We start from the raw sequence: 72,089 nt of genomic DNA on the forward strand, positions 1-72,089 counted from the left end.
TAACTACAATGTAGCAGGTGGCAGAGCACATGCCCACATCAAAATGTGTAAGAGACTGATGCACACTCTTGCCATAAACTCCATCCTCGACACAGCATTACACAACCAGGAGGGGACCCCCAATTCCCAGCTTCTCACCAAGGAGTAAAGGATTTGTACAGCACACCTACCATTGCAAATTTCAAGGCTCCCATCCCAAGGATGGGTCCCCAAAACACCTAGGACTGAAAGCCACTGGGCTTACATTCTTGAGTCCCACAGGACTATAGAGAACAAAGAGGCAATTCTTAACCTACCCACGCTGTGGCTATGCCCTCAGGGTTCAGAGGAGAGGAGGCAGAAAAACCCATTTGTTAGTCATTCCTCTAAAGGAGCTTAACTGCATGCATTTTGAGCTGCAGCCTGAGGGTCCAGCTCCTAATTAACATGCATGGAGATGCTGACTGTTTTTCTCCCTGGAGCCCTGGGATACCAGTGGGTGCTTCACCCATCTTCTCCCTCTGGTTCACTTCAAGGATAAAATCAAGTTTCCAGGATCTCCCTGGAAGGAGCTTGTTGATCTAATCTAGTTTCCTAATTGCACAGCTGCCATCTGAGGGACTGGCCCCAAATCACTTCACTTAGCTCTGATAGTAAGTGGGGCTTACATTCAGAGTCCTACAGGAATATAGTGAAGAAAGAAGTTTGTTTTTTTAATTGAAGTATAGTCAGTTTATAATGTGTCAATTTCTGGTGTACAGCATAATAGTTCAATCATATATATACATAAGATAGTCATTTTTATATTCTTTTTCATTATAGGTTACTAAAAGATATTGAATATAGTTCCTTGTGCTATACAGTAGAAATTTGTTGTTTATCTATTTTATATATAGTAGTTAGTATCTGCAAATCTCAAACTCCCAATTTATTACTTTCCTCCCCTTTTCCCCTCTGATAACCATAAATTTATTCTCTATGTCTGTGAGTATGTTTCTGTTTTGTGAATTAGTTCATTTGTCTTTTTTTTTTATTATACATATAAGTGATAGCATATGGTATTTTTCTTTTTCTTTCTGGCTTACTTCACTTAGAATAACATTCTCCAGGTCCATCCATGTTGCTGTAAATGGCATTATTTTATTCTTTTTTATGGCTGAGTAGCATTCCATTGTATAAATATACCACAGCTTCTTTATCCAGTCACCTGTCAATGGACATTTAGGTTGTTTCCATGTCTTGGCTATTGTAAATAGTGCTGCTATGAACATTGGGGTGCACGTATCTTTTCAAATTAAAGTTTCCTCTGGATATACGCCCAGGAGTGGGATTGCTGGATCATATGGTAAGTCTATTTTTAGCTTTTTGAGGAATCTCCATGCTGTTTCCCACAATGGCTGCACCAAACTACATTCCTATCAACAGTGTAGGAGGGTCTCCTTTTCTCCACACTCTTTCCATCATTTATCATTGGTGAGCTTTTAAATGAAAGAAGTAGTTTTTAAACAGGTGCAGAAGAAGCTCCATGACTATACACCAAGGCTTATTGCCCAGGGAGCAGGTAAAAATGCCTATCTCCCAGTTTCTACATACTTTCTCAGCTGCTGCCTGAGAGTCTTGCCTCTAATCAACCTGCCTCTAGGTACTTCTCTTTGGGACACTGGTGGGTCTTGACACATGCTTAACTACTGCATGCTGCTAAGAACAAAGACAGCAGTTCAGACAATCACAAAGGCTTGGCAGGCAACCAGGAGCTTTGAGAGGGAAACCTCCTGTGAACCCCTTGAGAGGGGCTGAAAGCACATTCAACAGTACATTAAAAGAATCATACACCATGATCAAGTGAGATTTATCACAGGGATGCAAAGATGGTTCAACATTCACAAATCAATCAGTGTGATACCCCATATTAAAACATTAAAGAACAAAAATTATTATCTTCTCAATAGATGCAGAAAAAGCATTCAACAAAACTCAACATCCTTTCATGACAAAAACTATTAACACACTGGATATGGAAGGAACATACTTCAACACAATAAAGGTCATATATGACAAGCCCACAGCAAGTATCATACTCAATGGTGAAAAGCTATAATCTTTTCTTCTAGGATCAGGAACCACCCAAGGAGGCCCTCTCTTGTCACTTTTCTTCAACATAATACTGGAAGTCCTATCAGAGCAATTAAGCAAGGAAAAGAAAGAAAAAGCATCCATACTGGAAAAGAAGAAGTAAAATTGTCTCTGTTTGCAGATGCCATATTATTTACAGAAAACCCAAAAGTCTACACCAAAAAACTTAGAACTAATTAATGAATACAGTAAAGTTGCAGGATACAAAATTAATAAAGAAATTAGTTGTTTTTTTATACACTATTAACAAACTATTGGAAAGAGAAATTAAGAGAACAATCCCATTCACAACAGCATGAAAAATAAAATACTTAGAAGTGAGTTTAACCAAGGAGATGGGAGACTTGAAAACTACATTGAAAGCTACAAGAAACTGATGAAAGAAATTGAAGATGACACAAATAAATGAAAAGATATTTCATATTCATGGATTAGAAGAATTAATATTGTTAATATGTTTACACTACCCAAAGCGATCTACAGATTCCATGCAGCCCGTATAAAAAGTCCAGTAACATTTTCCACAGAAAAGACAAAATACAATCCTAACTTTCATATGCGACCACAAAAGACCCTAAATAGCCAAAGCAATATTGAGAAAGAATAACAAAGCTGGGGACACCACACTTCTTGATTTCAAAATATATTACAAATCTATAATAATAAAAATAGTACAGTACTGGTATTTTTAAAAGAAATGATTCATGGAAAAGAATAGAGAGCATAGAAATAAACAATGCATACGTGGCCAACTAATTGTTGACAAAGGTGTCAATAATATACCTGGGGAAAGGATATTATAATATATATAATATATATTATGGAACAATATATAATATTATATATAAGAATATATTATAATAATAATATAAAAGTAATAGTATAATAATAATAGTATAATATGTAATACAGCATATAGTACAGTATTATATATAGATAAGTGGTTCTGGGGAACTGGATAGCTACACACAAAAGAAGGAAACTGGATCCCTATCTTACACCATACGTACACAAAAATTAACTCAGTGGGTTAAAAATTTGAATGTAGGTTCTGAAACTGTGAAACTCCTGGGAGCAGGGGGACAGCTTTTTGACTTTGGTCTTGGCAATGATTTTTTGGATTTGACATTAAAAGACAAGGCAACAAAAGCAACAACAAATAACTGGGACTACAGTTGACTCTTGAACAACAATGGGTTTGAACACCCTGAGTTCACTTATGTGGATTTTTTTCAGTTGGTTGGTTGAATCTGAAGATGCTGAATGGAGGATATAGAGGAACTACAGGTGGAGCTGGCCAGTCATAAGTTATATGTGGATTTTTGACTGTACGTAGGGTTGTGCCCCTAACCTCTGCATTATTCAAGCGTCAGCTGTACTTCAAATTAAAGTGTTTAAACACAGCAAAAGAAACCATCATTAAAATGAAAAGGCAGTCTATGAAATGGGAGAGAATATTTGCAAACCACAATATCTAATAAGGGGTTAATGACCAAAATATAAAAGGAAATCATACAATTTAATATAAAAATAACAAATAAGCCAATTAAGAATGGGCAAAACACCTCGAGACATTTTCCAAAGAAGACACACAAATGGTCAACAGATACATGAAAAGGTGCTCAGTATCACTAATTATCACAGAAATGCAAATCAAAACCACAGTGAGATACCTCACACCAGTTAGGGCGCCTACTGTCAAAAAGACGAGAGACAGCAAGAGCTGGCCAGGAATGCGGAGAAGAGGGAGCACTTGCACTTTGCTGACGGGGCTTTAAACTGGAACAGTCATTATGGGAAACAGTATGAAGGTTTCAAGAAGATAAAAATAGAACTACCAGAGATCTAGAAAACCCACTTCTGGTATGCCCTCCCTCATCTAGAATATTGTTAGACTTGATGTATCCAAAGGAAATGAAATCAGTATCTTGAAGAGGAATCTGTAGTCCCATGTTTATTGCAGCTTTATGCACAGTAGCCAAAGTGTGCAAACAACGTTAAGTGTCCATTGATGGATGAATGAAATAAAAAAGTGTGATATTATGTGTGTGTGTATATATATATATATATATATATATATACACACACACATGCCATTTGGGACAACATGGATGAAACTGGAAGGCATTATCCTAAGTAAAATGAGCCAAACAGAAAAAGACACATACTACATGATATCAATGGTATATGACATTTTTAAAAAGTGGAACTCATAGAAACAGAAAGTAGAATGCTGTCTCCCATGTGCTGCAGGGGCAGGGGTTGGGGGGATGGAGAGAAGCTGGTAAAAAAGTACAACATTTCATTTATAAGCTGAGTAAGTTATGAGGATCTAATGTATAATATGGTGAGTATAGTTGATGACACTGTATGGTATGCCTGAAACTTACTATGAGAGTAGAACTTAAGTCTTCTCACCTAAAAAAAAAAAGAGGGTGAATAGGTGAAGTGATAAATGTGTTGACTTGATGGTGGGAATCCTTTCCCAGCGTATACATTTATCAAACCATCTCATTGTACACCTTAAATATATTATAGCTTTATCAATTATACCTCAATAAAGCTGACTAATAAAAAGCAGATGGTAAAACTCCTGGCTCCATTTGCATGTGTGTTGAGTAAACGCCAAGTTTTAGCAGCATCAGGAACACCACCAAGCACCGTACCGCAGAGTTTGTTGGACTATGTGTCAGTTCTGCTCAGCAACTTACCAGCTTGTGACCTTGGACAAATTGCTTAACCTTGCTGTGTTCGATAATGTTATCTGATAATAGTATCTGAGGACGAGAACCCTCTCACATGATTTAAGTAAACCCTGAGCATAGATGGAGCTCCTTTGCTGTTTTATTGCTAACTGGAGGAAAGTTCCTCTTACACAAGATATCCATCTGGTAGGCTCTCTATCATCTAGTATATTGTTAGACTTGACAGTCTTTATAGAATGGATCTGGCCTTTAGTTAATGACTCTGACCATCTTAAGGACAAAGACTTGTATTTTAATTTGTGCACTTCAGTGTGGCATTCAAGTATGTAGCATTGGTTGCAAATAAATGTGCAATTTATATTTGCTCAGATATCCTTCATTTCTTTTTACCCCCAGTGGTAGTGGTAGGATGAAAAGAATGATAAAATAAAATAGATTGTTTCTAATTTAGAATATAAAATACTAGTATTTGATAAGACAAAGTGTACTTGGATAATACATAATAAAAAGTCATCCTGGGTTATGTAATTAAACTCTTAAGAACACTTTCTGAAGAGTTTCTCTCTTGTCGTTTGTCTCTTGCTGTATAAAGCACATGATGAAGTGTCTCTGAAAAATTCGCTATTTAAGTTCAAGGCTACAGATCACTGAATACAGTGCCAAGAAAATTAAACATGTGCCCAACTAACAAAATGCTGTAAGTGAATTTGAAGCCCCCTAGAGAACACATCAGTCAGCAACATGCCATCAACTCAGCTCAAGTTTACCATCTCAGCCTTTATGCGAAAGAATTACTGGGGATCTCAAGGTTAAGAAATGATAGCTCCACTTCGGTAAAAGAGCATTTAAGACTATCTCCTTTATCAAAGTATCTTTCGAATAGAAAGTGTTCCAAAATGTATGTAAAACTGATACTAGATTCATTCCATCACCATGGAACTTGGGCTTCAGAGAGTTTCTAGTTTCCTGAAATGGTTAAGAAAGCAATTTGTGAGTATATAATTTTCTTTTGAGGGCTTTTTAGATTTCATCAGACCCAGAAGTGACTTGGAACACGAAGAAGAAAATAAGTACTGCTTATAATTCTTTTTCTGTGAAATAATCATCATTACCAGCTTCAGTACTTTGTCTTGCATATCCTAATGATGTTATTTTAGTTCCCATGACATTGATGAGAAAGCCAAAGAACAGAAAGGATAAGTAAATTGTCTAAAATCCAACATCTAGTAAGTAACGCAGCCAGGAGCTCAGCCAGGCAGCTTTTCTCCAGGGCTGATGCCATGATCCTGTGTGTCTGTCATGACAGACAGGTCTAAGGTGGAGAAAAGATCTCTGCACAGGGAATTAGAAAACTCTGTGTCTACTTCCAGCTCCAGATCTTCTGTTAATGGTGGAAGAGTTAGGTTTTGAGTCTGTCATCTGCTATATAAGGTTGCTGGACTTAGCAAGTACAGATATAAAGAATCCAATTAAATTTGAATTTTAAATAAACACTGGAGTACTTTTTAGCATAAGTATGTCCCAAATATTTCATGTAACATACTTATACTAAAAAACATATTCATTATCTTTCTGAAATTTAAATTGAACTGAGAGTCCTGTATTTTATCTGAACCCTACTATTCTATAAAATAAGGGGGCACAGGAATCAGAAGACATATTTTCTGTTTCAAGAATTTGTAATCACAGTTTAAGAGACAAGAAATAAAAGTACATGAAGCATTTTAAGGAAATATTGACCAATGGAGTTGGTTGCTCTGACTTAAAGTCTTTCTCTCCCTCTTCCCATCTTCTTCCCATTACAGACGCATTTTACAAATTTGGTCCATATACTTTCTTAATGAAAAGAAGGACAACGCCTATATTCCACTGTCTAATTTGCTGATTGAAAAAAATATGAAGAGTCTTCAAATGGACCTGTCAGAACTCCCCTGTGATTTAAAAAAAAACACAAATATTACTCTGACAAAAAATGGTCATAAAATTCGGAAGGTCTCTGAAGCCAGATTCAGTGGCTGTCAGACAGCATGTGCTCTGCACTGAGGAATTTAAGGTCCGATGTGTATATATTTAAAATAATGTAAAGGTTGCTTGAAGAAGAATCATGTTGATCAGAACCCTAAATTAATTCTATAGTACAAAATAAAATGATTTTGCTATCTCATCTCAGAAAAACCCTCTTGTTCATCTTCTAAAATCAGAAGGCAGTGCAAGTGTTTATTTGCAGGTACGTGTTGAAATTTATACTCTTTGTTTACACGGGTTCCTATGAGTATTGGGTGATGGGTTTGCAGTTGGCCAGACAAGATTGTGCCTCATCTCCAAAGCAGAGATACAGCTCTCATTCCAACAACAGAGACTGTCACCCAATGAGGGAGAAACATGTTTCAGGGCGGGGAAAATTCAAAACAGTTTTAAAGATGTCTTAGTTTTAACAAATATGCATTTGTTTCCTGAAAAGTGTATAAACAGGTAGCTGTAAATGAGCAAAGGAAATGTAAGATTGGGGCCAGCATTTATAATGGTCATAAGAACTGGCATTTTTGCAGAGTGCATAGAAGTTTCAAATTAACCTATTTAAAACCTGAACAAGGTCTCATGAAGTCACAAAGGGACAAGATAGGAGTATAATCCTACCATGATCCTAGAATTTGGAAAGTGGAAAGATTCAGGTAACAGTATTAAGAAAACCACCGCATCCATCATACACCTCACTTTTTGGGTATTGTCACTAACGCTGAACAGCTCAGAAGTGAGATTTATAATGGGAGGAGCTACATGAAACCAATGTGAATCAAGAGTGGTCTGCATTTGCTTTAAGACTGCAGCTAGATGTTTAGGGGGATGTGTAGGAAAGACTTTCAAGTGACTTAAAATTGACAAAACTGCATGTGTCTGTCAAAAACACATATTACAATCGTGTTTTCTTCCAAGAACTATTCTGGGTCTAGGGACGTGGCAGTGAACATAGTAACACAACCACTGTCTCATGGGATCTGGTCTAGCAATGCTAAGACATTGTTTCTTGGGTGCAGACAAATATATCACAAAAGGAAAATCTATGTAATCTAAATATTACGTGTGTACGAAGAAACTTCAAATGTGGAAAAGAGGGTAGGTGGAATACGGCAGATTTTGGCAAATCAGAAGAATGAAGAGAACTGAATTTAGGAACAGAAGAGAGAAAGTGAAGAGAAAAATAATGCCTTGAGTATTTTTTATTCCACACGTTGGCACCAGACAATGATGCTCATCTAAATAGGTTTAAATGATTTACTGTACCTTAGTAGAAAAAGCAATGCTTACTGAGTCAGCAAAATTCAATACAGCACATCACTCCTGAACAGAAGCTTGTTTTGTACAAACTGCATACACTCCCCCAACGAAACCAATTCTTCAAAAATGAAACACGATTATGTGGAAGTGAATAAATTTTCCCATATACATATGAATTATATCTTATTTCTAATAACTAACATCTAATTACCACAGGATGTTCTAGATCTCCGTCTTCAATGACAAAACCAATGTGGTTAACATCTCTTTTACTCCTAGAAGTTAATTTTAGTCCAGCAGTCCCATATGTGATCCTATTTGATAGACACTGAAATATATCCCAAATAAGAAATTCTTTACACAAACAATAGCAAATTTATTGTTGTTAATTATTGGTATTTCGACATAGTAATTATCTTATAAATTATAAAAATTTATGGAAAAAGTAGTGAAAAGAGTAAAAAATTAATCCAAATTCCTTCGTATCATTTTTTAGAATTGACTTGTTTACTAAAAAGATAGACAAGTGAATACCAAATAGGGTTCTTAAGGTGAGTAGGAACTTCAGAAATGGAGATCTGAGTAAAAAGGCTCTTTAATGTACAGTTCTGCTGTTACCCTGGCCCGACTGTAAGGATACCAAATGCCTTCGGGCAATAACACCGCAGTCAGAGAGAGTCCAGCTTAAAGTGGGAAGCAATTTGAGGGGAGAAGAATAATTGGAGAGACTCCAAGAAAGATAATCTCCTTGTCCATACAACGTACATCAGACTGCTGATAGCAAAGACTATCACTCACTGTCACCCAGGAGGGTTGAAAATTATCACAAAATAAAAATCCTATATTTTTTAAATTATAGAGAGGTAAAGAAAATTATTTTGGAGGTTTCTGGCCATTAAAGCGAAAAAAAAAAAAAAACCTCTTAAATAAGTAAGTTTAGGCAAATTTTCCTGAGGGTGATGAGAGAAACTATATGTTTTAGAAACTAGCTTTATACAATGAAGGCATTCATTGTTTGCAGAAACAGAGACAAAAGGTAAGTCATATGTAGGCAGGAAAAAAATAAAAATAAAAAGAGACCTGTGAAGGAAAGAAGTTGAACAGAAGGGAAGGAAGAGAAAGCATGAGAACAAATAAAAATTCTACTGGTTAGAAGCTAGGGTCACAGATACATTGTACACCCTGAGCAAGAATGCCTGGTCTTCAAAAACTTGATGTGGGAGTCATACAGGATGTTTCATAGAGCAAGAGAATCCCTTTTAAGTCTATGCACTGTCCTTTTATTGCAATCAAGCTTCATGTTTATAAGTCAACTATGATCTGTGAGATGTCAAAATTCATGGTCAGGTCACGAAGAACTCTAGGTATATGGCCTTGGGATTTACTGATGTACAAATTCATGCTTTACTTTTACTGCTATAAAGGAATCAGAAAGAATGACACTTTAATGCTATCCAAAGGTTTTGGGAGAAAAAGTTTTCACTATTTTGACTCAAAACACCCTAAACATTTTTACCTCCTGCTTCATGATTCAATGAAAAGTTAAGGCCTGTGTGTTCTTTAAATGTGGGGAAAGTTGGGAGAAGGCATTTTTTGAAAGGCAAAGGCAAATGAAGATTATGTTTGGAGTCTTAGGGGATGGGAGAGACATGACTGGCTTGGAGAGATACTAAGAACTGAATATATCCAAGTCTGACTAGTGTTTCAGAGTGTGGAGTCCAGAAGGAGTAGAGTTTAATGACAGATTTCCTATTAGAGGTCCAAGAAAGTGATAAAAATTTAAGAAGCAATTTCTAACTGATAGCAGAAGATCATTGGACCCCAGAGAAATAGGCTTTTAGCCATAAAAAGACATAATACAGTAGGTGTATTAGGCTGGGATAAGCTGCAGTAATAAACAATCCTGCAGTATCAATTGTCTGTCACAACAAATGTTTATGACCCAGAAACTCAAGCCACTGGCGGGTCCTCTGTCTCAACACAACGCTTCCTGTTTACTGAGGCAGAGGAAAGGACCACAATGAGGGTTAACACCTTCATGCCTGTGCTTTATCTCCAAAGTGACACATTTCCATTTTGCTCACTGCCCTTTGGTTAGAACCTGCTTATGGCCTCACTTAAGGCAGAAAGTGAAGTCATGGATAAAAACGTTTGCTGAGCGTGACTGCCTCTATTCCAGACACCCATGACTTACTGGAGGGGTCAACAGATTTCTAGGGTCCACACGAATTTCTAGGGCTTATACAGGGTTAGACAATGGACATTTCAACAGCAGCTGCGTGGACTGAAGATCAGAGGATCCCCTCAAAGGTTTCCTCTGGTTCCATTGCATAGGACATCGGCAGAAACCACAAAGAGAAGAAAAAATCTAATGATGCCTGAGATTAGAGAGTGTTGCCATCCAGTCAGGGTAGAGACCAAGAATCAAATGTAATTTTAAAGAAATGATACATTTGCTTTTGGAGTTATTTATACCTAATACTTATCAAAGGATTCCACAAAAGCTCCTATTTTTTTCATCGACAAAGTTCTCAAGATCTGGGCCTCAGTCTAGGAGAAGGGAGGTCTTTTTGTTAATTAAAAGACTATAACCTATTAATAATAATAATAATAGTAATAATAATAATAATAATAATAATAATAATAATAATAATAATAATAATACTGAAAATGCCCATTGAGCATGTGAGGTGACAGAGTTAAATCAAATGGCCTATAATTCACTTCTCTCCTACTAAAGGAATGCTTCCAGGGGAAAAAAAAGTAGGCATATGACCTAGTCTAACCTCACTGTGAACATGACAACTGGAACTCTAGAAAATACATGGTAATGACATTTTCGAGGAGGAAATCAGAAAAATAGCTACATAAATATTAGTGCATTTACACAATAGAATCATATTTAGTCATAGAAGTTAATGTTTCAGAGCTACATGTAAAAATGTCAGTCTCAAGAATGTTGAATAAAGAAGAAAGTTTCAGAAGAACACATATATATATATACACACATATATGCACACATATATACACACAATATACTGTATGGGTATGCATATGCTTTATATGTATGTATGTAAATGTTTATAATATCATTTTCAAGGAAGACCAAAAATATCTTTAGAATACATGCACATGTGACCAAGTCATTTTAAACATGAAACGATAAATTCAAAACCAAATTTCAGTGAGTAATTACCTATGAGAAGTGAGCTGGGGAGATGTGAGAGGCAAGAACACATAACTAAACGCAAGGTTTTGAGAAGATTTTCTTTCTTGTTATGGTTGGTAGGTCCTTTTTAAAATTGTGTTTATAAAGTGTATCTCTCTCTATTTGTATATAACATCTACTCTTCGTTAAGTTTCAATTATTAAGCTGAAGAATGCCATAAAGATCATTTGCAACAGATTGAAGTAAGATTGATGAGAGAGGAAAACTCAGAGTGCTATAGGACCCAAAGGACTCATAAGATGTTTACTGGAAAAGCAGATACCTGAGCTGATTCTTCACCACTGCGTGGGCGGTGTTTTGATGGACAGAAGAGATGAATTGTGTGATATTCCAGGAAGAAGCAGTGGTATTTGCAAAGAAGTAAAGGAAAAGGAGAAGGATTGTTTCAGTAACTGCTAATAGTTCATGTGTATGAGGAGAGTAGGGGGTGGGAGTCGAGAGAACAGAGGGGTGGAGACAGGTAGCCGCAGCCACATTCCTTTATCCTGTTTTAACGTCTTATCTGTAAGGACACGTTGAATAAATGTACGCAGGGGAATGGCAATAATAAATTTACACGTGGATCCAGAAAACCTGCAAGCTTGAAATAAACAATCCCCAAAATAAAGCTCTTTCAACATCAGTATCAGAGGAGAGAAGCAGACCAAATACCCAAAATGGAAGTGATGAGACTAAAAACGGTGAGAGTGCGTGAAACGTTAGTTTTCTGATAACACAGAATCCCCATACCTGAGCTGAACAAGCTGCTACTGAGCACAGCTTAGAAAGAAGAATCTAATGAGAAAGCGGATTTTAGGTCAGTGGGTAGTGACCAGTTTTTTAAGCACAGCATCCAAGGGACTGCTTAGGCTGTCACTGTCTCTAAAAGTAAGCTCAGCATTTTGGAAGGAAAGGGTCTCCCTGTGTTGCCCGGTACCGGAAAGATGAATGGGAAAGAGCATTGACTCAAACAACGCTTCGACTTCTGACAGTTTTAAAGTACCAAAAAAAAAAAAAAAAGTACATAAAAAGATCTGGACTTCCATGAACAACTGTAACTTCCCTTGAGTATTGTTTAAGTAGAAATAAACTCTGGCTTCTAAAAAACAAAAACAAAAACAAAAAGCTGAGAAAAAAAAAATGATGTGGTTGTTCTTGGTTCCCCTTCCTCCGCCACCACCATTAAATGTTTCAAACACCAAAGAGTCACAAAAAGTTATTTTTTTGAAAAGTAAAAAGTTTCTTTTTTGTCTTAAAAATCCAGACTGTTTCCAACTTTTTTTTTTTCAACAGACTGTGTGAGATACACACTTCAAAGAAACACAAATCTCAGGAAAAAATGTCAAAGAATATCTCATCCAATTACATGCCTCTCTGCAAAAAAAGTGCTACAATCCCCAACGTATAGAAGAAACAGTTTAAAGGGGGTAGGAAATGATAAAAGTGATTTTTTCAAGAAGAAATATTCACTATAATACAGGAAAAATTATCCTTCTTTAAGTTGAGAAATTTTAATTTTAAGAAATAAACAGATTACAAACATAATTTGATATTACTAGTAACCAGGTTCACCAGCCAGAGTACTTTCTGATGCTTATGCCTTAAAAAGTGAAAGGTAACTAAACAAATCAAATGCAAATGTGGATTTATAGAACATACAATTTCATGCAAACAAAAAAGTATCCTCTATCCATAAAATGATCTGTTAAATCAGCCTTGAAGTTCTTCCTGAATTAAAGAAGTTAGCTTTTCACAATTGATTGTGGAGTGAGCCTTTAATTAGTATTTTAATCAAAATTATTTTGGTTTCTTGTCTTTTCTAATTTATGATTCAAAACTGATACTAAATATTGGAATTGTCAAATGTTTACCATTTGCCAACATTTATTTCTGTATAGTAAACATAATTTCAACTCAGGTATCACTCTCCCATTTCATACTAGGACTTGGACAAACTACTCCATGCTAGAAAAAAGCAACTTAGTAAGCTCAGTCAGAACACTGGGGAAGTATCAGGCAGGGAAACAGAAACCACACTAGTTATTTCAAAAGACAGAGCATCATGCAGCAAATTGCTTTTAGAGACACTGAAAAGCAAAGAGAACTTGGAGGGAGCACAGGGGTAGAAATGATAAGAAACCCTCTAGCGCTGAGGGTAAAGGGGAGAGTTTGGACTATTTAGAACTTGAATGGTAAGAGGAAGGACCTCCTGAAGGTGGACTCAGATCTCTGAGGAAGGGGGAACAGTATGACATGTGTCAGGTCCTCTGAGCTCCACAAATCTGGTTCTGGGATGGGTGGAAGGAACTGAAAACTGGAACCAATTTCTAGAAACCAGTACTGGTTGGTGCTGCTGGATTACAGCTCCTGCTGTGATGATCCTTACAGCACCAGCAAATCATAAACCAGAAATGTCCCCCTCTCTACATCCAACTGTTCTCCAGTTGCCCTACTAGCAGAAGCTAAAAAGTAACCAGTCTATGAGAAAGAAATTTAATTTGCAGAACCTCAGGGACAGCACTGCAGAGTTGAGTGTAGAAGGGAGTGTTTGTAGCTGAGAGACAGCAGCTTAGCAAACAGCACGAGGGGGTGAGGCAATGCATGATAAGGGCATTCCTCGTGGGGACTTGTAGTATAAAGCATGGATTGGTACTGCACCAGGCGGTTGTCGCATTTCTTCTGCTTGTTGATATGTCGGGTTTACTTCCTTGACTGAAGGAAAACAGGAATATTAAGTATGTAGAGACTGGTAGTACAAGGAAGCAAAAGTATTAAATTCTGAAGCCCCCTGGCATTTGATAGTTTGGAACCATTCATGTAAAAATAGTAAATGCATAGGCAAAGTCTGGCTTTAAAATCATGAATCATTAAATGTAATAATACCAACGAGATCTAAATTCTAATACAATCAAAGTGTATATTACAAATTAGCTGCCAGCGGGCTTCTTCTTTGTCAATCAATCAACAATAAATATTTAATTGAGTTTGTAAAGTATTGCTCAAAGTTTGCTGGAAGGACCGTGTCTTAAATTAAATTACAAAATCGCTGTTTTTATGGGTCAGAAATGATCATATATCAGCAATTTCATGTGGGGTCAACCTAATACCTCAGTTTAACCATGGATCGTCAACCTCGGGTCAAACGTGAACCTTACCTAAGAAAGTGAAGTGGTTTCATTGGCATCTGAAGAAGCTTGAGCTGTTATGAACACCATAAAGTATTCTTCCTAAGCACTGAATGTTATTCTCCGATGGCCAGATATTGAATTACCATACCTACTGAAAAGGAACAGCCTTGAAACGTTGCAAGTAAAATGGTTAAGAACTCTGACTATGGAGTCAAATAGATCTTGTGAAAATACCTTCCTTTAGCTTTATCTAGCCATTGTACTTGGGTAAGTTACTCAAATTATTCAAGCCTCGGTTTCCTCAATCATAGAGTTGAAAGTGCGTTATCTACCTATCAGCGTTGCTCTGGAGGTTGCATGGAGTATGGAGCATGTAAAATGTTTTAAAAGGGCCTATCATATTAATAAACTACAATGCAGGCTATTCCCTATGTATTTATGTTATTCGTTCTAAAAAGGATATAAATAACAATTGTGCCTATAGCACAGAGTTATGAGCATCAAAATGAGTTAGCATGTGTAAAGTGTATGGTCAGTTCCCAGCATATAGTAAATGCTATGTGAGGATTTTTCCCTATAAAAATAATACTAACTATTAATGTATTAGTGCTCCTACTTTGCTGTTATTAACAACTGTTATTGTTGCTATTATTATTATTCTCTGGGGGCCTCTTCTGTCAGCCTCAACTCATAGCTTGTACCTAAATGACAAAATGTATTACAGACCTTTGTTATTTGCATCCAAACTAGATGTGTGGGTGCATATGTGTGTGTGCACACGTGTGTATGTGTGTGTATAGAGACTGTTTCACTGGCCCAAGTTATTTCTTTGTGGCAGTTATCATACGTCACCCTATCTTTGACGTCACAAAACTGACTGCAAATCCCACATTTGAAAAGAAAAATTCACACTCTGTGTGAGATAGCACACTACTCTCAGAATCAATTTGAATCCATAGCACTATTGGTCTTAGACCGATGAGGCAACAACTCTTTATCTATCTGGAGAAACAAGGGTATCAGGCCCAACAGAAACTGACCAATGACATCACAGTCACATAACTGCGGAGATCCAGTGAGGATCAGGTTTGATTTTTTACAAATCAGGAAACTGAAGCTCCGGGAGGGATGATGTTAAGCATTTGGATTGGCTCTGTTTCCCAGAGAACCCTAGAGGTAAAACAGCTTCTGCACAAATGCCCAGACACTACAGCATCGCCAGTAAAAGGCCATTCTGCTTGTTTGGGATTGCTTTCTGGGGAACCTCACTACCGAACAATGCAACATGTTTTATTTTTATATGATTCCATTAGAAAGCAACTCCCTTATATCATACTGAATGTTCTCTTAACGTTCTTTAAATGCCTTCTTGTTCATGTTTATTGCCTTCTAGAACCAAGTTTAATTCCTTTTTATCCACAAGGACTCCTCTAGGCTTGTCTACATTTAGAGAAGTAATTAGTAGGAGAGATTGTTCTAAAAACTGTTCCAAGTCAGTCTAGAGTCCAACATTACATTACATGATGTTCTTTAGACAATGGTGTTGCTGCAACTCGGTCCTCTCTAGCGAGTCCCTGACACTGCATCTCATCTACCTTTAGGACTTTTAGCAACAGCAGTATTCTACATTCTTCATGGATTGTCAAAATCTGTGGCTAATTCATTACCAACTTCACTTCACTCGTTAGAGACCCCCAAATCCACCTACCGTGTTATCTTGCACATCTTTTTTAGGTCAAGGTAATTTCCATCAGCTTCTCTTCCTGTCCCCTTCCCACCCTAACACCCTTGACTGGATTTATGTGTCCTTTCAAACATGTAGTTATATTGATGCTCATCAGGTTTAATAAAAAGCTATTTTCAAGACTATAAACTTAATTTATTATGATATAATTGTCAGTGCTATTAATAGTTCCCATGCTTAATGTCAGTGATTTTACTGCTACAAACGAGTTTGCAATGGAAAGAATAACACTGGTAGATATCTGTGTGTGTGCGTGTGCACGTGGGCATGTGAGTGTGTGTGAGAGTGTGTGTAATATATAGCCGTCTGAACCAACGTATCACCAGATGTGGCAGGTTCTGATAAAAAGAAAACAAGAGATATAGAAAGATTTCTGCATTACCTTTGTAGCAGTTGTCTTCATCAGTGAATCTACTGTTGAAAGTGTACGGTGACAGCCCTGGAAAATGTCATATGCATTTTTCAGTACAGGGAGAAGTCTGTGAGTTGCCAAATGGATATTTAACTACACAGAGGCTCAAAGGATTCACTCTTGCTTCTTTTGGTTGTGGAATGTAAGTTTATGTAGCATGGACTAACTTCGTACTTATTTAGGTTGTGGTCAAAATTTTTAAAGTTCACTTTAAGAGTGAAAAGTACAAACGTTCTCTTGTGTCTCAAATTTAGACCCACACCACTAAAGGCAATGGAAGTTTGCAACAGAGAAATGGCTATGGAAAACCGATCCCTTTTCAACTGCAGATTTACTGCTTGATCCCTAAGTACCTTAATGGGAAGCAAAATAGTTCAATGGAGTAAAGAGAGACTGGTAAATTCACTACTGGGCAGAAATAAGCCTAATTAAAGGAGTTTGTCAGCAAAGCAATAAAAAGTTTAAAAATAGATTTGAAAAAAAGATGTTAAGGAATAAGCACTTGATTTACTTTGGTTTTGGGGTTGGGTTTTTTTTTTTTTTTTTTTTTTAAATAAAGAGACACATTTCATTGCAGGGCTTATGTGAGCTTTCCTCCTCCTGGTTCTGGTGTACAAAATCAGAGGATTATTTGTAGAGAACCATGGAGGCTTGGGAGAACAGCAGAGAGTAAAACCACACGGACATTTCTAGAAGCAAATTCCCTGGGATTAAAGATAAAAAACTAGATTCACTGATCTTGAAGTAAGAAGAACTTTTCAAATAATGTTTCAATCATTTGTAAACTTGCTTTTAGCTTTGAAATAACATTTCCTCTCTGAAAGAATAAGAACGGGAAAATGCAATGTTTCCAGTGAAAGATGGATTTGTCCTTACTGTCCTTATTGTCCTACAGTTCAGCTTCCCCTTCCAGCTCCAGAACGACCTTAGACTCTTTCCCGGGCCACTTAGTAAGGAAGCTTGAAAACCACAAATCTAGCCGCAGCATCTGCAGCCCCTGCTACACAGGAGGCTGAGGCAGGAAAGTCACTTGAGCCAGGAGTTCTGGGCTGCGGTGTTTTATGCAGATCAGTTAGGCATCAGTGTGGTGACCTCCTGGGAGCTGGGGACCACCAGGTTGCCTAAGGAGGTGTCGATGGAAAAAAATGCACAACCTAAAAGTTGAGAGTCACATTTCATTTGGCAGACATTTCTGAGGACCTAAGCCTGCGGATACAGCCTCTCAGATCACCCTGAGAGACTGCTCTGAAGAGGCAGAGGAGGGGCCAGGATATATGAGAGTTTTTACAACCAAGACCAGGTAGTCATGACAGGGACATTATGCTGAACACCAGAAACTGACACATTGTAACTGACTATATTTCAATTAAAAAAAACCCCACAACCAGGTAATCAGAACATCAAATGATTACTGTTAATTAAAAAAAAACCCAGATACCTCAAGTTAAGGAATTTAGTACTTTTCTTTCTATGGGAAGATGCACGTGTCTGGGTTCATTGAAATCATTCCTCAAAGGCACCTTAGCTTTCTGGGGCCAGTTTCCCATCCTGAATCTCCACAGGCGGCACTGCTGGGGGTCCATGCAGGGGCTGAGGGCTTGGCAGCACGCACCTGATCGTCTTCATCCTGAGTTCCCTCGGGCTCACCGTCAGGGGTGGTGGCAGCAGTGGCTGATGGCTGATGGCTGATGTCTGCAATGTTCTTTGTTTACTGATATGGCAGGCAATATTTTTCACTCGCAAAATGAACCAGCCCAGGATGGAGACGGAGCAGGTTGAAACTCCCATGCTGATCAGTGGTAGGGCCGCCCCTGTGAGCAGCCACTGCTCTCCAGCCTGGGCAGCACAGCCAGAACCCACCTCTTTTGTTTGCCCCTCCCTGATTTAAGGGAAGAATCCTGTATTTCATAAATCCATGTATTCCCCTAAAAAAAAATGAAAGTTTGCCCTTAAAAAATTAAAAAAAAAAAAAGAAAACCACAAATCAAGACCAATTTCCTTATTTTACAATTGAAACAACTGCAACCCAATAACAATGAAGTGACTCGGTCAAGGCCATGGCTGAACCAGGGCTAGAACCCTGGTCTTCTAAGGAAACAACCAGCAGCATATACACAGTCTGGCCTCCTTGTAATACTGTGCAAGCTATTTATTTGGCATAATTAGTTCATAACTTAAGGGCCAGGTGGAAACGTTGACCCTTCTTTGTATCACCAAGACTTCCTAAAGTCACTTAGCTGTTTTATCCTTATATTTGGATTCAGTAGCAATTTCCAATCAAGGTATGATGCCAACATCAGATGAATCAAAGCAGCCTGGCTACTAGGCACGGTAGAAGTTCAGAACCCCTTTCTCTAAAGAAATTACACTATTCATGAGAAGACAAAAGTACACCACCAAAAAATACCTGGTTGTTAAGCTGAGGTTTATTGAATGCCATTATGATAAGATTTCATTGACGAGAATGCTGAATAAGTCAAGGAAGTTAAGATGTTAAATGCTATACTTGAGGGAGGCCTTGAAGACAGTGTGGAGACCAGACAAAAGAAAATCACGTACTATTTTGAGCTTGAAGAATAGCATCTTAAAATGTGAGATGGTCAAAGCAAAAATGCTCCATATAATCAAATATGAAGTGTTGTCTTCTTTTTAACGACTATGAGCATTGTTTATCGGTAACGCTGCGGTACCGGATTCCACCACCTCGCTGAAAATCTTGTATGTTTCCTCACCATCAACAGTGATGTTTCTAGGCTGCAGAAAATATTTTACCAGCTTTAAAAGTGACTTAAAAAGTATTTGTAGTTGAATTCTTCCAACTAAATGTGGAATTGTTTTTATGTTCAAGGTCACTTGTGCTTGGCAAGAACACAATATACTGCTCTTAGGAAAGTGGTTTAAAAAAATAAAAGATTCTTCATAGAACCTCAAATTAGACTGTTCAAAAGGGTTCTTGAAATTCAAATTAACTTTTCAAAATAAACATCTTAATGTCAGTGGAAATAAGTGAGAAATTAGAAGATTAAATTTCCTTCAAAAATACGGTTTTGCAAATTAAAAGCAAAAGTGTACAGGTGAATAAGCATGTTTTAGATTTTAAAGGACCCAAAGTGCTTTTTGTTTTTAACAATTCTAGTAATTCTGAACCTCAATTCAGCAAATCTGTCTATTTTTAATCTATTTAGAATTGGATTTGAAAATATCTCCATTCTACCTTACTTGAACATTAAGTATACATGGGGTACTAAACATACAACCTCCTTTTTCATTTTTAATTTCAAGGTAATTCAATCACTGTAGACAGCCAAATGGATAATTTAGGACTTCTTATCCTATACCAAAGCATGTTCTTTCTTAATCACTTATTCTGAATTATTTAGTTAGGGTGTGTATATATATGTGTGTGTGTGTGTGTGTATATATATTATATATATAGTTAGTGTGTATATATATATGTGTGCCTTATGTATGTATAATTTTCATATAATATATAGCTATATATAACTTTTTTAAATGCAGCAACCCTGAATTTTTCTTCTTTTTAATAATTAATTTAACGTAAACACACTTGTCTCATTTGTGTTTCTATTACAGAATGTTTATCTGAAAACCTGTTTCCCACAATCATAAAGCAAAGTCATCCTCACATATATTTTCTCCATATCGCATTCCAAACATGCCTGTTGTTTGCTGAGCACCACAAAGAAGTCTTGTTGCTCCTTTTCCACAGATTTGGAAGCGCTGTTGGTATTATGATGTTTAACAAGCAGAGGATTTTCATTGCAACAATAGGTGAATTATCCATTTTCTAAGAGAAAAATAAACTCTATACAAAGGAAGGCGCTTTCTGTGCTAATTGTTTCTCTACATTTACTTAGATGTATAGTAATTACCAAGAAAGTCTTTTTTTTTTAAATCTGCTTTTGTAGACATTTATCAAGGGACTAGAAAAGAGTGACTGTTAAGTTTACTTTACAAATAATATGATGTCCTTTACAGTCTTATAGAGTTAAATTTACAAACTAAAATCTCCGTTTCTCTTTGAACATAATGTCCTTGCAACATAAAGCACAATAATTATGTTTTTGGATATTAATTAATTTTCCCAAAGATGAAAATAAGAACATTTGACTCCTTTTCCAATGGGACTAAAATAGTCATGTAAAAATTTCACCCAGCCAAATACTTAAAAGAATATAATTAACACAGAAATAGAGTTTGGAGATTAGGTGAAAAAAAAATTAATAAACTTTAAATACATAAATAAATACTAAAAATTTTGTAAGTATCTCAAGTCAGCACTCTGTCAGACAATTCCCTCATATGCCCTTGGTTAAGACATGCAAATAAACTTCTATACATTAATCAAAATCAGGGAGATCATCTTTGAAGAGTTCATGCGACATCTGGCACTTTTGATTACGGGCTTTTATTTTAGCAGTAAAAAACAATTATCATTTTAAAAACAACCATTTTATAGAACTTTAAAGCTGATAATGTGAATTTGCATATATTATTTAGAACAGGGCAGGTTTCGGTCATTTAGATTTTCACACCACGCCACTAGCTCTGTGATTTGTAGCAAGTCTACCGCCATGAATAACAAAGCACCTGCTACTTCCACCCCTCCTCATTCCTCTGAGAATGCCTGTCTTCAAAGCTGCTAAAGATCACATAATATATAAGCTTCTGCAGTTGAAAAGGCCAGTGCAAAGCTGTAAACTGAAAGGTCATCCCTTATGTGACTCAGAGAATGAAAATAGTTCAGTTGTTGCTAATTAAGTTATCACCCATCTTGTCAAATCTCCATGCACTTTGAAAATTATTTGGAAGTTATATTTCACCAAATGTGAAGGCCCGGTCTGCTCTGAGCTTACCTTTAGCACAGTGTCTGACTTGAGTCTGAGTTCTGCTCACCCAGGGATACAGACTCATGGGCAGGTCTGGGAAGCTAGCAAAGCAGACCCTTCATGGTTATTTAAGTATGAGGATCTGAGGAGTCCTCTAATATGGCAGAAGATGATTCTGGGAGTGGTTTTGTCATTCTGATTGTCTCAGCAAAGATTTATGAGTCCTATGGGGAAGAAAATTTTATCTCAGAAATACTAAAAGATTTGCAGATACTAAGCACTAAATACATAATAGATAACAACAACTTTATACTGCATAGCACAGGGAACTATATTCAATATCTTGTGGTAACCTAAAATGAAAAAGAATATAAAAATGAATATCTGTATGTATATGTATGACTGAACCATTATGCTGCACACTAGAAATAAACACAACATTCTAAACTGACTGTACTTCAACTTAAAAAGAGAAAGAAAGAAATACTAAAAGAAATTAGCAAAAGTGAGACTGTTGGTTTGCAAACTGGCCCTCATACACACAGGGCAAAGGGAGACCAAAGAGAGAGGCAGGTCACTCCAGACTGGCAGGCGGCAGGTTTAATAAGCAAGGGAACTTTATACAAAGGAGGCTTGTCTTGGGTGGATGCAAGAACGGTAGATCTCTACATCCTCCTGCAACAATCTTAAAAGTTTACATAGAGGCCTTACCTGGGTCAGTCGTGTATTCTGTTCAGATGGTCCCAGCATCACTTCCTCAAGGCTGTGTTTCTGACGCAGCTTCTAGGTCAGGGAAGGAAAGTAGAAGGTATATTCCAAAGGCAGGGGAGCAGGCAAGGATCTCAGATTGCCCGGGTCCAGTTTGAGGGTCAACGGGTGATCATGTCTTCTCGATGACCTCCCCCAACAGAGAAATACTAAAATAAATGCCTCGCTAAAAATTTCCTGGGCTGCTAGGAGCACTAGACTCAGGAGACCTGAAAGCGGTAGCTCAGTCAACTAATGGAAATATCACCGGTGAAATTTTAGGTCAAACACACGACAGCATTGGCACCTCGGCATGGAGAGTCGGAACGGGCAAGGGGGGAAAACTGCGGATTGCAAAGAAATAACCTTCAAAGACTTTCAAAAATTTCTAAGAGAAGTAGTCTTTGTAGGTGTGGTTGGGGCAAGAGACTTGTCCTGTTTTAAAGGGATGCCTGCTGACACATAAAAATGTTTAGACACGTAAAAGGTGCCGATTCTTGAATTCCTACAATGATGTAAATAAAATCTTAGAGGTGATTCAAGTCAGTTTCTTTATACTGGAGACAAAACATAAATAAAAGCAAAAAACCACTATGGTGCAGACAAGTTAACTTTTCAAGTCCCCCATCAACTTACAACTGCAGTTGGAATCAAACTGTCTTCTAACCCTGAACCTAATTCATTGTATACCATTGCCTCTAGTTGAATATTCAACTCAACAAGTATTTGCTAAGCACTTCTTGCATTGATAGCATTAAGCCTTGTACTTAAGCTACTTTTCTGCATTGAATGGTGCAATTTCGGAAGAAATAGAAATCTAAAAATCTCAAATTGTCCTGCTGTGCAGTGCAGAGTACTGTATTTTCTACTTTATTTTCCTAAAACTGTGAAATCAGCTTCCTATGGTATTGACTCTTTTCCAATAAGTAATTAAAGCATGGTGAAAACTTGGAGATGAAATGTGTGATGAGATGAGGAAATAAAGAAATGTGTCCATGCTTCAACAACAGGGAATACCAAAAACTGTAGATAACATCCGCGTACAACACATCACAGGACAGTAGCAGACGTTGCCCTAGGAGGTGAATTTGCTTTCCTTCTGAAACACACCCTTTCATCTTCACCTTGCACTTCCTAAATAAGGAATGTCCATAACGCTGCAATGTAAATTGTTCACTCTGTCTCAGAAAGCAGATACCATTTAAATATTTATAGTCAACGCTAGTCTCCTATTTGCATTGACAGGTGTATATTAAAGGTTCAATCCAGATAAACACAATTCCACAAAGACGGGATATAGTAACTACTTCATTTATTCATTTGCATTTTTGCAGAGTTATGCATCATCTTTATATTTCTAAATGGATACATTTCAAAAGTTTTAACTGTTGAAGTTTCTGCAATATTTAAAGGCAACAATTTTCTTTATTTACGATTTTTTAACATTTTTTATTGAGTTATAGTCATTTTACAATGTTGTGTCAAATTCCAGTGTAGAGCACAATTGTTCAATTATGCATGAACATACATATATTCATTGTCACATTTTTTTTTTCACTGTGAGCTACCACAAGACCTTCTTTATATTTCCCTGTGCTATACAGTATAATCTTGTTTATCTATTCTCGCATATGCCTGTCAGTATCTACAAATTTTGAAATCCCAGTCTGTCCCTTCCCACCCCCTGCCCCCTTGGCAACCACAAGTTTGTATTCTATGTCTATGAGTCTGTTTCTGTTTTGTATTTATGTTCTTTTTTTTTTTTTTTTTTTTAGATTCCACATATGAGTGGTCTCATATGGTATTTTTCTTTCTCTTTCTGGCTTACTTCACTTAGAATGACATTCTTCAGGAGCATCCATGTTGCTGCAAATGGCATTGTATTGTCAGTTTTTATGGCTGAATAGTATTCCATTGTATCAATATACCACCTCTTTTTTATCCAGTCATCTGTTGATGGACATTTAGGCTATTTCCATATCTTGGCTATTGTAAATAGTGCTTCTGCGAACACTGGGTTGCAGGTGTCTTTTTGAAGTAGGGTTCCTTCTGGATGTGTGCCCTGGAGTGGGATTCCAGGGTCATATGGTAAGTCTATTCCTAGTCTTTTGAGGAATCTCCATACTGTTTCCACAGTGGCTGCACCAAACTGCATTACCCCCAGCAGCGTAGGAGGGTTCACTTTTCTCCACAGCATCTCCAGCATTTGTCATTTGTGGACTTTTGAATGATGGCCATTCTGACTGGTGTGAGGTGATATCTCATCATAGTTTTGATTTGCATTTCTCTGAAAATTAGTGATATTGAGCATTTTTTCATGTGCCTTTTGATCATTTGTATTTCTTCCTTGGAGAATTGATTGTTTAGGTCTTCTGCCCATTTTTGGATTGGGTTGTTTTTTTCTTATTAAGTCGTATAAGCTGCTTATATATTCTGGAGATCAAGCCTTTGTCAGTTTCACTTGCAAAAATTTTCCCCCATTCTGTAGGTTGTCATTTTGTTTTACTTATGGTATCCTTTGCTGTGCAGAATAAAAGCAACAATTTTAAACATATTTCTTGAACTAGGTTATTTATCCCTGTTAATCCTTTTATTAATTTTTCCTGAATTTCTGTTTAAGTGTTTTCATTCAGCCTTCTCAATTTCTTTTCCTAAATCATCAGCTAAACTTCTATTTTTAGTTCCTGACTTCTTCAGCAATGTCATCAAAGCTTTCAAGAAATTTAGCATCCAGTTTTCCTTGGCTAACATAACCCTCATTTTCAACCCACTTTTTGCTCCATCACCTTTACTTTAGATGACGTGTTACACAGTTCTTGAAAGTCAGACGTAATTTAAAATCAACTTGAGAATTTGGGGTAAATATTACTGTTAATCTTTTTAGGGTACAGGAATTTCATAACCATAAAGTAAATCTGAGTCACATCATTTAGAAAAAGATGGTTAAAAGCACAATCAAAGACATTTATCCCACTTGGCTGTGGAAGACAGAGACTAGATTTACACTCATATATTATAAAATAGCAAAACATATAAACGACAGTTTTCAGATATGGACAGACATGATGTATGACTGTGACCTCTGAGAAAGGGAAAAATATCAAAGTGAACATAACAATTTCCCCAGTTTATTGCTTAGACTCCATTTTCTAGACCAAAGAGTGGAATGGGAGACTAAACAGAACACCACAAACTATCTGAGCAGAGGGGAAAAGACCAAAGGTCAGAGAGCCCAAGAACAGCTAGAATTTGCAGAGCAGGGCATCAGAGAAGAGAAAGTTGAATGGAGAGAGAGAGAGAGGGAGATCCTTAAAGCTATGGCCGAATATTGATCAGTTGCATGTGTGAAATTCAACTATCTGAAACTGGGGAAAGAATCATCGGAAAACGGTAGAACAATTTACACTGGCCTGGGAAGCAGAGTAGAGAGAACACGTAAGACACAGGGCATCACTTTAGTAAATACAAGTTTCTCTGGACCCATCCTGGAAAAGGTTTATTTAAAAAAATTCAAAAATATCAAACTAATTCCAAGTCACTTCACTGTGTACAAATTAAAGATTATAATATTTAAAGTTCTATGACAAAATCCAACATCCATCTAGTTCAAATTGACATCTGGATCCATTCAAAAGTACTCAGACCTACAAAGAACCTAGAATATACAATACATAGCCAGGAAAACAAAATCAATCAGCAAACCTTCATAATCATCTCAAAAGACGCAAAAAGAAAAAGCGCATTTAACAAAATTGGACACACGTTTCTAATAAAACTCTCAGAAAACTTGGAAGAGGAAGTAATTTCCTCAACCTATCAAAGACATCTTTAAAAAATATAGAGCTGACATCAGACTCAGTGGTAAGACTGAATTCTTTTCCCCTAATATTTGGAACAGGAAATATGTCCACTTAATTCACTATTACAACTGGAGGTCCTGGCCAATAAAATGAGGCAAGAAAAAGAAATAAAAATCATATGGATTTTAAAAGATAAAGTAAAACTGCTATTCTCTGCAGATGATATGATAGTGAGTTTTAAAAGCCTATCTATAAAAATCCTTCTAAAATTAGTAAATAAATTTAGATCACAGGATATAATTTAGGTCACAGGATATAAGATTCATACACAAAAGCATAATGCGTTTTCTATGTAGCAGCAATGCACAATTGGAAACTGGAATTAGAAACAATTTATTATAGTGTCAAATATAATAGAATTAAAATACAGCATCAAAATTATAAAATGCTTAAAAATAAGTTTAAAAAAAATGAAGACCTATATGCTGAAAACTAGAAAATAATGCTAAGGTGCAATGAGAAGTGTTGATGGAGGAAGGTCCTTCTAAATGCCATTCCTTTGTTAAAACTATAACAACACTGGGAAAAAAATTAACAGCCCACAGGTCCACGAAAAGATTCTCAATATCATTACTCATTAGTCAAACAAGAATCAAAATCACAATGAAATATTATTTTGCCTTCTCTAAAATGGTTGTAATAAATGACAAACAACAACAAATGTTGGGAGGACTTAGAGAAATCAGAACTATCAGACATAGCTGGGGGGAGGGGGCTACAAAATGGCACATCTACTTTGGACATCAGGTTGGCAGCTCCTCAGAAAGTTAAAGATTGAGTTACCATGTGACCCAGCAAGTCTACTGATAAGCATATACTTAAGAGTTAAACATACATGTCTACACAAAAAGTTGTATGTGAAGGTTCATATCAGCATTATACATCATAACCAAAAATATGAAACCATCCAAATGTCCATCAATTGATTGATGGATAAATAAAATGTGGTACATCCATGCAATGGAACATTAGTCAGCTGAAACAATAATGATAGTCATATATGCATCCACATGGATGAACTTTTTAAATAATATGCCAAGATTCCAGGTATTAAAAAAAAGTCTAGAATATGCGAATCCATGGAGACATAAAGTAAATTAGCGACTGTTATGGGTTACCGTTAGAGGGACTGGATGACTGACTACAAGTACAGGATTTTTTTTTTTTTTTTTTTTTTGGTGGGAGGGAATGTTCTGAGTTTAGATGGCAGGGATAGTTGCACTGCACATTGTTAAAATGTTAGTTCTCACCACTGATCTAGAAACTCAGTGCAGATTCTAGTAAGAACTTCCATTAAAACTTACCAGCTTATGCTAAAATTTTATGGAAGTGTAGATCACTGTACTAGCCAAACACAGTTTTGAAAATACGAATAAAATTGGAAGACTTTAAATACCTGACTTTAACTCTAAACCACGGTAATCAAGAGAGAATCAAAAGTGACCTACGTATATTTGATCAACTGAGTTTTCAATAATGTGTGAAGTCTTAATTGTAAAAGCACAGAGAATAAAAGTTCTTAATGAAATCATAGAAAATATATTTGTTTTCTTAGACTAATAAAATGATAAGCCACAAAAAGATAGATTAAAATTCATGAAAATCAAAATGTTGACTCTTTAAGGGAAAACAGACAAGTCATAGAACGGTAGAAAATATTTGCTAAATAAAGAAAGATAAAGAATCTTGCAATTCTAAAAATGGATTAAAATACATAGTTTAGACTACAAGATATATAAATTGCAAACAATCATATGAGAAAAGTCAAAACTAGATACAGTGAATAAATTTGTGGTTGTCAGGGAGTGAGGATGGGGTAGGAGGAGTCAATGAAACGCAGTGTGAGGAAACTTTGGTGTTGATGAAAATGTTCCATTCTATGCTTTGTGATGGGGAATAAAATACAAGCCACATAGTGATTTTAAAAATTCTAGTAGGCATACTTCAAAAAGTAAAAGAAAAAAGTATTATTAACTTTGATAACAGCATATATTTTATGTTACCCAATACATCTACAATGTTATTCTTTGTGTTAAACTAGTATTTCCAATGCTCAATCACCACATGTACCTGATTGCTACTGTATTGAATAGTTTAGCTCTATGTCATGATTTTGGTGGTTTGATCCCACACTCAAATTGTGGTAGACTGACAACATTCATAAAATTGTGCCCTGAAATTCATACATTTTAGTATATGTAAATTATACATCAAAAAGCTATCTAAAAATGAACCAAATAAAACAGCACAAACTAGTAATGATGATAATGAATGATCCCTGTGTAACCTTTTAGAATATAAGCAATATAATCCAAATCCATCTATCTATCTATCTATCTATCTATCTATCTATCTATCTATCTATCCTGCATTTGTCAACATTTAAAAAGAATCAAGCATTTCAGTTTGTGTTCTATATAGAGAAAATCAGACAGCAGAGTGAAAAACAGTGCACCTCGAATTATTTTTCCACAAGTGGGAACACACAGATGCATTGTTTTTCACTCTGCTTTCTTGACTTTCCTCTACATAAAACACACAGTTTCTAAAACACTTGATTGGCTCCTGAGTGTTGAGAAATGCAAGGCATTAACATGATCCTGACACACACCGGGGAGAAGACACTCAGAGCAGCAGGGTTCCCTTAAGGTATGCATATCCCATTAATCAATATCAATGGCAGCAACGAAACAACGGGCAGGGAAGAGAAGTAAATCCCTTTATTACGGATTCATTCTTCAACAGAGTCTTTTCAGCTGACTGTTAATTTGAAATTCAAGGCAGAAATAAAAAACAGCGCCTTGTCATGTCGCTTGAGATGAATGGACGTGTGCCCGGGCCTCATCGCCCGGGGACCTCACTCTCCTTTACTCCCGTGACCTTCTGCGATAATCATGGTCACCATGTACAGAGCTTATCGATCAAGTAATTAATAAATGAGGATAAACCCAGGCATTTCTAAGTGTAGGCACTGCAGCCGCCGCCGCGGCGGAACGGGTGCTGAATACTAATCTTCGCCTGGGTGATTGCAGCGTCCGGAGGAGATGCAGGGCGCACTAGCCTTCCAACGGTCTATGCTGTGGTTGGGGAAATGGAAGAAATCCAGCCACTTACTTCCATCTGCCCTTACTTTACAACAATCTAAAGCACTGTCCAAAAAAGACAGTTCAAACAGCTACTTATCACACAAATGAGAAGACTGAACATGCTCACCCTCCCATGCTTCTTCCACACAGAATTTCTGCATCTGTTCTCCGTTATCGTTACTGTCCTAAGTATTGCGTTGTATAGTGTTGGGAATGATTTTTTCCTGAAAGTCCACAAAGCGCACCATTCTCAAAAGAAGGTCCTTCATTTAAACTCAAGGAGCAGTGTTAAGATTTTCTATAAAAATACATTTTTTTTTCTTTTTTTGGGGGGGTAATGAAGTTTATGTATTTATTTTTAATGGAGGTCCTGGGGATTGAACCCAGGACTTTGTGCATGCGGGGCATGCACTCTACCACTGAGCTTACCCTCACCCCTATAAAAGTACACTTTTAAATGCACTCGAGTTTATTCCTGTATTCATTTGCATATACAGTATACATGAATCTATAAATGCATGAGTGTATATGTTTAATATTGGTTATGATTCATTTAAATATTACTTTTATTATGGAAAAATATAGAATGAAATTTTCTGTCGGAGAATGTAGGATAGCATTAAAACATACATATTTCAAAACCTCTCTTGATGTTAAGAAATATTTTCATTTATTCAAATACATATTTTTACCAGGATCAGAAAAATCCCATTGACATTATTACTCTTTATAGTGGATATATAATTGAGCAATGAAATTTAAGATGATGATTTAATCTTTTAGCAAACAATAAGCATGCTCTATCTCTGCACAGTGTTTAGGTTCTTACATGGTATGTTTATGGTCAGTTTCCTGAAAACTACATGTATATATATATAGTTATATATATATTTATTAAAATGACTGATTATCATTAATTGATATATTTTGATTAAAGATGAGTATTAAAACCATGATTAGTCAATAGATTCTAGTTTAAAAACAAATTATCAACAGGATCAAAATCATACTTATCAGCTGGGGTAGTCACACACTTTCTATATATCTAGGGATATTAACTCTACGCTTTTATTGCACTATTTTGTTCTTTTTGTAATTTTAGGAAGAAAGTTAAACTACCAAGTAAGATGCCAGTACCCTCCAGTCAGGTCTCTTTGGCCCTTAAGAATCAGAACCCACCAAGAAGAGTCATTGCACGGAGATAAAAGGAACGCATTACCTTTGCCCAATGTATTTTTCCCACAGCTGACTCCAAACACAGCAGAGATCGCCAGACGTTAAGGGTGACTTTTTCTTGCTAGCTGGTGGGATAGTAAAGATTACCATGTATTCTCCCAAGTCATTTACCCAATAAAACAAATGGGCATTTCCTGTCCAAATAGCTAACCAAATAACTATTCATTTTATTCAGATGTGTGCTTATCTGAGAAACTGAAGAAATAGTCAGCTCTCTTCTATTTACATTAGTGAAGAGTCATAAAAGCATTTTTAAAAAACCAAAAAGACAGGTAAACTAAAACTTGCTTTTAATTAACATCTAGACAGATTTTTGAGTTTACATTTTTAAGCTCTGCATGGGCCCTTCTTCCTCTTCTGAAAGAGAGGCTATTCCTCCATATCGGGACAGGAGTAGAGTCAGAGCCTCCTGTTTGCTAGACTAGCAGTTGATCGGTCAGTTCCACCACCTGGTCGCCCACAGAGGCTGTGCCAGGCAAACCTCAACACCATGATGGCTGCAGGATCTAGCAGGTGGTCCTGAACCAGCTTCTCTGTCTCGGTCTGACACCCAGTCATGGCTGGTATCAGGATGTTCAGGTGGACAGCACCTGTTTCCCTGAAGTGAAATAGGAAGGCAGACAAGTTTCCAGTATCCTCCAAACTACAGAGAGTGGTACCTGGGGACTTGAAAACCTCTTCAAGAATTATTCAGAGGTGATTAAACTGTTCTGCTACCCCTGCCCCTCAACCGCCATTTAAAGATCTCTAACTAGAAGGCATTTTTCACTTCAAGAAACTGTGTCTTGGTGGCACTGTCCTGTCCTGTCCAAGCAGAGAATCCATGAAGAACATACCCTAGGGGCTGACAAGGGAGCTGGACTAGACTTCCATGCCAGGTAAGTCTCACCCAAAGAAACAACCACAGCCAAAAGCAGACGACAAAAGCGTTGACTAGTACTTGACCTTGGCCAGTTTTCCCTCTTCTTTCTTACTCCAACACAGCAGAAATAAAAGGGAGGGGAAGTGAGAGAGAGCACCCTAGCCTTTACCCCTGGGGAATTTCCAAGCTACAGCTGAAGACAGGAGAGGAGGCAGGCACTGCATTAGAGCTGTCTTCTGCATTGTTTATATTTACTTACTTTTATTCTTTATTGTGGTATAGTTGACGTATAACATTATATCAGTTTCAGATGTACAATGTAATGATTTGATATTCGTATATATTGCAAGGTGGTTGCCACAGTAAGTCTAGTTAACATCCATTACCAACGTAGTTAAAATTCTTCTCATCATCTCTTGTGATCAGAACTTTTAAGATCTACTCCCTTAGCAACTTTCAAACATGCAATACAGTATTATTAACTATAGTCTCCACGCTGTGTATTACATCCCCAGGACTTATTTAGTTTATAACTGGAAGTTTGTACCTTTTGACTCGCTTCATCCATTTTACCCAACCACTACCTCTCTCCGGCAACCACCAATTTGTCCTCTATAAGCCTGAGTTGTTTTTTTTTCTCTTTTTTTTTGTTTGTTTGTTTTGTTTGTTGTATGTGGGGGAGGGTAGTTTGTCTGTCTGTCTGTTTGTTTGTTTGTTTGTTTGTTTTAATGGAGGTACTGGGAATTGAACCCAAGACCTCGAGCATGCTAAGTACACACTCTACCACTGAGCTATACCCTCCCTGCAAGCTTGACTTTGTTTTTTTTTTCCGGTCTTTTGTTTTTAATTTTTTACCTTGAAAATTATTTTGTAGGTTGTAGAATCTGCTCAGATCTAAAGATCTAACATCTAAATACCTTTAAGTTGACTGCATAATTTGTCATCAAAACTAGGGCCCCTTTGAAAGTAAGAGTGAGAGGTGGTTACAATTAATTAACAAGGGTTAACTGATCCACCAGAGGTGTCAAGTATTGTAGTGTAACTGTCCCAGACACACCAGAATGTATGGTCGTCTTATCTTGGAAGAAACAATGAAGAAAAAAAATAGCTTTTCATGTCTGTAATCTATTCACATGGTTTTTAAAAATGACTGCACTTTGCTTCCATAAAAGTAACCTGAATGATCATTTAAGTAGTAAGCATCCTAAAGCAAGGCCAAGTCCATGTACCAGGGCTTGCTACCACATCCAATTTCCTGGTTCCCTTAAAAATGTCAAATAAAAACAAAGCCAGATTTAGATAAGTAGAGAATTCATTCAAAGACTAGTGGAATAGAGGGAACTCTCTAATCTCAGGATCCACAAGTATCTCAAAATCAAAAAGAAAACAGCTTTTATAGGGAGGGGTAAGCAGGGCTAGCAGGAATTTAAAGGAGAAACAGGGCAAATGAGTTGATGAGTGGACAGATAGAAGATGTTTCTCGCTGTGGGCTGCCAGTTCTCATGATGAGCTGTGAAGGGCTCAGAGATGTCTGCACTTTAGTGTTTTCTCAGACTGGGGGAAAGAGAGAAACCTGGGGGCCTGTGTGGAGGAGAGAAGTGTGACTCAAGTTTGATTCAGCCATGACAGAGGACAGAGGACAGGCGGTTATGATCACTTGGTCAGAACGCATAAGGGGCACCAGGGCCATGGCCTCCGAGTTTACCCTTCTCTTCATCTTCCAGTATGCCTTTAGTCATTTTTCTTCATCTTAACCATGAGATACTTTACTCCTACAGAAAATCCAAGAGACTAAGATGAGAACCCACCATGTGCCCTCCAACCAGGTTAATAACCTTAATATGTTCTTATATTTGCTTAAAATATTTTTATTTTCTTTAACTTTATAGGAAACAAAATTTCTGTGTATAGTTGTAGCCATCTCAGTATAATTCCCTAAACACATCCCCTCCCCTAGTCGTGAAAAATGTAACTGCTATTAATTTGTTGTGTTTTAATCCATGAATGCGTATGTACAATCAACAATCCTGCTTGCATAATTTAGTCATTTTTATAGATGTTCCCACACTGTAGTGCTTATTATTCCACAACGTGTGTATTTTCACTGCACATGGTTCCATAATTTTCTACACTCGGTTCATGTAGCTCTAGTTCATTAATTTCAATTGCTGATTAGCATAAATACTTCATGAGCATTTCATAATATTTCTAAATTCCTCAGTTAGAAGGCATTCTGTTTTCTTTGTGACTTTTTTATTATTTCGGATAATCCTGAAGAGAAAATTATTTCAGACGTCTGGCTGGGTGACTGTGTAAGAGGTTCTCACGGCTTTATATCCGGATTGTGGGGTGTTGGGGGTGACGCTAAGTTACAGTCCCATTATCCACGGACGAGGGCTCCCTTGCCCCAGGACTCTAATACCTGGAATTATAGGGCTCTTAGACGAATGAATGCATGTGAAAAGAGATCTCATTTTTTAAGACTTTGTCTTTTCCTGTAAATCTTCTCTTCAAACATTTGCCCCAAAGATCACTTTACTCATCTTTTTTTCTTTTGCTATGCAACCATTGTTATTTACAATTAATTCTAATATATTTAATTTATATATTTATTTATAGATAGATTTACAAACTTTTAACATTTGTTCCTCAATTTAATCATACTGAGGTTCGAGATCATATTATATTGTTATAATGTTCTTTGAAATTTACTTGGATTTTCACTTTGGTTTAGTTTGGGGCCAGTGTTTATAAATTTCAATGTATCTTTGACTGAATAATCTAATTGGTTAGGTGGAGGGTTATTTAAATCTATGTAGACATTTATCTACATGTATGTAAGCAAATGTTTTTAATTTTACTTATTGTACCAAATTTTCGTGCAATCATCAGCTTCTGAGAGAGACTGAAATCTACGTTTGCAAATTCTGTTGGTTTCCATTTACTGCTTTGACTTTTTTTTAACTTATATTTTTGAAGCTCTGCTTTTAGGTGCAGAAGTTGGTGGGTTTTTTTTTTTTTTAACATTTTTTATTGATTTATAATCATTTTACAATGTTGTGTCAAATTCCAGTGTAAAGCAAAATTTTTCAGTTATACGTGAACATATATATATTCATTGTCACATTTTTTTCTCTGTGAGCTACCATAAGAGCTTGTGTATATGTCCCTGTGCTATACAGTATAATCTTGTTTATCTATTCTACAATTTTGAAATCCCATCTATCCCTTCCCACCCTCTGCCCCCTTGGCAACCACAAATTTCTATTCTATGTCTATGAGTGTTTCTGTTTTGTATTTATGCTTTGTTTGTTTGTTTGTTTTTTAGATTCCACACATGAGCGATCTCATATGGTATTTTTCTTTCTCTTTCTGGCTTACTTCACTTAGAATGACATTCTCCAGGAAAATCCATGTTGCTGCAAATGGCATTATGTTGTCGGTTTTTATGGCCGAATAGTATTCCATTGTATCAATATACCACCTCTTCTTTATCCAGTCATCTGTTGATGGACATTTAGGCTGTCTCCATGTCTTGGCTATTGTAAATAGTGCTGCTACAAACATTGGGGTGCAGGTGTCATCCTGAAGTAGGGTTCCTTCTGGATATATGCCAAGGAGCGGGATTCCTGGGTCATACAGTCCATTCCTAGTCTTTTGAGGAATCTCCATACTGTTTTTCACAGTGGCTGCACCAAACTGCATTCCCACCAGCAGTGTAGGAGGGTTCACTTTTCTCCACAGCATCTCCAGCATTTGTCATTTGTGGATTTTTGAATGATGGCCATTCTGACTGGTGTGAGGTCATACCTCATTGTAGTTTTGATTTGCATTTTTTCTGATAATTAGTGATATTGAGCATTTTTTCATGTGCCTTTTGATCATTTGTATTTCTTCCTTGGAGAATTGCTTGTTTAGGTCTTCTGCCCATTTTTGGGTTGGGTTGTTTGGTTGCTTCTTATTAAGTCATATGAGCTGCTTATATATTCTGGAGATCAAACCTTTGACGGTTTCATTTGCAAAAATTTTCCCCCATTCTGTAGGTTGTCATTTTGTTTTACTTATGGTTTCCTTTGTTGTGCAGAAGCTTGTCAGTTTCATTAGGTCCCATTTGTTTATTCTTGCTTTTATTTCTATTGCTTGAGTAGACTGTTCTAGGAGAACATTTTTGAGATGTATGTCAGATAATGTTTTGCCTATATTTTCTTCTAGGAGGTTTATTGTATCTTGTCTTATGTTTAAGTCTTTGATCCATTTTGAGTTTATTTTTGTGTATGGTATAAGGGAGTGTTGTAGCTTCATTGCTTTACATGCTGCTGTCCAGTTTTCCCAACATCATTTGCTGAAAAGACTGTCTTTATTCCATTGTATATTCTTGCCTCCTTTGTTGAAGATGAGTTGACCAAAAGTTTGTGGGTTCATTTCTGGGCTCTCTATTCTGTTCCATTGGTCTATATGTCTATTTTTGTACCAATACCATGCTGTCTTGATGACTGTAGCTCTATAGTATTGTCTGAAGTCTGGGAGAGTTATTCCTCCAGCCTCTCTCTTTTTCTTCAGTAATGCTTTGGCAATTCTAGGTCTTTGATGGTTCCATATGAATTTTATTATGATTTTTTCTAGTTCTGTGAAATATGTCCTGGGTAATTGGATAGGGATTGCATTAAATCTGTAGATTGCCTTGGGAAGTGTGACCATTTTAACAATATTGATTCCTCCAATCCAAGAGCATGGGGTATCTTTCCATTTTTTAAAGTCTTCTTTAATTTCCATCATCAATGGTTTAAGTTTTCTGTGTATAATTCTTTCACCTCCTTGGTTAGATTTATTCCTAGGTATTTTATTACTTTGGGTGCTATTTTAAGAAGTTGGTGATTTTTATGTATTCTTCATAAGTATTTTCTTTAGTGACTTTATTTCTATTAAAATTTACTGATAAATTATTTTTTATCTGTTATTACTTCTACTACAGCAGCTTTCATTTGGTAATTTCTTGATATGTGTTATTTGATTAGACTTTCTGCCTCCTTTTGTCTTAGGATTTTTTTTTAAGTGGCTATAGTTCCATGATTTTTAACAAGATTTTAAAATCCTATTTTTGACTAGATTTTCATCTGGTTACTTTTATTGTGCTTGTTGCTATACTTTGACTCATTTACATTGTAATATTGTGTGTTTTCTCTTGACCAGTATAACAATTTTTAAATCACTGCTACCTCTTCTTGCAGTGTTCCTCCCCTTGGTGCATCTTCCTTCGAGATTATACTCTCTAGTTCCACTAGCATCAGTCTCACCGAGTGCCTTGGTTTCCCCAGTGAAATCTGAGTGAAAGTAACAGCCATGATCTCTGAGCAGAAGCACTGTGGACCACAGTGTGATTGGCCACGATCTCTTCTTTCCCTGTCGCAAGACTCGATAGAAGATAGAAGCTCTTCCATCACTCTGAGTCCCAGAGTGAAGATTACATGGAGACAATCCAAGCTCAGCCCATGGCAGACATATAATGGGAGAAAAAAACCCACCTTTAAAGTCCCAAGCTACCTGGGTTTGGAGGTCACATTTTAGCACAGCAAAACACTCATGAATCTGACTGAAATAACAATCCTTATGATTCACTATCTTCCCATCATTTCCATCCTTCACTTGGTCAATGCCTGAATTCACAAGGTTTTCTATTTTCCCCCTTCCTTTAACTCTGCTTGTAGAGAAACTTCAAACTACATTTCCAACTTTTCTACTGGCTGACGTTAAATTTTCAACCCACTAGGAACTTAGCCAGCATTAACTGTTGGTCACTCCTCCTCCACAGTTGTGGCCTTTTGGCTTGATGTTGAAATTCACCTTTATTTTAAGCCACACATAATAGTCTTTCTTTTCTTTTTTTAAGTCAGTAATTTATTAAATTTGCCAACATATTTTATAGAAGGCTTATTAGTTCCATTGTCGATTATCTGTCTTCCTCTGGCTTACTGCTCCTTGACTAGGACATTGGTGGTTGTCTGAGCCCTGCCCCTGGGTCCTCCGTGTAGAACTGTCATAATAACAGGTTGTGGTTCCTGCCCTCAAGCGGACATTGGACATGGGGACGGGCCAGTCCAGAGGCAGCAGGCAGCTTTGCTCAGGTCCTGATTAACAAGTTGTGTCTCTGTTCTTCTCCTCTTTAATCCTGTGTCCCCACATAAACCTGAACCCCAAGACAGGTGTTACAGTGCATTTTTCCCCCAGCCAGGCCACCATGAACACCTTTAATGGTCATACATTTGGGGAATGGAACAAAACCTTCAAGCCCTGTAGCTACCTAGAGAAAATAATTTTTTTCACCTCGTAAAAGACTACCAACCCCCATCCTCCAACCAAACTTACACCTACGGGGAGAACTTTTTCTAATTCCCCCAGAGTTCCTCTATAGCTTAATGGCGGCTAGTCTCCACCTCCTTTTAGCAATTTTCATTCCTGTTACTCCTCAGGAGCTGGACTCCTAGCTGCCACTCCCTGCAGCTCTATTCATCTCTTTGTTTTGTTTTTTTGTTTTTTTGTTTGTTTTGTTTTGTTTTGTTTTTGTCCTGGGAAGTAGAAATCTTTTTGAGCCTGGTTTTAGTTGCTCAGCTTTCTCTTTGTAAATGCTACCTGCCACCAAATGTGTTTAGAGCAGAGTAACTCTTCAGAGCATATATGAGCCACAATCCTAATGACATTTGAATTCTCTCATAATTCTTCTGTAAAGCAATGCTCCCACCCGCTCTCTGATTTGATGTCCTCATCCTCCTCCTTCATGAAACGGCAGTTCACCCCCTCATAAGAAAGGGGTTTTTACATCCTTGTACTTTGTATAGTTTTTACGTTTAGCTGTCTTTGCTTTAGCCTGATGTTAATAGGGCTTTGTCTAAGCCAAGGGGCTACACATCGGTTTGGATTCCAGTCCTGTGAAATAGGGAATGACAGCTCAAAATGCAGTTCATTTTATTCACGAACCATAACCAAGGCTCTTTTCCTCCTGTGTTAACACCTCTATGCAGCAAGTATTCATTTTCTTCCAAAGAAAACAAACTTCTCACACGATGAAAGTCTACTACTGCTCTAATTAGCATGGTTTGTTTCTCTTTCCCTCTCCCTCCCCCTGTTTCTCTCCTTCTCCTCCTCCCCGCCCTCCTCTTCTCTCCCGCCCCCACCAGGTATGTGTGAAAAAACAATACAGGCATTTTGTGACCAAAGGAGTATTTCCCTCCTCTGAAGTTTGATTTCATTTCAAGGCTCTATATTATCCAAAAATATCTCTGGCTGACCTGTCTGAGGTAGACAGAGTAGCTTCCCCAAACAGTACTTCCAGTACTTCGGATGTTTGATGGCTCTATGCATCTCACCCTCTGTGGATGGTGGTCCATGTCTCTTCAAACTAGATAAGGAATTTACTCTGTACAATCTGAATATCCATCTTTGTCATACTTCTCTCCTGTCATAAATCCCATCTTTACCATTTCTCTGTTTTTTTTCTTCTCTATTCACTTATGATAGACACCGCTATGATTCCTGAAACCCCAAACTCTTAGCAGCTCCTTTTTCAATTCCTTGCCTAACTAGGCTTAAAGAAAACTTTGAGTTTAATGCAAGCTCAATGCTTGCCTTTTGGGGACGTCTGGGAAAGATGGATCAAAGATTTTTGTTAAACTTTCTGGAGGATAGGAAATGTTCTCCTTTAACATCCTTCATTTTAGTTCCTATAAACTCTTAAGCTTTGACCACCTAATTTCTGCCAGCCTGTGCCTGTTACTTTCATAGTTTGGTGCCCTGATTTTTGATAATGTACACCTGATCTGACTTCTGATATCTGCCACATAAGATCCTCTGTCTTTATTTGTTCCTCCAGTCAGGCACATGTCAGTGCTAAAAATTTTATTCCCTGTTAAGAAAGAAGGATCTCCTATCTCAGAAGGATAGATGTAGTCCAGCCTGAACCAGGATAAAATCACTCTCTGCTAATACCATTCTTGAAGCAAGAATACAACTACCTTTTAAAATCCGACACTTCCCATAAATCAGAAGTTAATTCCTGCAATCATGGAAAACTCAGTTCTTCATAGGCCATAATAATAGCTGTCTTATTTATTTATATCAATTTATTAATAGTGTGCCCATAGTACATTACTTGTGGCATTGTTGTAAAAGGAAAAGGAAAAAGTGGTTTTTTGTGCATGTTCATTTTCTATTGCTGTGTAACAAATTACCACAGACATAGAAGCTTCAAAACAACACTCACGCATTCTCTCGCAGTTCGGTAAGTCAGATACTGTGTGGGATTGGCTGGGGTCTCTGATCAGCTCCTTACACAGCCAAATTGAGACACCCTCTAGACCAGGATCTGATTGAAAGGCTCCGGAGAAGAATTCACTTTCAAGCTCATTCAGAGTTTTGAGAGAATCTATTTCCCTGTAGCTATAAGTCGAGATCCCCAATGCACTGTGGGCTGCTGGCTGTGGACCACTCTCTTCTCCCAGAGACCGACCCATATTCCTTTCCATGAGACTTTCTCCATCTTCAAACCAGAAGCAGAGTGTCTGAGTCCATCTCACTCTTGAAATCTCTCTGGCTTCCTCTTTTGCCATCAGTGGAAGAAAGCTCCACTGGTAACAGACTCATGTGACTAGATTAGGTCCACTAGAATAATTCCCCTTGGCATAAAAATCAAAATCAATATGGGAGTAACACCAGGGAGCAAAGGTCATGGAGGTTATCTTGAAATTCTGCTTGACAGGGTATGCATTCGCCCAGAGAGCTTAAACTCATGGAATACACCCTCTGTGGTTTATATTCCAGCCCTCTGTTAAGACTCAGAACTGGAAGGTGAACCAGATGAGGAAAGGATGTCAAGATTATGATTGACCAACACCCATGCATCTAAAGGTCTAATTAAAAAGATTAAAAGATGAAAAATATATTAATAAATACTGTTTTCACTTCTTTTGGTTATATACCCAGAAGTGAGACTGCTGGATCATATGGGAGTTCTACTATTAATATTTTGAGGAGCCTCCAGACTGTTTTCCACAGTGACTATACCAATTTATATTCCCTCTAACAGTGCAAAAGAGTTCCCTTGTCTCTACATCCTTGCCAACACTTGTCATATCTCTTGTCATTTGATGGCAGTCATCCTAAAATGTGTGAGGTGATACCTGCACTCCCATGTTCACTGCAGCATTATTCACAATAGCCAAGATATGGAAACAACATAAGGGTCCATTAATAGAGGAATGGATAAAGGATATGTGAGATATATATATATATATATATATATCTGTGTGTGTGTGTGTGTAATGGAAATTTAGTGTGGATGTATATGATATTATTTACATATACACAAAATATTATTGAGCCATGAGAAAGAAGGACGTCTTGTCATTTACAACAATATGAATGGACCTTGAGGGCATTATGCTAAGTGAAACAAGTCAGACACAGAAAGACAAATATCACACTATATCATGCATAGATGGAATCTAAAAAAGGCAAACTGATAGAAACAGTGAGTAGAACGGTGCTCACCAAAGGCTGGAGGTCAGGAAGAAGGGGAGAGGTTGGTGAAAGAGTACAGACTTCTAGTTATAAAAGTCCCGAGATCTAATGTAAAGCATGGTGACTATAGTTAATAGTATGTATTATATACTTAAACGTTGCTAAGAGAATAGACCTTAAATGTTCTAATCACAAAAAAAGGTACTTGTGTGGGCATGATGCATTACTAACATAGTGGTAGTCATCATTTTGCAAAATGTAAGCATATCAAATCAACACCTTGCATACCTTAAACTTACACAATCCAGGGGGAGGGTATAGCTCACTGGTAGAGCTTGGGCTCAGCATGCATAAGGTCCTGGGTTCAATCCCCAGCACCTCCATTAAATAAATAAATAAATACATACACCGAATTACCGCCCCCCCAAAACAAAACAAAACAAAACAAAAAAACCCTTACACAGTCTTAAGTCAATTATATCTCAATAAAGCTGGGAAAACTTAAATAAAAATATAATAGCAGATGAGTAAAATGTATCTGTTATCAAAGTCTTCGGCCGAACCGGAAGAAGACTATAAATCGTGGCATGTAACCACATTTGCAGGCGCCATGGGAACAGTTAGTGCAGGTTTATAGGAAACTTAAAGGAGAGGCAGCTCCCCAGTCTAACGAGTCTACACAGGACCCCTGAATCATCAAAGGTTTCCTGAAGAAGGCCACACACAGCTGCTTCTGAATGATGAGTAGGTTATCACAAAGTTTGCAAAGTAGCAAGGGCATTCTGTGAGAAGGAATCCGCATAAGCAAATTGGAGGTAAGTCGTATACTGATCTGTTTGCAGAAACTAATGAGCCATAACAAGGAAGTGAAGATGATATAATAATTTACTCAAATTACTGTTGGAGTCTTCATGAATTATTACCCACCCTTTGAAAAAGAACAATGAGAGAGACAGGAGGTCATTTGTTGACATGGCATTACTTGTCTCAGAACTCATCAGTTGCCTGGTGTTCCTTTTGGGAGCAAATCTAAACCCAGTTTGCTCAATGACAAGACATTTAATCATGACCCCATTGTATCTACCCTAATAAAAACACTTGGAATTTTTATCTGTTTACAAAACAATCACATTTTCTAACTGGTGTGATTTATACTACGCTAAGACATGTTTTCACACACCATCTTACATTTTCTCTCTTTTTCTGTCTTGAAGTCCTTGGTCTAGGTCTATTCACCTCTCCTTACTCAATTTCTGCTCTTTATGGCATAATTCAACTCTCTACTCTATAAAGCCTCTCCATTCTTCACTGATATTCCCACTTTTCAAATTTCCTCTCCATGAAACTTTTGCTGCACATAATTAGCACTTCAGTAGACACTGATCTTTTTATGTAAATAGACCACATTTTTTAGAGCAGTTTTAGGTTCACAGCAAAACTGAGTGACGAGTACAGATACGTCCCATTTCCCACCTCCCCCACATATGCATAGCCTCCCACGTTATCAACATGCCCTAGCAAGAGTGGTACATTTATTACAATTGGTGAACCTACACTGACACATCACTATCACTCGAGGTCCACAGTTTACATTAGGAGTCGTTCCTGGTGATGTACATTCTATGGGTTTGGACAGATGTATAATGACATGCATCCACCATGATAGGATCACACAGAGCAGTTCCACTGCCCTAACAATCCTCTGTGCTCCATTTATTCAGCTCAACCTCCCCTGTAACCACTGGCAACCACTAGTCTTTACTGACTCTGACCATTTTTTCCCCCCTCTCTATCATTTTATTTGTGTAATACATACTTCTCCAACTTGATGACAATTTGTATCTTACCCTTGTTGATCTCTACTGAAATGACAAATATGTGTGTTGCCTATTTGTATATCAAGTGTCAGCTGCCAGGGTTCCACAAATCTTCAGGCTTCACAAGGCCATCTTAAAATTTACATGAAAGGGCAGGGGCACCCAAACCACCATTGATGGTGCTCTTTGGGTGTCCATGCATACGTACCCTTAAAGCATTTAGTTCCAATTTCCAGCTTCAGCTGAATTCCTAACCCTGCCTTTATCTCCAGTACATACTATCTGCTTTCTATAAAATGTCACCTTCAAACTAGATACCACACAGATCTACTAACTTTCTGGCAAAATGTAATAAAAATTCTGGATAAATGGGGAAGGTGCTACATTTATAAACTATCAGCCAAAAATTAGACATTAAGGATATGAATTTTTCAAGTCATGGGGACTATAGATTATCCCATCACATGGAGCTCCACATTCCCACAGTCTTGCTAAATCCCGCTTTTGCTCTCTTCACCCACAGGCCTTTTGAGATTGCATCTGACAGCACATTTCACTTTATTCTTCAGAGTAGATCAGTTCTTGATGGCATCACACCTTCCTCATCTTACGGGCAGCCTAGCAACACACAGGCCAAACGGGCCATGACCCATGTTTATTTCAGTCAGCAGAGCCTTCTGCTCCTTGCTAGCTTACCAAAGCCTCCCAACATAAAAATTACTGCTTTTCTGCACCTTTGGGCGAGTCACCGTCTTAGACAGGGCTCTCCAATTTACACTGTGTGAGCACAAGGGAGGTGGTGTAGGGATTTATGATCCTCCAGTCAAAAGAATAACGGAGGGAATGCTCTTCCAATTCTACGTATTAATTAAATTAAAGGTGAGCTTGGTCCCTAAAGAAAGGTGAGACTCTGCAACTAATGATGAGGATAGTTCCTTCTGTGTGGGCTGAATTCTCCTCTCCTGAATTCTTCATTTTCCTGGAGCTGAGACTCCCACTGTTGCCAATAGGAACTTTGTCATCCAAGGGTAGGAATGTGGTCCTGGGAATTTAATTATTCCTACAATAAAATTCCTGTTTTATTGAATATAAATAGGTATGCCTAGTTATGTTAGCGACTTTATAGTACTTAAATACCAATAATTATTCAAACAGATTTATTGAAGTTTAATGGCAATGTAATAATAATGTCGGTATGTTTTATATGCAATAGTTGTTACACCTCATTAAACACGTTGGTAAATGATCCATTGCTGTTTAATTAACATGCAATGACTGTGTTATTAAATCTTAAACTGTAAATTAAATCCTGATTTGAGACACTTAATTTTAAAGTGTGACTGAAAACTTCTTTGGGCGTGAGCCTCCAGAGTCCTTTTATTTTCCACGGTTCCTTCCTGCCCTGCTCATAGCCCACACTTATACCTTTGGAACTGGCAAGTGGGCTGCACTTAATTTGTGTGGCTGAGTTTTTTTCTTAATGGAGAAAGGCATGCCTTTCTGGTAGGTGAGCAAATGGTGAATAGAGAATAAACTTTCTTTCAGAGCCAAATTCTTACATATGGAAGATTACTTTTTAAAAAATATTATCTAGGAAAAGACACAGACTAAAGTCTGACAAGTATTCACTCATAATTTCATAGAGGGATATTTTGCAAGCTTGGCAGACTTTACTCAGAACTAAACACCCACCTATTTGCCGACAGATCCCTGGTGCATACAGGACTCTTCCATCTTTGCTGAACCAGCTGGCTATAAAAATAGCAACTGGGTGTTAAGTGGGCAAGGGTATTTCTCTATTTTTAATAGTGAGAATCAAGTCCTGTCAAGGTTTTTTATGTATTTCAAAAACCTATAGACAAGATTTTCTGGAGCATATGTTGGAGTTTGTGTAATAGTGGTCCAAAGAATAGTTATAAAATATTCTCCAGATGCTGTAAAACTTTTACATCTCTTTTTGTGTGTTCTTCTGTCTTTTAGAACACCAAAGAGATTCCTGGTGTTAGAATTTATATTCTGGGCATCTGTTCTCTAATGCTAACCTATGACAGCTTTCAATAATATTTTAGTGTTATCTAATGCAAAACATCCTAAGATTGGGGAAATGCAATTTCAAATAATTTCCAAACTCTTGGCTAAATAGTGTTATTTTCCCATAATTCGTTGGATAATATTAATAGTGCTAAAAGGTGTGTAAATTTTCACTCTGAGTTTTTAAAACACTTTTTAAAGAACTTCTTCAAAGCTTATTTGACATACCTGTATCTAAAATTACAGTTCTCTCTTCCATATGTGTAGATTGAAAAAAATAAAACAATCAGACACTACAGAAGAATAATTGCAGTATTTTGTAGAGCAGCGTAATAAAAATATGTTCTCGTAGAATCTTGCAAACCTAAGAGTAAAAGTGCTTCCTAAATTCTCCTTTCAGGCAAGTACTTGTGCGTATGTGTTCAAAATCCTTAATCCTGCTGTCTGTCTGGAAAACTTTGTGTACACCCCCGACCACCGTCATCACTCCACATCCCATCATATCTTTCAGGTGAACATCTCCTCTTTCAAAATCAGCTCAACTTGCTTACTTTTTGTAGCCTTTCCTATCCACCTGCTAGGAATTAGCTTCTTCCCTTTGGGGACAGTGCTGTGAAGACACTAGAGCAGCATGGAATACAGGAGGATTTCCATGATGGCCTCTCTGTAATTGACTGTAGGAAACCTGCAGGCATAACCCATGCCCGATTCGTCTTGAATTATCAGCCCAAGTAGAGTGAGGGACACAGAGTGAGAGCTCAATATTTCTTTATTGAATAAATATTTACCTCCATGATATTATGTATAAACATACACAGAGATTACCATTACTGCCTCCTTACCTCTTCATTGGATTCATCCTATGGCTCTGACTATGTAAATGTGCGTCATCTCTAAGCTTCCTTCCGTCTTCTCTTTTATCAAAACCTTCTTACAGGTAAAGGCTGCCATCCGTCATTTCACACTGGCATCATTCTATCAGAGTGTCTGCTATGAGAGGTGTTTTAACATCTCATCAGTCATAAGGGGGCAAGACTTTCTCCAGGCAGGCTCTGAAATCATTTCATTTGTGCCAAGGAAGGTCTTAGCACTGTTGGAACCTAATACATTTTATGAGTTGTAGATAGGCTGGAATTATGTATAAGACAACACATTATTGCAACAGACCAACATAAATAAAAGTGGTTAATTAAACTACGAACCCCGAAATACTATAGTATTCAGATATGTATTTCTAAGAAAACACCCCTTCCTGTATACATTTCTCCAAGGTGAAGATATTATTATTATAGAACTGTGTTAATTTGAATTTTTATTCTCATTTCAGCTTATAATAAAGTCTGACATGGAATTAAACAGAATATTTTTTCATGTAAATGTATAATTAAATTGCATTTATATATTTATTTATTTATTTTCTATCTCCACTAATTGAAAATAAATTCTAGGAGACTTGGGTTTTTTTTTTTTTTTTTTAACCACTGAAGCCTGTCTGCCTAAAATAATGGCTGCGCAGTAAATACATGTGGAAACCATGCAGATACATTTCTTCTTTTTATAAATTCTACTTCAATACAAGATGTGTGTGTCAATCCGCATTTATATATTATGTTTACATTATTCCTTTAGTTCTGTAACAGCTCTGTATGGCATATAATTCAGATTTAATTAATGTAATTTTGTGCATAAGGAAGCAAGTAAGTATTAAGAGATTTGTCCAAATTATCAGGGCCAGCTAGCAATAAAGCTAATGTGGTCTTATTCTCAATTCAAGGTTATCTCTGTCTTACCAAGATAAAGAATTGCAAATTGACTTAAATATTTGAAAATATTTTTTGTTCATTTCCTACATCCTAATATGTAGCTTGGTAAAGAGAGCTGAAATTAGAGAGACATCTTAAGAAAATTCTTGTTTTCGCTCTCCTTTCTGATCTCTCTCTCCCTGTCTCTCCATTTGCTGACCCTCCTCAGACTAAAAGTGGTGAAAATTATTTAAAAAAAAATAATAACAGCAGGAAAAATTAAAGCCTCTGGAAATGATCCTAAGAGAAAACAACATATGAATCTATTCTTGAAAATCTATAAAAATTCGGTTAAAAATGCAAGAGCCAAATGGGATAACACATTTAAAATAATGAAGAAAAAAATCTACCAAGAATCCTGTATCTAGCAAAATTATCTTATAAAAAGGAAGGCAAAGCTAAGATATATATGATAAAGCCTAGATCAACCTCTAAAATTTTTTCAAGAAATATGCTGAAAAAATAATTTAAATCAATCATAGACCTAAATGCAAAAGTGCAAAACTATAAAACTCCTAAAAGATAACATAGAGGAATTTCTCAGTGGCCTTGAGTGTGGTGATGACTTTTTAGATACAACACCAAAGGCATGATCCCTAAAAGAAATAATCAGTAAGCTGTACTTCATCAGAATTAAAGACTGCTGCTCTGTGAAAGCTAATCTCAAGAAGAATGAGAAGACAAGTGACAAAGTGGGAGGAAATATTTGCAAAAGATATACCTCAAAAAAAGGAGATATCTCATTAAAAAAAAACATATATCTCATTATCCAAAACATACAAAGAACACTTAAAGCTCAACAGTGAGAAAACTAACAACCTGATTAAAAAATGAGCCAGAGTCCTGAGCAGACCACTTACCAAAGAAGATGACACAGAAGCATATAAAAACATGTTCAAAATTATATCTCACGAGGGAACTGCAAATTAAAGCAATGTAATATCACTACACACGTAACAGAATGTCTGAAATCCAAAGCAATGACAATCAATACCAAATGCTGGTGAGGATGTGGAGCAATAGGAACTCTCAAATGTTGCCGGTGAGAATGCCCCATGCTACAGCCACTTTGAAAGACAGTCTGGCAGTTCTTAAAAACTAAACATGCTCTCACCATATGATTCACCAATCATGCTCCTTGATATTTGCACAAATGAGCAGAAAACACGTCCACACAAAAACCTGTACCTGGAAGTTTATAGCACCTTTATTCATAATTGCCAAAACCTGGAAGCAACTAAGATATCCTTCAGTAAGTGAGTGGAGAAATAAACTATGGTACATGCAGTCAATGGAATATTATTCAATGCCAAAATGAAGTAAGCTATCAAGCCATGAAAAGACAGGGAAGAACTTTAAATGAATATTTCTACATTAAAGGAGCCATTCTGAAAAGGCTGATTACTGTATGACACTGCAGAAGAGGCAAAACTACTGAGACAGTAAAAAGATCAGAGGTAGCCAGGGCTGAGAAGAGAGGGAGGGGTGAATTGGCAGAGAGAACAGATTAACTTTAAGGCACTGAAAGTATTCTGAATACTACAATAACGAATACATGTTATACATACATTTGTCCAAACTCACAGATGTATAACACCAAGAGTGGACCCTAAGTTAAACTGTGAACTTTGGATGATTATGATGTGTCAGTGTGGGTTCATAAATTGTAACAAATGTACCACACTGTTGGGGGGATGTTGATAATGGGGGAGGTTATGCCTGTGTTGGAGCAGGGGTTATATAGGATATCTTTATACATTGTGCTCAGTTTTGCTGTGAAACTAAAACTGCTCTAAAAAAGAGTCTAATAAAATCATTAAAGAAATTAAAATACTAAAAAGAGAGAAAAAGCATTATACAATTAAATAGAAAATTCCTTCCACAAAATCCTTATAAAATATATTAAGTGCCAAATGTATGCGTGGCATTCTGCTTTTTGTGTTAGGTTATCAAAGTTGAAGCACACAGGAGTTTAGTCAGCAAGATGCTCAATTTTCTTTTGCAAGACGAAACATACACACATACAATAATTTTTCAAGGCCACGTAATAGTGACTGCCACAAGGAATACTTAGATGGAATTCAGTGGGGCCTTGAAAAGAAGGAGTACTTCTTTAGGGGAAAGTTCTTTGAAGGATGTAGCATTATCACTGGTCTTCAAAAGATTCAGGAATATACATAAATGGTGAAGGTCTTTCTTGGTGGAAGGACCTGTAGGAGTAAAGACATGTGGATTTGATAATGGAGGTTTGAGAGCACATGCAAACTGAAATTAAGGATTCAATACAGACGGCAAACTTGAACATGCAAAACTGAGAGGGGAAGACGGGGGTGGACACTCCCCTGTGCTGGTGGGGAAATTGATGAACAAGCTAATCCCAGATGGGAAGAGGGAAACTTCTTTCTCAGAGACAAGAAGAGGATGGAGATTCATTTGGAGTAAATAGAGGCCGAAGAAATATAAATCAGATACATTTAAATAGTTTATTTCATTAAAATATAAAGCAAAATTCTTGGCGAAGAATCAGGGTGGGCTGGATATAGTTTAAGTCTTGAGAGCAGGAGAAAAGTTTCAAAGAATGTAGAGGAAATAATGTGACAACTATTCAATTAGAGATTATTTGAAGATGCAGGGTTATCACGCTGAGTTGAACAGATTGTGGCTTCCAAATGGTGCCCAGATGCAGGGGGAAAGTGGAGGTGAGGGGTGCTGGCCCAGGCTGTGTCCACTCCAGAGAGCACCGATTCATACAACAGTGCCAAATGGGTGAGTAGTGGCCCTGGAAAAAAATCTGAAACTAAACTGATGTTTGGGTTTTACTAAAGACTATACCTAAACTAGTTGACTTAAGAGAAATAAGTGCCCTTGTGTTACAAAGTAACCCCAAATTTAAAGAGGGAATCACTTAAGCTCCATTAGCCCTGGATCAAAAGCACAATAAGGCATTCCAGAAACTTGATGTCTAAATTCTGTAGTGGAAGAAGTTGTCGCTTTTAAAAAGCAGGATTTCCTTCCATCTTAGTTATGTTGGCAACAGTCCCAAAGCTATTGAGGAGTCTAAATAATTTGCCAATATATTTACAGTGTGAATTTAATTGGATAAAATTTCACTTTAGCCAAATGGCTTTTTTGAATCAGTTTGCTTTGGACTTCCTATCTTGAATATATATAGCTCGTGTTTTCTTGAAATACTTAATGACTTGTCTGGTAGGCAAATTCTAAATAGAAGAGCATTCTTCCAGATGCTCAAGTATTTTAGGTTAATTGACCCTTTCATGGAGAAATTCACGTTGCTGAAAAAGTTAAAGGCGGTATTGTATTTAAACTGGTGTAATTTCAATATTAAAGGCAACTCTCCTAGTCATCTAGTTTATAATACCTTTGAGTCAGAGAGGAGCACAATGGACCTTACCCCAGTTCATTAGGGATATACAGAGATTATGCAAATGTGAGGAGAAGAAAAAAAACCTTTCCTTTTTTTTCTGTCCCTCTTTGTTACTGTTAAATATTAAACTATACACAATGTCTTATTTCACTCCTGAATTTTAGAATTCCCAGACTAATAAAACTTAAATAGTTTAAAATGATTATAGCCTCAAACTCATTTAGGTAGGCAGTATAAATAATGCCTTCCTACCTCTGCCTGCCCTCTCTGGACAAGTGCTACAGGGGATAAATCAAATAATATAGATGATGCAGAAGAGCACGAAGCACCAAATGAGCCCCTCAAATTGATTTTTTTCAGTTGGTGCCAATCAACTGAAATGAATGCAGTCTTTAATTTGTAATAGTATGTCTCTTGTATATTAAGACAACGTGTTTGATTCAATTGTTAGTTCTTTCCTGTGACTGCTATTCAGCATAAATGTATTCATCCTTCTATTTGCTGAGAAGCAAACAGCCTTGGCCTGTGCTCATAACCTATGTACTACCAATTACATTTTCTGGACTACTACATGTACAGAAACTGGGGACTCTTGTCTATTTAAATAAGTCCCCCAAATAAACATATAATATAAATCACAAGTATTCTTATTTTTAGAAATAAATGTTTCTTTCCTAAAGGTGGTTTTATGGACTTTGGCTTCCCTAATTCTCACAACAGTTCTGGAAACATAATTCCTTTCTATGCAGCTACACTGGCTCCAGAATGTCTTTTACAGTAACTCAGTAAAGATGCATTTTCCTTTATTTTTCTAATTTTTATACTCATGTCTAAGTCATTCCATAACGACAGGCACAAATAAACTTTCTACCCTTAACTACTAAAGTAACTGATTATCTTTCCATAAAGCTAATGACACTTCAACCCTGTGGCTTTTTTTTAAACCAAAGATGACAATAACCTCTGCTATATACAAAGTGTTTCCTTAAAAAAAAAAAATCAATGACATTACAAAGAAGTATTAAATGCTGCAGTACTGTCCCATTCTCCCTTCCATTGTTCCAGATCAGTCTCCTGGCTGCAAATCTGCACAGCTTGATATCTGCTAAAAAATGATTTCAACCCAGCATCTTGTCAGATGTAGCCCATGTTTTGTGTTCTCTGAGCTTCTAAAAAGAATAAACAAACCCGGAGCGTAGGAAGGTACTTAGATGGCTTCTAGGGGAACTGTCATTTCCACTACAGCTTTGTGCTTTACTGCAGACCGAGGCTGATACTAAAAATCGCTGGAAGAAAAGAGAAAAAATAGCATCACTAGCATGTGGATGAATGCCATGTAGAGGAAGGTAAGGGACCACAAAGCAAACAAGATTATGGGTGCGGCTACAAAATGTGGGCAGAATATTTGGATATTTTAGTGAATATTCAGAGCTAAGGGGATGGAGGTAGGACAACCTACAGAAAATTTCCTTAGTGAGAATGATCCTTAATGACATTTAGCACTCTGGTGGTTATGAAATTTCCAAATATTTATCTAAATATCCTCTTTGGTCTCTAGAGATCATGTAGACACAGGCAAGAGATGTGTCAGTGTATATGTATGTGTGTAAATCATTATCATTCATTATATGAGGAGGAAAAAATATGTTCAAAGTGTCAAATAACATATAGGAATCTTTTCACCAAAATACTTGAACACATATATACAAATATATGCATAAGTAAGCTCACAGCAACATCACTAGTGTTAGAAAAAGAAGAATAATAATTAAGAGAAAGAGAGGAATTACACACAAATGGAAAACTGTGCTGCCATTAAAACAACTGAATTTGATTCTGACTTAGAAAAACACCCACTGCATATTGTTAAATAAAATAGCAAGCTATACGGAAGGAAATGAAGACTCTGATCCCAATTTGCTTAAAAGACCAAAACAAAATTGTTGTTGAACATGTAAGGCTCATATTTCTATGCACAGAAAAAAATTCTCCAAGAATAAGAAACAGAGAACAATGAAGGGCAAAGAAGGCCGAGAAGGGCTTACGCTTTTTACTATACACACTTATACATTGTTTGAATTTGTTAAAGCAAACATGTTTTTCTTGTTTAACTGAAATAAAAAAGATTAAAAGAAAAGCATACACTGTTCTCAGAGTAAGTGCATTTTCGCATCATTCAGAGGGGGAGGAAAAGTGTCAGACTTCCAAATAGTTCCTTCCATTTATATTTCAGTACCTCTGGCCATTTTTTAAAAGGTAATAAATATATGCAGTTGCTGGCTACAGAATGACTTATTTATCCTTTTCCCTTCGCTTTGAAGTCCAGAAATATTTGTGCTCCCCTCTCCACATGCCTCATTTCTGCACCCCCCTGTTTTCCACGTGGTCTCTTATGAAAACATCTTGGAACTGGCATAATAAAACCCCAACTGTTGTCTCTTCACTTTCAACTCCATGATTAAAAGGGGAATAAAACTGCAGTACAGGGGGGTGGGGAGGGAGGGGGGACGGGGATCCAAGGTGTGTGTCTGTGGAGCAGCCAGTTCAGATGTGGCACAGAGAGTTCTACAGAGAGTTCTAGCAGAGCGTGGCTCTGAAGCCGACCGAAGAAGCAAATGTTGAATAAAGAAGCACATGTTGAATAAAGGGAAATAAGGGAAAGATAATGATTTATTTAATCTCTACTGAAGAAGCAGAAACATGTTAGGAGAGAAAAAAAAAGGTTTTGAGTATAACTGTAGAAAATTTGTTTATGGACACCTTCAGAAACTAATAAATATTTGACCCCTTTTCTCCCCCAAATTTCCCAGATCACAAACAGTGCAGTCATCAGCATCGGTGCACAAGGAGCAGGACGCTGATGGATGCTAGTTGTCATGAACTGAGAAGGGTCCTCTAGGCAAAATTTGTTCTTTATTAAAACTGTGTGGTGTGAAAGGGAATCGGTGGTAGGGTGATCAACCTTTTAAACACACACTGGTGTGGCTTACGTGTCATAGCAACTATTGGCTTGATTATAAATGTACACGGACTTCCAACAGCACCCACATGGTGCTTCCAAATGTGTTTTGCAACTTTTTCAACGTGTTCAGCAGGTTCTGGCAAAAGATAATTTAACTACCCATGTGTTTGGCATACCTTTACATATTGCAGTTATATGATTACAGGAAACAAATGAATACTTCCCTTACTATTTTCAGACTGATTATATTCAGCCATTGGATGTAGAACAACATTAAAATGCACATAGTGATAGCATAGATTTAGCTACACTGTGGTTCAAATTTTGTCTCAGGTGCATTAATGCCTGTTATGGAAAGTGCTTGTTCACTTTTTTCTAGCTTCACTCCAGCACTTTAATATGAGTATTATTATTATTATTATTATTATTATTATTATTATTATTATTATTATTATTATTATTATTATTATTACTACTACTACTATTATTATTATTATTATCATTACTACTACTACTACTTCTTAAAATACTGAAATAACCCTCTGATTCATCTCCCCATGTCCAGTTCCTCCTGGATCCAATAAATCTACCAACGCCAGATCCAATGTCTGCCCCCGCCAGATCAATCTTCCTTATGCCTAGACTTGATAGAGTTCTAAAGCCCTCCATGCCTTGGTCGTGCCTGATGAATTAAGGATAAACCCTACAGCCTGGCGTTGGAAGCTTTTCATCACAAGTATGCTGCTTATCTTTCCTGTCTTACGCTGTTTCTCAGCATACCTTCCACTTGAAATCCAGACAGCCTTTCCCCACACTCGCCTTTTGAAGTTCAACCAACTGTTGAATTGTGTTCAAATGGCAAACAGCCCAAGATTCCACAGTGGAGTAAAATACGGAATTGAGTTGAAAGCTTCCATTTTCAGATGTCTGAAATGGGAGTAAGTATCTACGTTTCAGAGCAGTTGGGGAAGAGCATCAGAAACATAGTAGCTGATAGATAGCTGACGACTGTCTAGTTTTTCCACCAATGACCTTTAAATGACAGGTTCTACCTTTATATTTTAATTTTTCATTTTCTTACTATTATGTTCTTTCCAGGTCTCCCACTTACTGCCCAACATAGATCAAATGCTTTGTATGGATAAAGAAATAGGAGCACCTTCTGTTTGTTTAGTGTGTCTGCTTTAGTTAAATATCCATGGGGCCTGAATCTCAACAGATCATCCATATTTCAATCTCATCTTCTTTCTGACCCTTATCAATCCTACTTGAAATCTCTGCCTTCAGTTTCCTCAGCATGAGAGTATCAGACTTAGCTTGAAGGGCTCTTAGATAACTCAGTGGAGGTAATATACACAAAATGCCTGGGACAGTGTAGGTGGTCAATGGATATTTTTGGAAAATAATTAACTGGCAGGTAAAGATGGTATCTGCGTTATTCATTGTATCATCACTCTGGATTTTATGCAATTTGCAATCGATGCTGACCTATAGCAGACAAAATGAGTGCAATTTAATGGAAAAGTAATTAAATTTGCACCTGAAGCGCTCTCATTTTTAGAAACCCTCTGGCATTGTTGAAAATGTTTCTCCAGGCAAAACTCTTCATTCCTGTTTCTTAATTTCCTTATCTATTAACCAAGGGGATTATATTAAATTGTTTCTAAGATCTCACATAGTGCTAACATTCTACAATCATATTTTTTAAAAAATACATACCCTGCCTAACTTCAAAAAGAAGAAGGATCAACCCCAAGTTCTTTGGTCACTTTTTTTTGTATCAGTCAAAATATACCAAGTTGTACTATGGAAATAAACCACCCAAAATGATCATGGTCTGTAACAACGAAAATTTATTTCCCTCACAAAACCTGCCCTATAAGAGAGAATCTGCAGCAGTAGTCCTTGTGGTGGTTGGGGGGATAAAGGTGGGGGGAGGAGAAGGTAGGGGGCGCTCTTCAGTGTAAATGTCTGCACTGGAGGAGTCAGAGGGAGTATCGCCAGCTAGTGTGGAGGAGCAAGAGACTGTGACCAAGCCGACCATGGCTCTCAGAGGACCTCCCAGAAGTGGCACGTTACTCCTTCTCACATTTCATCATCGGTAAAGCAAGTTTTGAGGCCAACCCTGTTCTCAGTGGGGATCCTCTCTGGCAATTACAGAATACAATTTACTGCATACTTTGTCAGTCTTATGTCTCTATTTTCCATCTTATTTGCCAGCTTTACTGTTGCTTTTCCTATTGGCCACTAAGTACTTCCATTTCAATATTATCCTTGAACCCCAACCAGTCGTTATGTCAGAATCAGAATTCATCATCAACCTTGCAAAGACAGCCTGTTTCCCACTTCCACATATTCGGTAATTTCAGAATAATTTTAAACTCCATCACCTTCCATGCAATCACTCTATAAACTCTACTGATGATGTCATTGAAATTCTTCCCATACTTGCACCCTGACTTTTATTTTCCCCCATTTCTTTAGTTCAGGCCTCCCATCCAGTCTGCTACAGTAGAGTATACACATATAATATAGATACAATATTGTAGCTTGTCTGCTAGTAGTATGCAATGCAGTCAGTTGGAATGAGTTTTGACTGCTCCCTTCCTTTGCTCAGAAGCATTTAGTGCTTCTATCACCTAAAAAAATTTGATCTAAACTCCTTAATCTAGCATTTAACACTTTCCATGGGATACTAGCACCAACCTATGTTTTATTATTTCGATATATTCATACTCTGTACTATAGAGAACTCCTCTGAATACAAAACACAATTTGTATTTTTCATATTCTTATATTTCACCCTTTAGTTCAAAAATAATTTATAAAATTTTTATATATTTTATAGAGAGTTCTGTACATAGTAGGTTCTCTACGCATGTTCAGGAAGGAGAAGGAAATGAAAAGGATTCCCTTTTTATATGAGCATTACCAGTTGTCTGGCACTTTGCAAAATATTTTCAAATCATTACTTCATTTATGTTTTACTTCAATTTTATGGGGTGTTAATTATCATCATTTTATGCATGAAGAAAAACATGGCTTAGCAAGATTAAGCCGATGGACCGGAATCCAAACATATGTCTATAGATTCAAAGCCAGTCTACACCTTTCTGTTTAATATTTGGAACTGTTTGGGATGCACATTAGGTTAGTGGGTCTTCAACTTCGTGGATCCAGAACTCTTTCTTGGATCTGGGGATTCTCTAGGTATAGAGCATACTAATTCTATCAGGTTGGGTGGATTTCCCTTGAATAAAAATAGTTTTGGAACAAATAGGTTATTGGTTCTCAAACTCCTTGCCTACCCTGGGTCCAGGTAAGCCTGCAAATACACTGTTTCCCAATTTATGTCATGATGTTTGGCATCAAATACGATGACAATCTTTCAAAATTATGGCATTTTGAAATCTGCTATTTCTGTTCTACATTTGTAAGAATCCCCAGATACTAAAGATTATCCAAACTGAATAATACATACATATATAAAATAATCAAGTGAAAATTCCTCATATTGCTTAATAATAGAATGGACACAAAATATCATAATAATGGAATATGGAAACAATATGGAAATAACATATAATAATGGAAACAATATACAGAAATAGATTATACTGAGATACATTGCTACACATCAATTAAAAAAAAAAACTAAGGGGTTTACCCTCTTTCTTTCTTTAAGCTATTTATTATATTTATTAGTTGCATTTCAAAATATACAAAGAATAATTAAAATTCACCAGTGGTCCACCATTTTTTATCCCTCAGCTGCTACAGATAAATTTCCACTTAAAAAAGCCAGAGTCATATAAGGTATCAAGGAAATTTTTTTTTTTCCTGTTTGGATTATTCTGGGAAGGAAGATTAGGGTGAGAGAAACATAAAGCCAAATCTGTTCAAATTGATCCAGAAATATACAAAATACCAAACACAAAAGATCAAGAAAATTCTTTTCCTAGAATATATATGGCTGGTTAATTCATAAATTAGTTATCTCTTAAAGCTTTGGTGATTTTATTAGGCTATATCCACTGAGGAAGTTTAAACATTTCTACTTGCTTTGTGTATTTAAGAAATCAGGGCCCACTCAGCTGCATTTAAAAAAAAAAAAATCTTATCAAGGTCCTTTTATCATTGGTAATCAATAATCCCAAAGATCTAGGCCTCTATCCAAAGATAATGAAAAAAACATAATTACAATCTTCTATTTGAGAATCCTTTACCTATGACTGAGAGACTATTTAGGCATAAGTCACTTCTTAAATTGTGTTGGGGAGGAAAAAATTTTCTTCTACCCTTCTAGGTTTTCTGGTTGATCCAAAGATTAAATTGACATGAGACAGATTAACAGGAGGAAATCAAACAAAAGTTTACTATTATGTACACATGGGAGAGATGCAGGAAAACTGAGTAACTCACCAAAATGCCTGAAACCCTCTCCTTAAATATCATTTCCAGCTAAAGACAAAGGAGCGGGTAATGGTTTGGGACCTCGAAGGGGAAGAAGGCAATTGACTTGGAGATGGAAAAGCAAATGTTTGGTAAACACACGTTTGCTGGGCCACGCAGAGAGACGAGACGCAGAGAGGAATCTTAGACTTCGCTCGGGCCCCCCCACCTAGTTCATACCCTCACTGTCTGTGGTGATGACTCCCTTTCTGGATCACATTTCTTACGTACATCCTTCAGGCAGTTAGCGGGAAGGTCAAGGTTTCTTCTTAAGTCTTTTGAGCCTGGATTGTTTTCAGCTCAAATCAGTCCCCATGCCCAAGAGACATTTTGGGGTGGCAAATTTTGTTCCCCTACAATTGTAATGACAAAGCTTTAGAATCTCCTTCTAAGTCAAGAAAACAAACTTATGACTTATTGAGGAAAATTAATGCTTAGTACGTACCTGAAATTTACAAAAGGTCAGTCCTCATTATTGTCATTTGCAATAATACTTAAACAGAATAAAAGACACACATTGCAACTAGGATTCTCTATTAATAAAATAGCCTGTGCACGGCAGCTCCTAACCGGCGCAGACTTCTTTATGTGTTCAATGCCTAAAAGGCCTACAGCAGAAAGAACAGGTGGCAACAGGAATTATTTTAACAGCAGTAGAGAGAAACCAAGGGAAAACCAGACCCATCTGAAGAGTGAACTATTAGTATAAAATTAGGCCTTCCTTAGTTTTATGGCTATAATATCTCTTCTTAAAGTTTCACTACCCCTCAGGAATAATTAGAATGCTTTTAACTTAATTTTAAAGCCCGCACATACTATGGCACCTCATGGCTTCTTAACTCCCTATTCTAGTGCATCAGCTCACAAGCAGGTTACATAAAGGATACTTCCCTCCACCTTGGGTATGGAGGAGATCTTGGTAGGGAACAAAGGGAGCTGCTCTTTTTTGAGTTTTGTCTACGTGAAGTTTTATTTTCTAAGTTAACAAAAATGGAAATAAAAATACATCTGATTGTTTCCAGCAAAACGATCAGTGACGTAGTTTCCTAGAGTGAATTCAAAATATACGTAAACGGTAATATTTCATTTATTGAGCAGTTCTCCAAGTATTCTATTCTCTTAAGTATATAATGAGTATATTTATTACTGGAAATCAGAGACAGAAAAAAAAAATAAGAGAATTCCATCATGCAGAGAGTTGTGATTTGGGTATAAAATTCCTCTGGCTCTGTGTAAGCATCAAAACCAAATTATAAAGATGACATTGAAAGATATCATTTTTACTTTCTCTTATTAGTTACCTGTGAGACATTCTACATCAGCCCGAAAAAGCCTTGATGGATCAACTTGTCAGTAGATGTAATAAAGCCATTTTAACACCAGTCACCTTGGCAAGAGGAATCTGGAATCAGGAAATTTACTGAGCCTTTTCGTGGGTGGCGGCAAGTGCGGATAGAGCGCTCTGAAGGCTTCGGGCACGCTGCGAGAGTACAAGGTGGCGGGGCGCTGCCCGCCCACCCCCAAATGCCGCTCACCGCCTCTCTATCGCATGCGCATCTTTGCACCTAATCACGTTGTTGCCAAATCCCGATTCTGGTGCTGTGTCTCAGCTGAAAAAAGTGAAGTCGTCCGGGGAGATGGTCTACTGTGGACAGGTGTTCGAGGAATCTCCCCTGCGGGTGAAGAACTTGGGCATCTGGCTGCGCTCTGACTCCCGCAGCGGCACCCACAACATGAACCGGCAGTACCGGGACCTGACCACAGTAGGCGCCGTCACTCAGTGCTACCGAGACCTGGGTGCCTGGCGCCGCGCCCGGGCCCACACCGCCCAGATCATGAAGCTGGAGGAGATCGCGGCCAGCAAGTGCCGCCGACCAGCGGTCAAGCAGTTCCACGACTCCAAGATCCAGTTCCCGCTGCCCCACCAGGTCCTGCGTCGCCAGCACAAGCCACACTTCACCACCAAGAGGCCCAACACCTTCTTTTAGATGCAGGGCCTTCCTGTTCCCCTTCTGCCCAAATAAACTCTTTGGGGAAAACAAAACAAAACAAAACAAAACAAAAAAAAAGGAAAAGAAAATTTACTGAGAATTGTAATTGTAAAGTAGTTTCCAATGTGTGCTGCTCAGAACTTTCACCAACATTAAAATAACTTACTTTCTTAATAAAGAGAGAGTGAGGATTTAAGAGAGGGATACAGACAAAGACAGAGAAGAAGAGACAAAAAGAACCCACAGAGAGGCCAAGAAATGTGTGTGTGTAAAATATACGTGGACCCCACACCTGTATAAATACGTGAGATTCTATGAAGTCAAAATTCTCTTCAACCTTGACCCAAAGAAAAAGAAAATTACTTTAGCAACTATCACCCAAGTGCACAAGGAATCCTCTTATAAATAGATCCTTTGTGAATTGTATTAATCACCATGTATGAAACCTTTCAGTCTGAAAGGTAAATTTCAAGGTGTTGAAGCAGCTTCAGTATGAACGGTGTTGCTTTTGGAGGAAAGCTGTCAGTTCTTTCATGGGTGCTATCAAGTAGGAGTTGTCAATATGAATAAGAGACAACAGGGACACTTATAAGAGGGAGTGTGAGGGTAAATGTTTGACGAGGGAACTTGGGGTTAAATTGCTGGGAACTCTTTCTTTTTTTTTTTTAATTAGAAATTCCATCTAGCAGTTTCTAGCCCCCAGGGATTCTGAGGCCAAATCTAGAGGAATGTGTTTACAGAGCGACTGAAATCTGTAGGGTCAGGACCACAGAAACATCAATAAGTAAAAAACAGTTTGACTTCAAATGAGTGTCATTAATCGTGTTTTAAAAGTTAACATCATTGGAGAATTTCTCACCTTCAAAGTTTTCCTCTGCCTTCCTACTTTGCTGGTTAAAGAGTGGTTAACACATAGCTGAAAAAGCCAACTGTGTTAGAACCCTGGATGGCCGCACTTCTTAATGGGGAAGAAGGTGTTTGGCCGGCGTGTGGAATGTGCCAGTCGGACCAGCTCACGCTACCTAGATGAAGCCAGTGGAGCCATCTCAGTTCATAACTTTCACACCACTCTCTGTTTTTCTTTGGGTTCCCTTAATTCAAAGCCTGTGATCCTTGGAAATGGTTTTGTTTTCCCATGGTCTTAGTTGGGCTTCCTAGAGAGCAGGGCTTGGCAACAACTCTCTTTCCCAGCCTCACTTGAACTCTCAACAACAGACCCCCTTGTAATGAGTCCGGCTCAGGGGTAGGATTAGGATATTCGTCCAAGAGGCCTGGCCTATCTCAGCCTCACACCCTCGGATTCTGAAAAGAGGCAAATGTGTTCAGGAGTTTTAGAGAGAAGGTAAAACCTTTTTATTCTCCTGTTGACCCTCAGGCCCAGAGCCCGGAGACAGAATGGTAACTTTTCAACACTTGCATCTTTATGGTCGCACTTGAAGATTCTAGGTTCATCTTTCCATCAGTTCAAACTGGTCAAGGTAACAACTGTTGTTGTTCATTTGAGTTGCTCTAACAAAATGTCACAGATTGGGTGCTTATAAAAAACAGAAATTTCTCTCCCACAGTTCTGGGGGCTCGAAGTCCAATACCAGAGTGCGAGCATGGTTGGGTGGGTGCCCTCTTCTAGGTCATAGACTTCTAGCTGTGTCCTCACACAGCAGAAGGGGGAGGAGTGACTCTGGAGTCCCTTTTACAAAGGCACTAATTCCATCCATGAGGGTAATACCCTCATGAGTTAAGAACGTCCCAAAGGCCCCACCTCCTAATAACACCACCTTTAGGGGTTAGGATTCAACATCAGTTTTACAGGAACACATTCAGACCATGTCAACAGCACTCCATGTTCAAAGCTGTGTCTGATATGGTAACTGAAAAAGTAAACAATCACCAATCAGATGGCCAACCTGAAAACTGTCTAGCGAATTTCACATCAAACAATATTTTCTAAACAAAAGGGTATAGGTGATGGCATGAATTATTAGCTTCTACAGTGATAACAGATTTCCCTGAGCAGACTGGGAACATACCATGACAAGCCACACAAGAGAAGACCAAATACATCATCAACCCGTAATCTCTCCAGAGAGGTTCATGACGTCATAATTACCCACATGCAGAGTGCACTGCACAACTTCATGCTATTGGTCACCCCAGAAATCCATGAGCTTGACCTGAGAACACTCAAATGATGTCAGTACCAATATATACATTTCCATCAGAGCGGAGGTGAAAACTGATTTGTTTGGCTGTTTTTTACTGGGAACACTATTTTTCCTCACTTTGGTTTTCATCACTGAAATGACAAGTGTTAATGATGATTCTATGGTGCATAATTGCAATTCTGTATAACCAGTAAAATATCAAATTCGTCTCAGTGCAATTTTAGAGAAAAATATTTTATTTGTTCTCAAAATGTTTGCTTTGAAATTTGAAAAATAATGTTTGAAATTCTAGCTAGGCCCATGAGTATGATATGAGAATATTTAAAGAGTTTAGGATTTGCAAATATTAACCACTATATATAAAAACAGCTAAAAAAACAAATTTCTTCTGTATAGCACAGGGAACTATATTCAATATCTTGTAATAACTTTTAATGAAAAATAATATGAAAACAAATACATATATACACACACACACACATGACTGGGACATTATGCTCTAGACCAGAAACTGACACATTGTAACTGACTATACTTCAATAAAAAACAAACAAAAATTCAAAACAAACAAACAAAAAGAAAGACAATGCATAGAATAGAAGATAGTCAAGAATTAGTTCTACTCTACTACTTGATAATAAATACATAATCCAAATCAGCTTTGTGTGTACATATATTCTCTTTTAATCAGAGTATCTACTCTATGAGTTTACCAATGCCATACCAATGAATACATACTGGCTGATTCTTTGGGAAAATGACCCATAGTATCAATGAAATTAGCAATAATCTCCATGTATATGATCATGTGTAGATGAAATATATATTAAATTTCTCCTCAGGAAGTTATTCTAGTATCACAATATTTAATTTTATACTTTTATTTCCAAACTATAAAATAGGGAAGAATTCCACGCATTTCTCTAAATATTTTACTTAGAAACTAATGTCACTAAGTCACAGAGTGACCATAGCTAATACCTATATGTCTCTTCTTTTTACATTTCATGAAATTTGATTTGTGTGCTTCTTATATAATATACATATGTTAAGTAGTTGAATTAAATACATAGAATGAATAAGATTTCAACAATTCACTTGGTTGAAATTGTTTGCACAAGTGTTCGTGGGGAAGGTTGTATGTGTGTAGACAAGTACATTGTTTTGCTATACAATATCAGAAGAGACTCTCAATGATTACTGTTATTCCTAATAGGCATTTTCATTTTAATAGATCTTATGACAAGCTGTTGCTGCCAGATGCCTGATTTGGGATCCTGACCTAAAAAATGAATGCTGATTTATTTTTAAGTTGAAGTATAGTCAGTTTACAATGTTGTGTCAGTTTCTGGTGTACACAGGGTGAAGCATGAATGCTGATTTTTAAGAGCAAAACTTAATAGCTAAAAACACACGAACCTTTTTTTTATAAACTTTTTTTAACTTTCTTTTTCACTTTACTATTGTTTGTAGTTTACTGCCTCAAAAGTATTGGCATTGGCATAAAATGTTAAATCACATATAAGACAAATATTAAATGTGTACATAATTAGGTAATGTGGATGAATTGTGTGTCATTAAATTAGGACTAAAGAGTTGTTAAAACTGAATGTTAACCTTTGTTTTAAATTTCCTGTCAGCCAAGTTAAAAATAGAAAACACATGGGGTAAAATGACAATGATAACATTTAAAATATATTAAAGATATATCTACATATATGCTTTAAATGGCAAAATCCTCCCCATAAGCATTATTTAATTCCCAGATTAAAATTAAAAACATGTTTTTCTGATCATCAAGTCTATTTCTGTTCTAAATTCAAGAAGGAAATTGTTTTGTATCATTTCATGTATTATTGAATGAACTATTAAAAACCACAAAAATTTATAGAAGATATAGATACCACTCTTTATCAGATTAGCTTTCAATTATTATGGCATAAATTTAAGCCTAAATGAAAACTTTAATGCCTAAACTTGTATAAATTTTTGTTCAAGCTAACTGATAAACTTTTAATACAAAAGGCACAACAACAAAGTAGAAAAGATTTTTAGCTTCACAGTAAAAAGACATGTTTCACTTCGAGTTCTGCAGTTTACTGCCCATTTGATTTTTCACTATCATTTATACTGTGTAAATTTGTTTGTAAGAAATGGTATAATAATCAATGGACATTTCAAGAATATATGATAATGTATGTAAACTACATGACAAAGAATGCATTCAATTTATGTGAATGATACATTCTCCCTAATTAAGGAGTCAATATTTTGATATAGTAATAAGAGCACCTTGAACTTGTAATTTATAATTTAAGGACTTTTATGTGCATTATTTAATTTGTGAATTTTAGAAGTATTCTAAGACATGATTATTTCCATTTTTATCCATCTTTATTGAGATATAATTCATATACAATAATGTTTACTCATTTAAAGTGTAAAATTTGGATGAAATTTTTTGAATAATACCAATATCATCAAGGTACAGAAAATTTCCATCACCCTAAAAACTTCCCTTGAGTCCCTCTGTAGTCAGCCTTCTCCTAGGGCTCCTCGTCCCAGGCAACCACTGAAATACTTCAGTAAGTGTACTTTTGCAGTTTCTAATTATGTATGGTGTTAGGTAAAAGTAGAGAGCTTCTTTGTCTTTTTAAAAATTCTTACCGATTTTCAATTGTTCTAGCATCATTTGTTGAAAGGACTATGTCTTCTCATTTAATTACTTGGGGATTTAATTGAAAATCAATTATCTCTATATGAGTAGGTCTACTGTATTCTGCTTACATGAGCTATATGTCTATCTGTATGCTAACACTACACAATCTGATTTACTATAGTTTCATAGCAAACCTTGAAATCAGGTAGTATGCTTTCTTATATTTTCCCTTTTTTAAATAGTTTTGGGCTTTTTAGACCTATGTCATTAGTTATTTTAGAATCAACATGTGAATTTCTTGAAAATAAAAGTCATTATAATTTTGATTTAGATTACATTGCATCTATATATCAATTTGAAGAGAACTGCAGTATTAATAACACGGGATGTATCGATTCATAAACACTGTACATCTCTGCATTTGTTAAGGTCTTCTTTAGTTTCCCTTTGTAATGCACTAAATTTTCAGTATCTTGTATACCATTTATTAAAGTATTTCTTATATATATATTTTGCTATTTTAAATGAAATTGCAGTTTTATTTAATGTTCTACTTGCTTCTTGTTCACACACACACAATTGATTTTCGTACCTTGTACTTTTACTCTATAATCTTATTAAATTAATGTATTAATTCTAGTAGGGTTTTTTTTTTTTTAAGTTCTTTAGGATTTTATATAAACAATATATACTAATCATGTTTGCTAGATTCTGAATTTGATGCTTTGACATCCAGAACCTCACTGACCTGGGAGAGACTGCCTCTGCCAGTGTTAGCAGATTCTAAAGAGAGCCAATGACTTGCCTCTGAGCAAGCTTTTCAAGTGCAGACTAAACAATCCTGAGCCCACTACCCAACAGCCTCCTTTATTAGACAGACTCCAGGACACTATTCCTCTGCCCTTATCACCCCAGGGCCTGATAGCAAACAACTAGGAGATACCGCAGTTTCCCTGAGCCCTCTGAAATTATTCAGACTAGCCAATTCTAATCTTGCTTGGCCTACTCCCTCCCAGAAAAACACAATAAAGGCTTCCCACTCAGTTCCCTTCTCTTTCTGCCCTTACCCAACCTGTGCTCTCTGGTGTCGCCCTGAGCGCAAAGGCACGCATCCCTCCTCTTGAGAACTGTGCGTAATAAACTGATTTGTTTTTAATAGCAATTGTCTCCACATCTGTTGGACTCACAACACCTAATTAAAAATAAAATCTACATTTAAAACATAAGATCATATTGTCTGCAAATATGTTGCAGTTGTAATTCCTTCCCAATCTTTTATCCTACCTTATTTCAATCTAAAGCTCAAAAACATTTACAATATACACTTGTGCTTTTTTTCCTTAATATAAAGTCGAAAGCATTAAGCTGGATGTTAGTTGCAGTGTTTTGGGTTTCTTGGTTGTTCGTTTATAAATATCTTTTTATCAGATTTATGAAGCTTTATTTACAATTTGATGAGCATTTTTATCACGAGTCAGTGTTGAATTTTGTTAAATATTCCTGTATTTATTGAAACGATTGTTTTCTTTATTTTTTTAATTTCATCGGTTGATTTTTTTGATAGTAAACCAAATTTGGATTCTCTAGATAAAATTCACTGTTAGTATGATATATCTATTCGTTTTATAAATTGTTGAATCTCAACTGCTAAAATTTTGTAAACTTGATGTCCATGGATGTTATTTGTCTGTAGTTTTATGTCATTCTAATGTCTTTGATTTTTTTTTATTAAATCAGGATAATATTGGTAGAACAAAATAAATTGGTAGAACAAAACAAATTACTGAAACAGTTTGTATAAGTTTTGTACTACTCCTTCACAGATTGAAAGAATTCACCAGTACAGACATCTAGTTCTGGAGTTATAGTTAAGGGAAAGCTTTTCACTACAAATTTAATTTTTAAATTGAAATATGAAATTTCAAAGTCAATTTATACATAGATTTATCATTCGATCTAGGTTGTCAAATGTGTCATAGATTTATTTGTAATATTTCCTATTATCTTTAATGTTTACAGAATCTTTATGAATGCCCCCTTTTCTTCTAATTGGTAATTTGTTTCTTTTCTTTATTACTGAAAAGTTTGTCTGGAGGTTTATAAATCTATCCAGCTTTTAGGTATTGATTTTCATTATTATGTTTCTGTTTTATATTTTATTGCTTTTTACTCTTACCTCTATTATCTTCTTCCCTCTACTTATTTTGGATTTAATTTCTTCTTCTTTTTATAATACTTAAAGTGTGAACCCAGATCACTTATTTTAGACCTTCCTTTTTTTTTGCTATATAAGTTTTAAATTATAAATTTTCTTTAGTACTGCCTTAGCTGCACCCTACTAATTTTTTTCTGTTTAATTTTTTATTATAACACAATTCAAAGTTTCTTAGTGATTTCTTCTTTGATTTATAACTTTTGACTTACTCAGAAGTGCGTTATTTTCCAAATATTTAGGGTTTTCCAACTATCTTTCTGCTATTGATCTTAATTGCATTAATATTGGTCAGAAAATATTTTCTCTGTGATTTCAAAATTTTAAAATTTATTACGGATTTTTTTACAGAGCAACGTATGGCCAGTTTTAAAATCACGTGCACTTAAAAACATGTAGGTTGCCTTTTGGGGAGGATGGGTATCATTTAAATCAAGGAGTAGGGACATCTAAATCAAGTTAGTTTGTAGTACTATTCAGATAGTCTAAGTCTGCTGATTCTTTGTCTATTTCTTCTAACAATTGCTGAGAGAATGGTGTTAAAATATCCATTTATGATTGTGGAATTAACTGTTTCTCCCTTTGATTCTTTCAATTTTTACTTCTTATATTGAAGCTCTGTTACTAGGCACTTACATGTTTATGATTACTATATCTTCCTGGTCAATTTATTCTTTTTATTATTATGAAATGGTCCTCTATCTTTAATACTACATTTGGCCTCAAAATTTATTTTACTTGATATCAGGAGAGTGACCCCAGCCTTTTTTATGATTACTGCTTGCATAGTATAATTTTTCCACCCATTAAATTTAAATCTAGTTTATGTCTTAATACTTAAAGTGTTTCTTAATCAAATATATTTGACTTATAATATTATATTAGTTTCGGGTGTACAATATAGTGATTTGATATTTTTATATATTATGAAATGATCACCATAAGCCTAATTACCATCTGTCACCATACAAAGTTATTATAATATTTTTGACCGTATTCCCTATGCTGCATATTACATCCCCATGACTTTTTTATTTTATAACAGTTTGTACCTCTTAATCTCCCTCACCTATTTCACTCATTACCCCACTCCCCTCCTCTCTGGTAACCATCAGCTTGTTCTTTGTAACTACGAGTCTGTGTATGTTGTTTTTTTTGGTTTTTTTGGTTTTTTTTTTTTTTTTGCTTTTTAGATTTTCTAAGTGAACTCATAAGGTATCTGTCTTTGTCTGACATATTTCACTTAGCATAACACCTTCTAGATCCATCCAAGTTTTCCCAAATGGCAAAATTTCATTGTTTTTATGGTTGACTAATATTCCATTGACTCTACATATCACCTTCTTTTGTTAGTCATCTGTCAGTGGACATTTAGGCTGCTTCCAAATCTTGGCTGTTGTAAATAATGCTGCAATGAATAGAGGTGTGCATGTATCTTTTCAAATTAGTGTTTTCGTTTTCTTCGAGTAAATACCCAGAAGTGGAATTCCTGGATCATATGGCAATTCTATTTTTAATTACTTGAGGAATCTTTAGACTATTTTCCATAGTGGCTGTACCATTTACATTCCTACCAACAGTGCACCAGGGTTTCCTTTTCTCTACATCTTAGCCAACAATTGTTATTTGTGGTAACGTGTTTCCATGAGGTTCATTTATAACAACATATGCATATATGTTGTTACAACCCTGCATTCTCACTCCCCTTGTATGTTTAATGTTTTTACATCATATTTTACATCTTTCAGTTTTGTATATCCCTTACCTGTATATAGTGAATATAAATAATTTTACTGCTTTCATCCTTTAACCTTCATACTAGCTTTTTAATTGGTTGATCTATTACCTTTAATGTATGTGTACCTTGAATAATGAGACTTTTCCTTTCATAATTTTAGTATTTGTATTTGTAGCCTTTTATTTTCCACTTAAAGAAGCCTCTATAGCATTTGTTGTAAAGCAGTGGGTACTGAACTCCTTCAGCTTTTGCTTGTCTTTAAAATTCACTCTCTCTCCCTCAAATCTGAGTAACAGCCTTGCTGACTAGAACAGTCTTGGTTTCATATTTTGTTTCCTTTGGTCACTTTGAGCATATTGTGCCACTCCCGTCTGGCCTGCAAAGTTTCTGCTGAAAAGTCAGCTCATGGTCTTATGGGAGTCCCTTTATACAAAACTAGGTGCTTTTCTCTTGCTGCTTTTAAGGTTCTGTCTTCATTTTTTTTTTTTTTTTTAAATTTTGGCCATTTTAATTACAGTGTGTCTTTTTGTGGACCTCTTTGAGTTCATCTTGTTTGGAACTCTCTGAGCCTCCTTGACCTGGATGACTGTTTCCTTTCCCAGGCTAGGCAAGTTTTCAGCTATTATTTCTTCAAATAAGTTATCTGCCCCCTTCTCTCTCTCTCTTTCTCTGGGGTCCCTATAAATGCAAATGTCAATGCATTTGATGTTGTCCCAGAGGTCTCTTACATTATCCTCTTTTTTTAAATTATTATTTTCCTCTCTTCTGTTCAGTTTGGGTGATTTCCACTACTCTGTATTCCAGTTGACGGGTTTTCTCCTCTGTAATGTCTAGCCTACTGTTGAGTCCTTCTGGTGTTTTTATTATTTCAGATATTATATTTTTCAGCTCTGTTTGGTCCTTGTTTATGTCTTCTCTTTGTTAAATTTCCCACTGTGTTCATCCATTCTCCTCTTGAGTTTGTTGAGCATCTTTATGATCATTATCTTGAACTATTTATCAAGTTGACTATCTCCACTTCACTTAATTTTCCTTCTAGGGTTTTGTCTTTTTCCTTCATTTGGAACATAATCCTCTGTCTCCTCATTTTGTTTAATTCTTTGTTTTTATTTCTATGTATTAGGTAGGCTGGTTATGTTTTGTGATCTTGGGCAAGTGGCCTTATGTAGAAGACATCCTATGGGGCCCAGCAGTATATTTCATTCTGGTCACCAGAGCTATATGTTATAGGGGTGCCCCCAATGTGGGCTACATGGGCCCTCCTGTTGTGGCCAGGCTGACTACTCTGGGTACACTGGTAGGTGGGCTGATCTTCACCCAGTTGGATGCAGAACCTTGACTCATGTGGTGGCTGCTGGTCTTCCGGTGCATAGAGCTGGGTCCTGGTACCACTGACTGTGTGGCCAGGGGGATCCCAGGGCTGGAGTCAGGTAAGGCCCTGATGCTAATAAGCTAGGGAGAGGACTGCAGAATGCTGCTTGCTAGCACCAGAGTCTTCATGGTAGAATGAGCTCCCCCAAATGGCTACTGCCAGTGTCTATGTCACTGGAAGAGTCCCAATTACTTCCTGCCCCTTTGGGAGGCTGTCCAAATCAGCAAGTGGGTCTGACTCAGGCTCTTCCACATTACTCCCCCATGCTGGGACTTGCAGTGTGTGAGATTTTGTGTGCGCCCTCTAAGAGCAGAGTCTCTGTTTCTTACAGCCTCTCCCATATGTAAGCTCTTCTGGCCTTCAAAGCCAGATGTTCCCAGAGCTTATCTTCCTAGTTATAGGATCCCCAGGCTGGGGAGCCTGATATGGGGCATGAACCCTTTGCTCCTTGAGGAATATCTCTGCAATTTTCCTTCTGTTTGTGAGCTGCTTTCCCGGGGGTATTAGTCTTGACTAGACCACATCTCCACCCCTCCTACTCAATTCACTGTGATTCCTTCTTTATATCTTTAGTTGTGGAAAATCTTTTCTGCTTGTCTTCAGGTCATTCTCATAGAAAACTGCTCTGTAAATACATTCAATTTTTATGTGCCTGTGGGAAGTTGTGAGCACAGGGCCTTCCTACTCTGCCACCCTGGCCCACCTGTAAAGTGGTTTTCTTATAGAAAGCATGTTTTCAGATCTTGTTTTTTGTTCTCTACTGCATACTGACAATTCCTACATTTAATTGCAGTTTTTGCCTGTGAATGTTTAATATAAATGTTTGGGAGCAGCCCTACCCTTTTATTACTTTTTTCTGTCTCCCCATTTTTGTTACTCTTTTTCTGCCTTTTTAAAATTATTTGACATTTTCTTTAGAATATCATTTTAATCTCCATTAACATTTAGCTCTGCTTCTCTTATGAATTTTACTGTTTGCACTAGAGATTACATGTACCATTTCATGTAAACTATGCAAAACTTGCAACCATGTAGGTTTATGTTCCTCATTATTTATGATGCAGTGGTTATGTATACATATTTATTAATATACATATTTCTGATGAGAAGCCAATTATTAATCAAATCATCAATCCCATTTATGCACTTTATGTAATGTGCCACTTCTCTTGCTGACTTCAAGATTTGGCCTTTTTGGGAGGGGTTGGGAGAGGAGCTTTCAACAGTTTTGCTGTGATGTGATGAGGCACAACTTTTTTGGTGTTTTTCTGCCTTTTTTAAATGTATGTGGAAATTTCTGTCTTTAATCATATTTAGGAAATCCTCAACTATTAATTCTTAATTTTTCTTTTGGTTCATTCTATTTCTCCTTTCCTTCTAGGACTCCAAAGACATGCATGTTAAACTATTTGATATAACTAAAAAGTCTCTGAAGCTCCATTAGTTCTTTTTTTACAATCTTTATCTTTCTTTTCTTCACATTAGATAATTTTTAAAAATTTTATCTTCAAGTTCACTGAAATCTTTTATCTACCATTTCCATTCAGTTGTTAAATCCACTCAGTAAAATTTTAATTTCATGTATGTCTTTTATGGTTGTAGAATTTCCACTTATTTCTTTTATATTATATTGCCACTATTACTCTGCTGAGACTTCCTGTATTTTTCATTAATGTGAGTATCCCTGCTTTACTTCTTCGAGGTGAACTGTAATAGCCACTTTAAAACTCTTGTTTACTAGTTCCAACATCTAGGTCATTTCAGAGTCAGTTTTCTCTTGAAAAGTGTTCCATTTTCCTGATTCCTCTTACATATTGGGTAATTTCTAACTGCACTCTGTGCAGAATCTGTTATTTTCTCTGACTAGTATTGCTTCTCCTGCTTTAACAGGACGTTATTAGATAGACTTCAAGTCTAAACTCTGTTTCCTGGGTGGAAGCCCATCTCAGACCCAGTCTTTTGTCTTTAGTTCAGATGCTTTGAGTGTGCACCAGGTATGTGAGGTTCAGGGGTTCATGATAGAGTGTACGATCACCTGCCAGGAATACCCTGCTCTCTCAGTAGCCATAGCTTCCCTGGCTTCACTTTTCTCATCTTCTAGGTCAAAATACCTCAGTTAGTCTACCACCACCAGCGCACATTCTGCTCCTACCATGCTCAGTATCCTTGGCCCCAGGCCGAAATCACAGGAATTCTGTTTATATGATTCTCCTTCTCCTAGTGCAGGTGCTCCCCACCAGCGTCTGTCTGCTGCTGATCACTGGCCAGTGTACTGTTTTTGGTATTATGTCCAGATTTTATAATTGTTTTCTTTACAGAGGAGGGGGTGGGTGGATAGTAATTATGTAATTACCAAAACATTATTCCCATTATGTATGTGAGGACACTGGTGTTAACTCAATTAAGTAAATTTGTACAGTTAATAAGAAATAGTAATGGGGTTGACTACAGGTCTTTATATCATAGTAACATACTCTTACAGTATTGTTCATTTTCACCTGAGAATATGCTTTTTTAAATTAAATGTACATTTATCAATATCCTAAAAATGAACAGTTATACTAAGAATCTATAATAAATTCTATAGCTACAGATTATAGCAACAAACTATTTAGTTTAGAAACAAGTGTTAGCACAGTAAGAACTTAACATTTCCAGATCATCAGTATGTTTATTGCAACAAACATACAAATGTCAAGAGAAAATAGAATCCGATTGCAGTGCTCAGCATCGATTATTAGGTTCATATAACAGTTATTGTAATAACAGC

The 72,089-nt window shown here is 36.8% G+C and overlaps 1 pseudogene; it reads left to right on the top strand.

Moving 5' to 3' along the window:
* The first annotated feature begins 28,848 nt into the window (after window positions 1-28,848).
* LOC105069690 (large ribosomal subunit protein eL20 pseudogene) lies at window positions 28,849-59,322 on the top strand (annotated as a pseudogene).
* The last annotated feature ends 12,767 nt before the right edge of the window (window positions 59,323-72,089 follow it).

The sequence above is a fragment of the Camelus bactrianus genome, chromosome 6, assembly GCF_048773025.1.
Source record: "Camelus bactrianus isolate YW-2024 breed Bactrian camel chromosome 6, ASM4877302v1, whole genome shotgun sequence".
Classification (NCBI taxonomy): Eukaryota; Metazoa; Chordata; class Mammalia; order Artiodactyla; family Camelidae; genus Camelus; species Camelus bactrianus.